The following is a 72089-nucleotide window of genomic DNA, read 5'->3' as shown; positions in this document are numbered from 1 at the left end:
AGAGAGTAGCATGGAAATACATACATTACCATATGTAAAACAGATAGCTGGTGGGAAATTGCTGTGTAACACAGGGAGCTCAACCTGGTGCTGCATTATGACCTAGAGGCGTGAGATAAGGGGGCCGCGGGCTGGTAAGAGGGAAGTTCAAGGAGGGTGTCATATGGATGCCTATGACTGATTCATGCTGATGTATGGCAGAAACCAACACAACATTGTAAAGCAATTATCCTCCAATTAAAATTAAATCAATTTAAAAACGAGTTTGTTTTCAATCAAGAATTATGTATCTTGATCTCTCTAGTACACACACAGACACACATGTGAGCACACACAGACACTGCCTTCTCCCAGCATACAGTTATATAATATTCTAATATTATCATCCCCCTGGCACAGACTACACCCATAGACATCATAAAGGGTGAGAACTGGGAAAAGGAGCATGGGGGTGACATTAATTGAAAGACGAATGAATTTGTTTACCACTGTGACCCTCACTATCCTACTTGTCAGCTTCCAACATGGTCTGATTTTCAGCATTATCCCAAGAGTTGTGGTGCGTGGGTCCCTCCCAAGGCTAACGTTAACCAGTTGACATAAAAACACTCATAATTACAGAGATCTTAGATAAAAACTGGGGATACAGATAAAACACATTCTAAAATAAAGGCAGTACAGTTCATCACAGAAGGGCTCTGTTCAGTGGATAGGAAATACAGGCTGGGTGGCTGGAACATTACTTTGTACTGTTGGAACTATGACCTTGACTCCCTGGACTGTGTGGCAAGGCCTCCAATCTTTCTCCAGTCTTAATTGAAATCAAACTAAACTAAATATAAGGCTTTTCCTTCCCTCTCCCCTTTTCTCCTTCATTCCATTACTTTTTCATAGTTAATGTCTATGTGGAACTAACTGGCTGCACTGTTTTTCAATTCATTCTCCCCAAAGCCTCCTCTGGAGCCATAAAACCATGAATAAGAGGAATTAGCAAACAGAAAGCCTATGATTTTAGAGTATCTAGGGTAAATGGGAATATAATTAGGCTGGTGCTGGTTTACAATTAGGAGAGGGATTATATCTGCCTTTGCTCACTGTCTACCAAGGTAACCTGGAGAAATACGACTAATTTGGAAGAGAATTATCAGGTTAGCCCATAGCTGTCGTTCAGCGTCTCTCTCCCCCAGCTGCGGTAACTCCACCAGCCCCTTCTTGCAGAGAAAGCCCCCGCTACCACCCCTGCTGCTTTATAAATGCTCTCTTCAACCCAAAGGGATTGTGCTCACAGCACAGTGCAATTTTCATTTAGAAATGGGCTTCCAATCGTGTTGACACACCTCATTAGCTAAGACCGACCTCTTAAGTCAGGGAGTTTCATACAGGTGTTAAGTACTGGAGGAAAAAAAAAAACCCTAACAAGTCAACGAAGAAAAGCTTTATTCTTCACCCAAATAAATAAGGGAAGACAGCGTTGCTTATTCCAAGTCCCTTGTACCGTGTAATTCTAAGCTTGATGATCTTCGCTGTTGCTATTGTTTTATTTTATTTTCTTTTTCTCCACTCTAGGGTGGAAAGTTGCATTATTTGTAGATGATGTGGGTGCGGTTACACACGAGTTTGGCTTTCTAGAATTATAGAAAAATAGCGCAATATTGTTTTTCTCTCCATGGCTTCCGCCCGTGTGCGTTCTCCTCATTGTCAGGTGTGCCATTTGGAAGTATTCAGTTAAATTTATTTAAATGTTTAATTTTATCAGCCTCTGCTGAGCGTACATTTGGCACTGTATTTTACTTATTGGTTTATCCGATGAGCTGTTTCTCAGTTGTCTAAGGGAGTATGTGTACTGATAACTGTGGCAGGTGTTTAAGCGTTTGGCAGGATTTGTCACTTGGAAGAGAACCAACCCAGCTTGGGCCATGTCCTGTGGTAGTAAATTTCAGCTCCGCTGTAGGTTTCTCGCGCTCATCGATGATTTACTTGTCAGGAAAGAGCGTCTAAGAGGTTCTATTGAGTTAGATGACTTTGCCATCCTCAGAAATATTTAATGAATCAGTTCCCATTATAAGAGTAGGCTGGAGACAATCGCTTGTCTATTTTGCTCTTTTTCTTCCTGTTTCTTGTCCTAAGAAAGAGAATTGCATCCTAAACCTGCCCTGTGTAATTAATGTGTGATCCTTGCCTTTTTCTCTGGACATCATTTTATGTTTCATGATGAGCTTTTGCTAACAGCAGAAATGGGATAGAGGATGTCAGGAGAGAGAAACTACTCAAAAGGCTTTATGTGACGAACCACATTGTCAAGCATTACTGGAAAAAATACGACCGCAGAACAATGACAAAACACAGGGGAGAGACACCAACGACACCCACAGATAACCATGTGCATTTAAGTTCCTCTAACTTCTTTATTCACAGGTAGATGTTCTGCAAAGCAGATTCTGGAATGCTATTGGGGTAAATTGGTAGCTTTTAGAACCAGGATGTTTTTCTTAGTAAACTTAATGTCCCCTCTCCAGGTTTCATGGAATCATTTTTGTTTTAACTCTCCTTCTAAGTCTTTTTCACTTGACCTATCTGTAAACTGTAATCTTGCTTCATTCTATCTATAGACAATCTCTAATGATGTTTCCAGAGATGCAAAACAATGACACTTTGGGGAGTTCTTGTTTTTAAAATTTTATTTCTTTTAAATTAATTTTTTGCTTTGTTTCTAAACTTTTTGCTTTGTATTGGAGTATTAACAATGTTGTGATAGTTTCAGGCAAACAGCAAAGGGACTCAGGCATACACATACGTGTATCCATTCTCTCCCAAACTCCCCTCCCATCCAGGCTGCCACATAACATTGAGCAGAGTCCCACTTGCTCTACAGTGGATTGTACCACCTCACTTAAAACAAGCAACGACTAGCCCACTTCCTGATGCACATACCCTGTTCTGTTCAAAAACGTTTTCTGTGATTCAGGATTGGTGGCTCAGTCACTCAGTTGTATCTAAATCTTGTGACCCCATGGACTGTAGCCTGCCAGGCTCCTCTGTTCATGGGATTTCCCAGGCAAGAATACTATGGTGGGTTGCCATTTCCTTCTGCAGGGATCTAACCCACATCTCCTGCACTGCAGGCAGATTCTTTACCACTGAGTCACCAGGGAATCATTGGTGTTAAAGTTTTTATTTGCTCACTTAAGACACTCAGATATTATCATAATTCTAGTTGGTCTCAGATTGTGTTCTGGAAAAAAATGCTCTAGTGCATTGTTACCAAAGCTCTAATAACTGTAAGAATGCTGCTGTTGCTACCAAGTCGCTTCAGTCATGTCTGACTCTGTGCGACCCCATAGATGGCAGCCCACTAGACTCCCCCATTCCTGGGATTTTCCAGGCAAGAACACTGGAGTGGGTTGCCATTTCCTTCTCCAATACATGAAAGTGAAAAGTGAAGCTGCTCAGTCGTGTCCTACTCTTAGTGACCCCATGGACTGCAACCTACCAGGCTCCTCCATCCATGGGATTTTCCAGGTAAGAGTACAGGAGTGGGTTGCCATTGCCTTCTCCGACTGTAAGAATAACCTTGACTTGGATCAGAATCTACAGAGGGAGGAGCCCAGGAATCTATAATTTTGACAAAGGCTCACTTCTACTATCAGACAGTTTTGGGAAACATTGCTCTGTGTTTATGAGCTGTTGGTCTAGGGGAAAGAAAATGGTCTATGAAGACAGGCAGACATGGACTTGAGTCTCTGCTTTCTCATTTCCTAATTATGTGGCCCGGCAAGTAAACTTCTCTGATCCTCATTTTTCTAATCAATAGATTAAGGATAATACTAATAGAGACTGATATTAAAAATATTTGACTGCCTGGTGGCATGGCAGCCACCAATTAGAATCAATACTAGCCAGAGCTCTGTGCCAGGCATTGACTTCTTTTTTAAGTCTTTATTGAATTTGTTCAATAAAGACTTGGACTTTATTGCAAGTCCAAGGGTCCAATAGAGAAGATCCAACCAGTCCATCCTAAAGGAGATCAGTCCTGGGTGTTCATTGGAAGGACTGATGCTAAAGCTGAAATTCCAATACTTTGGCCACCTCATGCGAAGAGTTGACTTATTGGAAAAGACCCTGATGCTGGGAAGGATTGGGGGCAGGAAGAGAAGGGGACGACAGAGAATGAGATGGATGGATGGCATCACCAACTCGATGGACATGTTTGAGTAAACTCCGGGAGTTGGTGATGGACAGGGAGGCCTGGTGTGCTGGGATTCATGGGGTCTCAAAGTCGGACACGACTGAGCGACTGAACTGAACTGAACTGAATTTGTTACAACCGTTTCTGTTTTCTGTTTCGGTTTTTGCCCATGAGGTATGTTGAATCATAGCTCCCTGAGTAGGGATCAAACTTGCACCCCCTGAGTTGGAAGATGTAGCCTTAACCACTGGACCATCAGAGAAGTCCCCAGGTATCAACTTTTTAGTTCTCATTCATGGGGAGAGCAGTTGATGGCAAGAGAGTCTGAGAGTTGAGGAGTCAGGTGGGGGGCACTTGGGAGACTAAGGCTGTGGGTTTTTACTAACCCATGAGAAAGTATTACAGTATTTCCATAATTGGGAAGGCAATGTCCTTATGCCTGTCAGCAGGCTAGCAGCTCTCAATAAATTCAGATGGTTGGAAATATTAAAATAATTCTTAACATTACAGTGCCTAGAATCCTGTAGGTATTCAAAAAGTAAAAGTTACTGTTAGCGTCCATGCTTTTTATTACTTATTACATATATTATTGTGGAACTGAACCAGACCAGAGAAGATCAGGTCCAAGAGTCCATAGACACTCCCAGAGTCTCTAGAATAGGATTATAATCAAGTTATTGATCTGGCCTTGGGAGGGCAAGGATTTGAGTACAGAAAGGGGATCTGAAATTGGGAAATGATTCCAAGTGTGGAAAAACAGCTAAGACATGAATGAGGGTTAGAGGGAACCTCATGTGTCACCTTAAGTAGAGACAGAGCAGATAGTTACAGGGCCCACTGAGACCCCAACCCTGTAGAGAGAGCTACCAAGAATCTAAAGAGACATGTATTCAGATACTCAGTAGTGGATGCCAAGAGCCTAACTGCAGGGATGGGGTGCAAATTAGGTGAAAGACTAGTTGGTAAAGATGACTCAGCAACTAGGATCCAGCCTTGCGGAGACTTGGCTGCACAAGTCACAGGGTCATAATACCAAAAAAATTGATGTAATGTGGTGATAAAGTTTCTTAAACATGAACACTTAGTCCTCTGCCTAAGGACTGGGTTGATTTTGCCCTATGGGTCAAATTGCAGCCTACAGAGGAAGGCTAAGTGGACAATTATCCAAGCAATAACTCTGATCTATGTGATGATGGAGAAGCCCAGTGTTGCAAGTTCCAGCGAGAGACTGAGAAAAAGTGGGTGAGAGAGGATGGCGGTGACTGGCAGAGGTGGGGGCAGGGAAAGAGAAAAGAGGAGATCTCAGCAGGCAAGGAGACGTCCTTGAGAGACCTGTCAGTCTTTTTCCTCCCACACGCACCGGCTGTCTCTGCCTTTAGACCGTTTTGCTCTCATCCATTCACATTTGCTCCCCAAATAATGTAATTGTGGAAGCCAATCTCTATTGCCCTAGGAAAGCATTATACACATTTATTAAATGGAAACAGAGCTATTTGTAGAGAGCTTAACTTTAAAAAAAAAAAAAAGAAACTGCTACTCTTCAGGTAGTGACCGCAGTGCAGCCTGCAACCCTGTCAATGAACCACTGCTGGAAGGAAGAACCCAGCTGTCGGCACTTCTGTGGGGCTGGGAGAAGCCCAAATGGAGAAAACTTCATGTTTTGTAACCCACAGCAGTATTGATTATTCTCTGCTGCCTTCTGTGGGAATCAGAAATGATTTTAGCAAGAAGGCTGGCTGGGGGCAAATAGAAAAACAGGTTTCTGAGTAGTTCTAGAAGCACCAGAGAGGGAACACTACCAACTGGGATTTCTGGTTCTCCTGCTACTTTTCACAACCACCACTTCCTCCATTTACCTCTGGCCAGTGTTGATGTGGAGTCACTGGGAACATTCAGTTCAGTTCAGTTGCTCAGTCGTGTCCAACTCTCTGCGACCCTGTGAATCACAGCACGCCAGGCCTCCCTGTCATTAGCAAACTCCAAAGGGAAGAGTTACCAAACTGCTTCTTGGTTGCTCTCAATTGTAATTATTGACCCTGTTGACTTAGACTGATTTCCAAGATGGGTACCTGGTCCTCCAGGACTTTAAAAATGCATATTTATTTATATCTTTAAATAAGTTTCTTTAGGCACCTCCTATTCTCAGAACTGTCACAGTTAAGCTGAAGGGGGTGAGTTCAGGCTGGAAAGACAGTTTCTTTCTCTGGAGTTTAAATTAAATCCTTGACATTATGAAACATTACAGATCCATTACTATTGTCGATTGTGTACTCTTCCTATGTTTTTCCTATTGCATTATTCAGAATTAAGTTAAGAATTCTTTTTATTGTGTCTTAATGTTTCTGGGATGTGGACAGATCAATATTTCCAGCCTGTGCACACTCTACCTAAGGGCTGTGAGTCATATCTGCTTTGAAAGAAATAGCACTTAAGGACTGTCAGTCAAGTCAGTTGTAAGAAACATAGAACTCTTTAAGAATTACTCTGCCTCCTCCTCACATCTAAATATAGCCAACTGGTTGGAGTGTCTAAGGCAGATAGCTAAGCTGTATTTTTAAAATGGTACAATTGCAATTAATCTACACAAATAAAAAGCTCAATGTCTTATTACCTATGTATAGCAAATCGGACATGACTGAAGCGACTTAGCAGCAGCAGCAGCAAATATATAATCTTTGTTAAACTAAAAACTATATAACAATATGAGTAAGGAATATAGATAAGAAAATGACCCAGTTTTCTAAAGTCGTTTGGATGTCAATACTACAGTATATTTTACTAGGTCCTTATGCCCAGGTTGGAGAAGCACCAGGGCAGGGTATGTGAAGATGAGATTTCTCGTCTCTGTTTGGTCACTGCTTAACTGCATGACCTTTATAAACTACTGCCTTCGACTCTTCCTTCTCAAGGTCTGAGTCTCCTTTCAGACTGCAGGTTAAGGACTACATATTAAGAATGAACTGTGTATTTTCAGATTCACTTGCTGCGTCTTTGTGAGAACTTGGAGTTCATATCAATCAGCTTCATATAGAAGAAATCCCCCTTTAACACTCAAACCGGCTTGCCTCATTAGGATTTGTTCATTGTTCCTGGAAGTAAATAAAAGCAAAATTGTTCCTCTGGTATCTAATATACTAATAATATAACAAGTATTTATTCAGTGATGACTTATCTTAAGCTCATCTTTGTGCTAGGTGTGTAGTTAATTGTCTCTCTGTATGAGCTTCCATTTACCGACCACATAATTTATATTTGCAAAGTGATATTTGGATTCTTCTGGCACATTATTGCCAAGAGCGCCGATAAAGGAATCATACTATGCCCTAATATCCCTGATTATATTTGTATCAGTGTCGTAGAGGTTGTATCAGCAGACAGAACAATGGACTGTACCATTAAATTAGCACAATTTTGCAGCACCGTCTGGCAGAAGCTCACACTTAATCCAAGAGGTTATTCAACCCTATCCAATATGATTACTCTATAAATATTTGCCCAAGCTCAGCACCAGCCGTTATATCACTAATCACACGCAGGTTGGTTATAGCGAAGACCCCCAGTGTCAGCAATTTGAAAAACAAAGCTAATTAGTTTTGATTTAGGGATGGGAAGACTTATTAAGTTGAAAGTGGAGAGTTCACACAGTATAGTGGCTATTTAGAGCACATAGGAATATGAAGGAGATTTATTTGCGTAGGATTTTGAGAAGGAATGGAAGGACTGCCAGGCTAAGAATACAGGCACGTGTGACAATAAGTGGCATCAGTGTAGAGATGGCTGAGGGGTTGGGGTGAGCAATAGAACAACCCTATTAAAATAGAGTGACCCCCTAATAATATGATCCCAAATGAATATTCATTAAGTAATCAGTCTGTTTCTATATATACCAACTTTAAGACAAGTCCTTGGTTTCCCCTTCCAAACAGAGTACTGACCCTAACTCCTCAATAGAGAATCCTGGTACCAACCACAGTGTTGACCCATGTGGGTTGATATGGAGGGTAGCAAAAGAACCCCTTCCCTCTGCATCCCTGAGCCACCAGTCTACCGTGGTACTTGGGTTTATTATAGTCCTTCCATCTTCTAAAAATATTTTGAATTGGAAAATTTTTACTTAGTGAATTTTTTACTTAGCCCTAAATAATGCAGAGCTATTTATTCCACTTTTTGAAAGGCTATTGTTTAACAGGAAGACCTCCTTAGACACTAAACCCTGGAGAAGGGAACCACTGGAGGCAACCAATCCAGTACCCTTGCCTGGAGGAATCCATGGACAGAGGTGCCTGGTGGGCTACATTCCCTGGAGTCACAAAGAGTCAGACAGGACTGAGCGGTTAACACTCACACACAGACACTAAAGGAAGAGAAGGAACACTAATCAGCCCTTAAATGGGACCAAGCTGGGACTTCCCTGGCAGTCCAGTGGTTAGGACTTCACCTTCCAGTGCAGGGTGTACAGATTTGACCCCTGGTCAGGGAGCTAGGGTCCCACATATCTTGGGGCCAAAACACCAAAAAACATAAAACAGAAGCAATATTGTAACAAATTCCACAAAGACTTTAAAAACAGTCCACACCGTTTTTTAGGTGTTTAGGCCAAACACCTCTTTAAATATTCTCTCATTTAAAACTCATAACAATTTTCTTTTTAAGGTTCTTAATTTCCCCTTTAAATATGAGGAAACTGAGACCCAGTGGGGTTAATTAATTTAGCTTTGGGCATTTCATACCCTTCCACCGATTACCAGATTTTTCTACTAACAGTTGAGATCTTGGGTAAGTCATTCCTTTCTTTGGGGTCACTTGCCTCCTCGGTGAAGTAACAGGAATAGGTAAGATCACTGGTCTCTCAACTTTTTTGATTATACTATCTTATTATTTTAAAAAAATCTTGGAGCATTTATAGATGAATATGTATTTACAGTAAGTCATACGTATAGTATTGTGAATCCACTCATTAATTAATGAGTTTATGGCTTTCTTAATTTTACACTAAAAATATAAATCTTTGTATTTTCCCCACGGGATTGAATCAAGATATCAAGATTATATGGGCCCTACTTTGTAAACTGCAGGACTAGATGATCTCCACCAGCTTTCCAAATCTACGATTCCAGGCTGTCTGTTCAGCTTTGTAAATTATAGAAAGAATACACTGATGAAAATCTTCTTGGCATGAGTAAATTATGATTGAAGAGGCAGAAGCAACTGAAAAAACTAGGCCAGGAATGCTTAGTTGAAAGCCCTGGGCAATGTAATGTAGAAAAACTGGAAACCCAATAAATGGTGAGGAGGAAGAGATGGAAGGAGATGATGATGATAATAGCAACACAGTAGAATACTTTCTATGTATAGGCCCTAGGTCTTTTTACAAATATTTCTTTATTTTTGTAATCACCACCACAACACCACGAGGTAGGAGCTATTGTCTTTAAATGGGGCATGGAGAAGACGGAAATGAGGAGCAGAGAAGTCAGGTATCTTTATTGATTGTATATCTAACAAAAAACTGAACTGAGATTCAAAGCCAGTCTCTGGGTCTCAGAAATGAGACCAAAGGTCGTAGAAAATTGCAAAGTATTAGTGGACATTTCTTCATTGTCTTATTATGAGCAACTCAGTGATTGTATTAGTCAGAGTTCTCTAAGACACAGTAGGGTAGATAAGTAGACAGACAGATAGATGATAGGTAGATAGAGTTATTATAAAACACCTGGTTCATGTGATGATAGAAGTTGGGAAGTCTGTAATCTTTAGTGTGGGCTGGCAGCTTGAAGACATGGGAGACTAATGGTGCAGATGAAGACCAAAGACAATTGGCTGAAAAAGTCCCTCTTGCGCTGGGAGGCCATTTTTTTTTTTTCTATTTAGGTCTTCAACTGATTGGATGCAGCCCACCCATATTGTGGAGGACAGTATGCTTATTCAGTGTTCATCAATTTAAAAATTAATCTCATTCAAAAACATCTTCCCAGTTGACCTAACCACCTCATCAGTGTAAGCCGTTCAGCGTATTTCATCTACACTATTTCTGAGATGGATTCTTGACCTGATTAAAACCAGTTAGGGCCAAGAAAGCTTATCTCTGTGACTTAATGTGTTTCCAGAGAAATATGAGGGAAAAGGTTGCAAATATGAGGGAAAGGTTGCCTGGAGCACAGCCAACACCAAGGAAGCAGAGCAGAGTGGTAGAGAGACATCCCAATTTTATCTTATGAAACTTGATCTTGTAGACTTGTAGAAACTTGTAAACTTGTAGAAACTAGATATACCTGTGGACTATCCAATTATGAGACTTGATAAATCTTTTCTAATTGAATTTGAGTTGAGCATTCTGATACTTGCAACATAAAAAGTTCTAACAAATATATAGAGAGAAGTTTGTCAAGGAATGATCCCAAAGGTTTTGAGATCAACTTCATGTTATAGGCAGCTACCATGATTTATTGGGCTTCCCAGAAGGTTTAGTGGTAAAGAATTTGCCAGGAGATGTAAGAGACTCAAGTTCAATCCTTGTGTTGGGAAGATACCCTGCAGGAGGAAATGGCACTCCACTCCAGTATTCTTGCCTGGAAAATTCCATGGAAAGAGGAGCCTGGAGGGCAATAGTCCATGGAGTCCCAAAGTGTTGGACATGACTGAGTGAATGAACATAGCCCCCCGCCTCCACACACACACACCATCAAAAACACTGTGGCAGCTGACTATTAGACAGGTCCAAGAAAGCATTGCAGGCATTTTTGTGTATTTCTAGGTTCAAGGAAAAGCCAGGCTGACCTTTTCTGCCAGATGAACTATTGCCTGCTTCGTGGTTTCACCTAAGACTCGCTTAATGACAACAAATAAAGAGAAGGATGTGGCCATACATCAATAAAATAAAACCAGAATTTTTTGAAGCCTTGGTGACTAAAATTACTTTAATGTACCCTAGAAAATAATTCATCTTAAGCTCCAGCAAAAATAATCTTTCACAAGTCCCTTGTACAAACATTTTCCTTTTTTTCTCAACCCTGGTCAATCTCACTGTATTTCAGACTTTTCTTTTGCTCACATTGTCTCCCTTCTAACTGTCTATATGATGGTACCAAAAAGTGCTATCCTCTTGAACAGCGTTTTCCTGTTTGTTTTCACTCAGATTGATCTTTTTCTAAAGCCATCAAGACTGGTATTGCCTTTTCTACTCATCTGAGCACTTAGTCATGTCTTATATGATTACCTTGTAGACTCGTGTCCATGAAAGAAAAAGAGAGATGAACCACTCCAATTCATTCTTAGAAGACCAAATTAGAATGCACTCAAGGATTTGCCCTGTAGGTCAGGCAAGAAAGAGAACAGGGAAAGATCTAGATGTATTGCTTAACCTTAACTTAGAGATAGGCACATGGAGACTGGAATGCTTTCAATTGCAAAAGCAGACCATATTAGACAAAAAGGATATCAGTACCTTCAGGTTCAAACGTATCATCAGTCTCTCAAAGGAGGAGCAATGGAGTGATGAGCATGGTCTGATAACAAATCAGGCATTGAGAATAAGCCCTGGAAGTCAGGAAATAGCCAGAGTGACAGAAATTTTTGGCAAGGAAGCCTTACTTGGAGTCTGAAATGAAACCAAGACTTTAGGCATTGAGATTAGGGGCGTAAGCAGAGGGTAAGGACTCTCTGATTTGAATTAGATATAGGTCTTAATCTGGAGTTAGGTCAGTGAAATGGAATGCTCTAAAATAATCCCCCCACCAATAAAATAAAATAATCCCAAACAAGAATCATGACTGTGCAGCATAAGAGCTAGAAACTTAGCCTTAGAAAACATAGGTTCTAGTTTTCAGCTAAGTGATCTTGGACAGGCATTATAACCTCTCCGTGACTCAGTTTCCTCTCTGGTAAAATGAGAGGGTTGAGCCAAAGGAACCCAAAGTTCTAAGGGGGGCATTCAGGGTTCATATTTGCTCCAATCACTAAAGATTTTAGACCATCTGAGAATCCTGCACCTTACTGAAAGTTATTTTAAATATTAAGGTTCTGTGTAAGAGTTCGTTTGAAAATAGAACTCTACTGAAAAAAAAAAAGTTTGAAAACCACTTGAACAGATGCTACTAGAGTCTGATTTTATGCCATTAGCTAGAATTATTTATCCTTCCACCAAATAACCCTAGATGATAATTGATTTGTGGTTTTTTTTTTTTTTTGCATAGTAAAGAGTATTTTATTTTATTTTATTTTTTTTTTGAACAGAGGAAAATTTATGCGTCGAACCTGGACTGGTCACTTATGATAATATACATGCTACAATTCCATTCTCCCCAATCATTCCACCTTCACCCTCTCCCACAGAGTCCCAAAGACTGTTCTAAATGCCTATGTCTCTTTTGCAGTCTCTTATACAGGGTTCAGGTTACCATTTTTCTAAATTCCATATATATGCGTTAATATACAGTATTGATGTTCTTCTTTCTGGCTTACTTCACTCTGTATAATTGGCTCCAATTTCATCCACCTCATTAAAACTGATTCAAATGCATTCTTTTTGATGGCTGAGAAATACTCCATTGTGTATATGTACCAAAGCTTTCTTATCCATTCATCTGCAGATGGACATCTAGGTTGCTTCCATGTCCTGGCTATTATAAACAGTGCTGCAATGAACATTGGAGTACATGTGTCTCTTTCAATTCTGGTTTCCTCGGTGTGTATGCCCAGGAGTGCGATCGCTGGATCATATGGCAGTTCTATTTCCAGTTTTCTGAGGAATCTCCACACTGTTCTCCATAGTGGCTGTACTAGTTTGCATTCCCACCAACAGTGTAAGAGGGTTCCCTTCTCTCCACACCCTCTCCAGCATTTATTGCATGTAGACTTTTGGATAGCAGCCATTCTGACTGGTGTGAAATGGTATCTCATTGTGGTTTTGATTTACATTTCTCTGATGATGAGGGATGTTGAGCATTTTTTCATGTGTTTGTTAGCCATCTTTATGTCTTCTTTGGAGAAATGTCTGTTTAGTTCTTTGGCCCATTTTTTGATTGGGTCACTTAGTTTTCTGGAATTAAGCTGCAGGAGCTGCTTGTATAATTTGGAGATTAATCCTTTATCAGTTGCTTCATTTGCTATTATTTTCTCCCATTCTGAAGGCTGTCTTTTCACCTTGCTTAGAGTTTCCTTTGCTGTGCAGAAGCTTTTGATTTTAATTAGGTCCCATTTGTTTATTTTTGCTTTTATTTCCAATATTCTGGGAAGTGGGTCTTGGAGGATCCTGCTGTGATTTATGTCGGAGAGTGTTTTGCCTACGTTCTCCTCTAGGAATGATTTGTGTTTTATTGCTATCACTTGAGAGTGTCTTGTGAAGAAAAGGGCCTAAAGTACCTTTGGCAAAAGAAGAAATCAGATAGTTGGATTTTTGATCAAATATATTTTCAATCATATTTTACATTAAAAAGTAGTACACATTCTGAGGTATTACATATAAAACATTTTTTTAACAGTAAAGAGAAGTATAAAGAAGAAGATGGAAATCATATGGATGGCTTTAAGCTGGAGAAAATAATCATCACCATTTCATTTATTTTCTTCTTGTCTTTTTTGTGCTTGTGTGTGTGCATGCCCATACCACAATGTTTTTCAACAAACTTAAGGCCCTTTATTTATATTCTGTACATTTTAAGGTGAGTAGGAATAGCGTGGTAGGAGTGTTAAAATATTACAAAAGTAACCAGATTACAAGATCATGTAAACATGCCGTAAAAGAGATAAATGCAATCTTCTACAAAAGTTAAGCAGAAGGCTTCTCTGTTAGTCCAATGGTTAAGAATCTGCCTTGCAATGCAGGGGACACAGGTTTGATCCCTGGTCTGGGAAGACTAGAGATCAAAGGTCCTCCACGTTGAGGAGCAAATAAGCCCAAGCACCACAACTATTGAGCCCACCCTTTAGAGCCCGTAAGCTGTAACTGCTGAGACCATGAGTTACAGCTGAAACCCAGGTGCCCTAGAGCCTGTGCTCTGCAACAAGAGAAGCCATTGCAATGAGAAGCCTGCACACTGCAACGGAGAGTAACCCCCACTCGCTGCAACAAGAGAAAGCCCAAGTGCAGCAATGAAGACCCACTATAGTCAAAAAATAAAAATAAACCATTAAAAAAAAATTCAGCAGAAATGAGATCACTTTAAAGGAAAGCGATATTTTATTTTTTGGCTGCAACATAAGGCATGCAGAACTTCCTCCTTATCCAGGGGTTGAACCCATGCTCCCTGCAATGGAAGCGTGAAGTCTCACCCACTGGACCACCAGGGAAGCCCCTGAGATCACATTTAACTGGGTAGAAGTTTCAGAAATGAGGAAAAAGAAGCCCAATGGGTTTTAGATAGACTGATGTGAGAGAGAAGATATTATCAGATAAGAGGAGAGGTTATCGAAATGGAAATGAGGGGAACATGTGTTGATTGATCAATTCCAGAGTGAGAAATCCATCCAGGCTATCTCCCTAGTCTCTGCTATCTGTTCCTGGCTTGGCATTCCACACACAGGCAGGCCTCGTCTTATTGTACTTCACAGATACTGCACTTTTTACAAATTAAAGGTTTGTGGCAACCCTGCACTGAGCAAGTCTATCAGCTCAATTTTCCATCGGCATTTACTCATTTCATGTCTTTGTGTCACAATTTGATAATTCTCACAATATGTTTAAGCCTCCACCAGCAAAAAGGTTACAGTTCATTGAAGGCTCATATGATGGTTAGAATTTTTAGCAATAAAGTGCTTTTTACTTGAGGTGTGTACATTATTTTTTTTAGACACAATACTATTGCACATTGAAGAGACTACATATAATGGAAATACAAATTTGATATGCTCTGAGAAACCAAAATATTCCTTGACTCGCGTTATTGTGATATTCAGTTTATAGTGGAAGTCTGGAACTGAACCTTCGATATCTCCAACTTATACCTATATAGCTAAAAGAGCAGCATCATTTATAATTGCCAACATATGGAAGCAACCTAGGTGTCCATCAACAGATGAATGGATAAACATGTACAATATATATACAATATATGTACTGTATATATACAATATATGCATACAATATACACAATGGAATATTACTCAGCCATAAAAAACTAATGAAATTTTGCCATTTGCAACTACATGGATGGACTCAGAGGGTATTATGCTAAGTGAAATGCATCAGACAAAGGCAAATACCATATGATATGTGGAACTTAACAAACAAGACAAACTAGTGAATATAACAAGAAAGAAACAGACTCAGAGAACTAACTAGTGGTTACCAGTGGTAAGTGGGAAGAGGGGAGGGCATTAGGAAGTAGAAACTACAATGTATAAAATAAATAATTTATAAGGATATACAGACATCACAAGGAATGTAGTTAATATTTTATAATAACTATAAATGGAATATAACCTTTAAAATTGTGAATCATTATGTTGTACACCAGAAACATATATAATATTGCACATCAACTATATCTCAATGAGAAATAATTTGTATCCTGGTCCCATAAACTATTAACATATTTTGACTTTCCTAAGCCATTGCTGACATAGGATAGAAGATTCACAGTTGACACAAAGAGCCCTGCCAATGTCAATGTGGGGTACCTGTTCACAGCTGCTGCAGCAAAGCACAGTCCCCTCTCCTGACTTTGGACATGGGGTATCTCCTCGTGCCGCTCCAGCGCTGGGCAACATTCAATATCATGGTTATCCAAGTCTATGCCCCGACCAGTAATGCTAAAGAAGCTGAAGTTGAACAGTTCTATGAAGACCTACAAGACCTTTTAGAACTAACACTCAGAAAAGATATCCTTTTCACTATAGGGGACTGGAGTGCAAAAGTGGGAAATCAAGAAATACCTGGAGTAACAGGCAAATTTGGCCTTGGAGTACCAAATAAAGCAGGGCAAAGACTAATAGAGTTTTGCCAAGAGAACGCACTGGTCAAAGCAAACAGTCTCTTCCAACAACACAAGAGAAGACTCTACACATGGAGATCACCAGATGGTCAACACCAAAATCATATTGATTATATCTTTGCAGCCAAACATGGAGAAGCTCTATACAATCAGCAAGAACAAGACTGGGAGCTGATTGTGGCTCAGATCGTGAATTCCTTATTGCCAAATTCAGACTTAAATTGAAGAAAGTAGGGAAAACCACTAGACCATTTCAGTTCAGTTCAGTCGCTCAGTCGTGTCCGACTCTTTGAGACCCCATGAATCACAGCACACCAGGCCTCCCTATCCATCACCAACTCTCGGAGTTCACTCAAACTTATGTCCACAGAGTTGGTGATACCATCCAGCCATCTCATTCCTGTTGTCCCCTTTTCCTCCCGCCCCCAACCTTTCCCAGCATCAGAGTCTTTTCCAGTGAGTCAACTCGTTGCATGAGGTGGCCAAAGTATTGAGGTTTCAGCTTTAGCATCAGTCCTTCCAATGAACACCCAGGACTGATCTCCTTTAGAATGGACTGGTTGGATCTCCTTGCAGTCCACGGGACTCTCAAGAGTCTTCTCCAACACCACAGTTCAAAAGCATCAATTCTTCGGCGATCAGCTTTCTTCACAGTCCAACTCTCACATCCATACATGACCACGGGAAAAACCATAGCCTTGACTAGACGGACGTTTGTTGGCAAAGTAATGTCTCTGCTTTTTAATATACTATCAAGGTTGGTCATAACTTTCCTTCCAAGGAGTAAGCGTCTTTTAATTTCATGGCTGCACTCAGCATCTGCAGTGATTTTGGAGCCCAAAAAAATAAAGTCTGACACAGTTTCCACTGTTTTTCCATCTATTTCCCATGAAGTGATGGGACTAGATGCCATGATCTTTGTTTTCTGAATGTTGAGCTTCAAGCCAACCTTGTCACTCTCCTCTTTCACTTTCATCAAGAGGCTTTTTAGTTCCTCTTCACTTTCTGCCATAAGGGTGGTGTCATCTGCATATCTGAGGTTATTGATATTTCTCCCAGCAATCTTGATTCCAGCTTGTGCTTCTTCTAGCCCAGCGTACTGATGTACTCTGCATATAAGTTAAATAAGCAAGGTGACAATATACAGCCTTGACGTACTCCTTTTCCTATTTGGAACCAGTCTGTTGTTCCATGTACAGTTCTGACTGTTACTTCCTGACCTGCATACAGGTTCCTCAAGAGGCAGGTCAGGTGGTCTGGTATTCCCATCTCTTTCAGAATGTTCCACAGTTTATTGTGATCCACACAGTCAAAGGCTTTGGCATAGTCAATGAGGCAGAAATAGATGTTTTTCTGGAACTCTCTTGCTTTCTCCATGATCCAGTGGATGTTGGCAATTTGACCTCTGGTGCCTCTGCCTTTTCTAAAACCTGCTTGAACATCTGGGAGTTCACGGTTCACATATTGCTGAAGGCTGGCTTGGAGAATTTTGAGCATGACTTTACTAGCGTGTGAGATGAGTGCAATTGTGCGGTAGTTTGAGCATTCTTTGGCATTGCCTTTCTTTAGGATTGGAATGAAGACTGACCTTTTCCAGTTTTTAGGTATGACCTAAATCAAATCCCTAATGATTATACAGTGGAAATGAGAAATAGATTTAAAGGACTAGATCTGACAGAGGGCCTGATGAATTATGGATGGAGGTTTGTGACATTGTACAGGGGAAAGGGATCAAGACCGTCCACATGGAAAAGAAATGCAAAAAAGCAAAATGACTGTCTGAGGAGGACTTACAAATAGCTGTGAAAAGAAGAGAAAAAGCAAAGGAGAAAAGTAAAGATATACCCATTTGAATGCAGAATTCCAAAGAATAGCAAGGGGAGATAAGAAAGCCTTCCTCAGTGATCAGTGCAAAAAAATAGATGAAAACAATAGAATGGGAAAGACTAGAGATCTCTTCAAGAAAATTAGAAATACCAAGGGAACACTTCATGCAAAGATGGGCTCAATAGAGGATATAAATGGTATGGACCTATCAGATGCAGAAGATTTTAAGAAGAGGTGGCAAGAATACACAGAAGAACTGTACAAAAAAGATTTTCATGACCCAGATAACCACGATGGTGTGATCACTCACCCAGAGCCAGACATCCTGGAATGTGAAGTCAAGTGGGCCTTAGGAAGCATCACTATGAACAAAGCTAGTGGAGGTGATGGAATTACAGTTGAGCTATTTCAAATCCTGAAAGATGATGCTGTGATAGTGCTGCACTCAATATGCCAGCAAATTTGGAAAACTCAGCAGTGGCCACAGGACTGGATAAGGTCAGTCTTCATTCCAATCCCAAAGAAAGGCAATGCCAAAGAATGCTAAACTACCGCACAATTGCACTCATCTCACAGACTAGTAAAGTAGTGCTCAAAATTCTCCACGCCAGCCTTCAACATTCCATGAACTGTGAACTTCCAGATATCCAAGCTGGATTTAGAAAAGGCAGAGGAACCAGAGATCAAATTGCTAACATCCGCTGGATGATTGAAAAAGCAGGAGAGTTCCAGAAAAACATCTATTTCTACTTTATTGACTATTCCAAAGCCTTTGACTGTGTGAATCACAATAAACTGGAAAATTCTGAAAGAGACGGGAATATCAGACCACCTTGCCTCCTGAGAAACCTGTATGCACGTCAGGAAGCAACAATTAGAACTGGATATGGAACAACACTGTTCCAAATTGGGTAAGGAGAATGTCAAGGCTGTATATTGTCACCCTGCTTATTTAACTTATATGCAGAGTACATCATGAGAAATGCTGGGCTGGATGAAGCACAAGATTGCCGAGAGAAATATCAGTAACCTCAGATATGCAGATGATACCACCTATGGCAGAAAATGATGAAGAACTTCAGAACCTCTTGATGAAAGTGAAAGAGGACACTGAAAAAGTTGGCTTAATGCTCAACATTCAGAAATCTAAGAGCATGGCATCTGGTCCCATGACTTCATGGCAAATAGATGGGGAAACAATGGAAACAGGGGCAGACTTTATTGTTTTGAGCTCCAAAATCACTGATGATGGTGACTGCAGCCATGAAATTAAAAGACGCTTACTCCTTGGAAGGAAAGTTATGACCAACTTAGCATATTAAAAAGAAGAGACATTACTTTGTCAACAAAGGTCCATCTAGTCAAGGGTATGGTTTTTCCAATAGTCATGTACGGATGTGAGAGTTGGACCATAAGGAAAGCTAAGCTCCGAAGAATTGATGCTTTTGAACTGTGGTGATGGAGAAGACTCTTGAGAATCCCTTGGACAGCAAGGAGATTCAACTAGTCTATCCTAAAGGAAATCAGTGTTGAAGCTGAAACTCCAATACTTTGGACACTTGATGCGAAGAGCTGAGTCATTTGAAAAGACCCTGATGCTGGGAAAGATTGAAGGCGGGAGGAGAAGGGGACAACAGAGGATGAGATGGTTGGATGGCATCACCAACTCAATGGGCATGAGTTTGAGTAAACTCTGGGAGTTGGTGATGGACAGGGAAGCCTGGTGTGCTGCAGTCCATGGGGTTGGGCATACGACTGAGCAACTGAACTGAACTGAACTGAATGTTAATGTAGAGCAATCTATTTTCAGATACCATGTGAAGTAAGAAGCAGCTATTTTTATCATAATAGGGGGTAAAACCCCACCCCTATCTTTCTTAAGCCATGTGAGTACCAGAATAGAACATCATTGATCTTACAGAGATGGCAACATGAAGATCATCCTTGTCTGTAGTCAGTCAGCAATTTCCACAGATGTCACATACAGACTTTCATATATATATACTGTGCTATGAGCAAGTAACGAAGTAAAGACTGAGACTTCACTCCAAAGTTTCCAAAACAAGATGCAGCATAGGTTTTGCTGGACAAAACAGAGTGAACGTGTGGGCGGAAAATCCAGTCTGAAACTAGTTACTGCTGGTTACTGAACCGTTGAATCCGGTGACTGCCGGTTTCTTTCCAAGGAAGAACTGACACTGGGATCAGAGCCTGCTGCGAGTTCATTGTGTATTAGTTGTTTGACGAAGACATAGCTATGCTTCAAGGGGATTTACATTCTGAACCTGTTTGGTAGATCCCAGCTCAGCACCTCTCGTGAGTCCTTAAAGAAAAACCAACTCCCTAAGTCTTTAGAGAGTTGGATTCTTTGTTGAAGACTAATGGGAAAAGAAGAGGAAGGTTATATTACATAGTATGCTTGAAATCCTCATGAAAATCCTCTTTAGCTGTATCTGTCCTCCCTCTGAAGTTCCTCTTTCGCGCCAGCCACTTCATCTCTTTCTCAATACTTCCCCTTAGCTGCTCCTGCTGATCTACTGGCCCTGGTTTGTCAGGCATCTGCTCTAGTAACCCTCCCCCCTTATCTCTCTTCTATTTTATACAGAGCTATTTAAAACTTCTCTTTTTTTTTTTTTCAACTGTTTTTCCCTCAGTTTTTTAAAAATTATTAAAAATATTTTTCATATTACTTTATTTTTTGCCAACTTCTTTTGAAGGTACCAGAAAATTGTAAAATTGCAAACTTTCTCTACTTTGAATTTCACAATTTTATATGTGTACTAACGTGTCTGTTTTCAGAATGTCTGTTCAGTAATTTTCCACAAATCTTTCATACTCTTTCAACAGAAAGAAATTTGAGTTACATATAAGCACACTTTTGGGTACTATTAAGACTGGTTTCATGTCCAGTTGACCTCACTATCAGTGTCAAGGTTTTGATGTCCCCGAAGTTGACTGAACCAGATAATAAGACCATCCGATGTCCTGAGTACTTTACCTTTTCTGCCCTCCGATTCATCCCACTGATGAGAATGGCAAGACAGATCAGTTGATATCATTGTTGCTTAAACTGTACTGCAAGTTTCTAGGAGAGTGGCTTCATTGGTGCTATAGCAATGCTGGGTAGGCTATATTGGTGGGGAAAGAGGCTAAAATTGGAGAATCCAGTTTAAAAATTCTGTTATTTCTGTGGCCACTGGAAAGGTGTCCTCTGAAGGGAACCTAAGATAGTTCTCCAAGTTCTACTATAGGCTGGGCGAGGTATCTTTTTGTTCTGGACAATTTGTTATTTCCCATTTGCTTTTCCACCTAGGATAGGAGCACTTTGTAAAGAAGATTTGACTAATCTGGTCAGTGGAAAGGCACGACTATTCTTTTTTTAACCTAATAAATTAAAATTCTAGTTTTATAAATCAGCAATACTAAATATATAAGTATGAATTCATCTGGGAGAGACTGAATACTCCTCTGGAACAATAAAAGGGAAATATTTCAAATATCTTAATATTAAATTAAATACTTTTATGTAAAATAGTAAGACAGAGGAATCTGTGTGGGATCTTAGTTTTGCACCCACTTTCCCCTTTAATTTTTAACTGCTGTATGTCATTTCAAGGTCATTTATCTCTGTTCTTCAGTTTCCTAATATATGTAAGGAAGTTAATACTTATTCTTCACTGACTCGATGGACATGAGTTTGAGTGAACTCCGGGAGTTGGTGATGGACAGGGAGGCCTGGCGTGCTGTGATTCATGGGGTCGCGAAGAGTCGGTCACGACTGAGCGACTGAACTGAACTGAACTGAAAGTGTTCTTTTAAGAATCAAATTACCAGACAATGGAATATTACTCAACCATAAAAAGGAACATATTTGAGTCAGTTTTAATGAGGTGGATGAACCTAGAACCTACTACACAGAGGGAAGTAAGTCAGAAAGAGAAACACAAATATCATATATTAATGCATATATATGGAATCGAGAAGATGGTACTGATGAACCTGTTCGCAGGGCAGCAATGGAGACACAGACATAAGAGTACAGACTTGTGGACAGAGTCGGGGAAGGAGAGGGAGGGACAAATTGAAAGAGTAACATTGACACATCTTCATTACCATATGTAAAATAGCCAGTGAGAATCTGCTGTATGATGCTGGGAGCTCAAACCCAGAGAGCTGTGACAGCCTAGAGGGTGGGAGATGGGAGGGAAGTTCAACAGGGAGGGGACAAATGGATATCTATGGTGGATTCATGTTGATGTATGGCAAAAACTAACAATTTTATAAAGCAACTAATCTCCAATTAAATATTTTGTAATAAAAAAAAAGGAAAAAGAAGAATCAAATTATCAGTAGAAGAAGACACTAGGAAAAAAAATGAGGTGTTATAAAAATTTAAAGGGATTAAAATTAAATTTATGACAGGAAATTATTTGGCCTTGTGCTCCTATCAGTCATACCTGGCTGTACTGAAAGGGTTGTGGTTGTTGTTTAGTCACTCAGTTGTTTCCAACTCTTTGCGACCTCATAGACTGCAGCGTGCCAGGTTTCCCTATGCTTCACCATCTTCTGGAGCTTACTCAAACTCAAGACCATTGAGTCAGTGAAGCCATCCAACCATCTCACCCTTTGTCATCCTCTTCTCCTCCTGCCCTCAATCTTTCCTAGCATCAGGATCTTTTCTAATAAGCCAGCTGTTTTCATCAGGTGGCCAAAGTACTGGAGCTTCAGCCTCAGCATCAGTCCTTCCAATGCATATTCAGGACTGATTTCCTTTAGCATTTCCTTTTGGGTTGATCTCCTTGCAGTCCAAGAGACTCTGAAGAGTCTTCTCCAACACCACAGTTCAAAAACATCAATTCTTCAGCACTCAGCTTTCTTTACAGCCCAACTCAAAATACATTAATTTATATAAAATGCATGACCTTGTCTATGAATATTTACTGTCAAAAGCTTAATTCTTGAAAGTGACAAGTCGCTTAGTCATGTCTGACTCTTTGCAACCCCATGGACTGTAGCCCTCAGGCTCCTCTGTCCATGGAATTCTCCAGGTAAGAATACTGGAATGGGTTGCTATTCCCTTCTCCAGGGGATCGTCTCAACCCAGGGATTGAACCCAGGTCTCCTGCATTGCAGGCAGATTCTTTACTACATTCTTTACTACATTCCTGGTAAAATGTCAAGAAACATTTGAATTAGGCATATTATTCCTAAGGATAAAAAGTTTTAGTGCGTTTACATTGGTAAGTCCATAAACGTTTCCTGGAATGATTAGAAAGATGTCCACTGAAGCGAACCAAATCAGATATTCTCAGTTCAGGATAAATTGTTCTCTGCTCACCATAAAACTAATACTTCTTAATAACATTGAATAATCTCAGTGCTGAAGTCTCCCTTTTCTTGCACTCATGCCATTTCTCAGCTCTGCTTGAAAATTTGTACTCTTGCTACCACTGATATATCTGTTCTAGGAAGGAACAGGCTGTCGTTTCCAGGACTGTCAAATCAGGAGCTTTCACGAGAACGCAAAGATTCACTCTATTATTGCACATCATAGAACTCATGCCTGTAGCTTGAAAATAGAAGTCTTTGGTGTAGGCATTTGCTTGTTTGACAGTTCTGTCCTAAATTTTGAAACCAGTGGTACTGTAAAGTGCCTGTCTGACAATGGTGTACCAGCGCTCATTCATGCAAAATAATTATTGTTCACGGTTCCTTAGCTGAAGTCAATAGCTCTGTGCAAAACACAACATAATGCAGAGATCTAAAGTTACTAAATCAAAACTGAGAAAAAGAAGAATTTTAAATGGGCTTGGCAGGAAAAAAAATAAAAGCTTCTACAAGATTTGCCAAGTGCTTTCTCTCAACACAATGGAAGCTTCTAATATTTTTAAAAGAGCCTCCACGATAAGAAATGATGGTAACTTTTATTAGCGTGTCCTGGTAATTGTTATCACAGAACTTCTATGATGTCAAAGAGACAAAAGCTATTATGGACATAGCAAGTGTTGCCCATTGCTTGGTCTCTAAATTTGAGACTATTTTCAGGTTTGCTTCTGTGAATTCAGGTTTTTGTTTTATTTTAATATCTATGTCCAACATATCATCTACCCTGAAGGGCTTGATTTAATTAACCTAAGTATGTATATGATTACTAACACACACATGCAATGTTGAACTAGCAAATTTTGGATTGGCCCTGGTGGCTCAGACAGTTAAGAATCTGCCTGAAATGTGGGAGGCCTGGGTTTGATTCCTGGGTTGGGAAGATGCCCTTGAGAAGAAATGGTAGCCCACTCCAGTATTCTTGCCTGGAGAATCCCATGGACAGAGGAGTCTGGCAGGCTACAGTCCACGAGGTCACAAAGAGTCGGACATGACTGAAGTGACTGAGCACAGTGTTTTTATCCACATATAACACAATTTGTTTTCCCATTCTTCTGCTGATGGGCATTTAGGTTTTTCCAGTTTGGGGCAATTACAAATAGAGCAGTGAAGACGTTCTTAAGCAATCCTGTCTGTGTCTAACTGTCCTCATTTCTCTTGAGTGATACCTTAGAGTGGAAATACTGCATTCGGTTCAGTTCAGTTCATTTCAGTCGCTCAGTCGTGTCCAACTCTTTGCGAACCCATGAATCACAGCACGCCAGGCCGCCCTGTCCAACACCAACTCCCAGAGTTCACTCAAACTCATGTCCATCGATTCGGTGATGCCATCCAGCCATCTCATTCTCTGTCATCCCCGTCTCCTCCCACCCCCAATCCCTTCCAGCATCAGAGTCTTTTCCAGTGAGTCAACTCGTTGCATGAGGTGGCCAAAGTACTGGAGTTTCAGCTTTAGCATCAGTCCTTCCAATGAACACCCAGGACTGATCTCCTTTAGAATGGACTGGTTGGATCTCCTTGCAGTCCAAGGGATTCTCAAGAGTCTTCTCCAGCACCACAGTTCAAAAGCATCAATTCTTCGGCGATCAGCTTTCTTCACAGTCCAACTCTCACATCCATACACGACCACTGGAAAAGCCATAGCCTTGACTAGACGGACCTTGGTTGGCAAAGTAATGTCTCTGCTTTTTAATATGCTATCAAGGTTGGTCATAACTTTCCTTCCAAGGAGTAAGCGTCTTTTAATTTCATGGCTGCAGTCAGCATCTGCAGTGATTTTGGAGCCCCAAAAAATAAAGTCTGACACTGTTTCCACTGTTTCCCCATTTCCCATGAAGTGATGGGACCAGATGCCATGATCTTTGTTTTCTGAATGTTGAGCTTCAAGCCAACCTTTTCACTCTCCTCTTTCACTTTCATCAAGAGGCTTTTGAGTTCCTCTTCACTTTCTGCCATAAGGGTGGTGTCATCTGCATAACTGAGGTCATTGATATTTCTCCCGGCAATCTTGATTCCAGCTTGTGCTTCTTCCAGCCCAGCATTCCTCATGATGTACTCAGCATATAAGTTAAATAAGCAAGGTGACAATATACAACCTTAACGTATTCCTTTTCCTGTTTGGAACCAGTCTGTGTTCCATGACCAGTTGTGCCTGTTGCTTCCTGACCTGCATACAGGTTTCTCAAGAGGCAGGTCAGGTGGTCTGGTATTCCCATCTCTTTCAGAATTTTCCACAGTTTATTGTGATCCACACAGTCAAAGGCTTAATATTGCATTAGGTCCTACTATAGGTCCAGAGGAAGAATTTCAACACCTCCAGTCACAAAATTCAATCATATACATGTGTGTGCATGTTAGTGCTCAGTAATGTCCAACTCTTTGCAACCCCATGGACGGTAGCCTGCCAGGTTCCTCTGTCCATGGAATTCTCCAGGCAAGAATACTAGAGTGGGCTGCCATTTCCTTTTCCAGGGGATCTTCCTGACCCAGGTATCAATTCCAGGTCTCCCATCTGGACTAGGACCATAGCCTAGGCCTATGTTTTTTTTTTTTTTTCCAATTTTATTTATTTATTTTTTTCAAGTTGAACAGACTAAATTTCTTTAAACAAACTTACTTATACTCCAGAGTCCTTTAAAAACTTAATAGCATTTATACATTGAAGGTATTTGATTTTCTTGTAACTAGCACTTCAAATGCAACAAGCATTTGAAGCAACAAGCATTTGACCCAACAAGTAAAACTTTCTACAGTTCATAACTTTTATAAATAAAATAAATTAAATGTACAGTGAATAAGTTCTCTGAAATATTTCAATATTTCTGCAGGTTTAGTAAAATTGTAAAATACATTTCAACTAAAATTCACAAATCTAAAAACCTGTTAGGCATTTTTAGGCGTTTTAAGATGGAAATGAAGATCAATGTTACATCGTAATATGCCAATTACAAATAGTACTTCAAATAGCAAATACTACAGTTTGTCCCAAACTTTAAAAACTATTCATGAACTCAACACTGAACTATTGATGGCTATGAGAATTGTTTCCTAGCCTTTTTGAAAATTTCAACCCATTTACGTTTAAGGTAATTATTGATAAGTACGATCCCATAGCCATTTTCTTTATTGCTTTGGGTTCAAGTTTATACACTCTTTCTGTGTTTCCTGTCTATAGAAGATCCTTTAGCATTTGTTGGAGAGCTGGTTTGGTGATGCTGAATTCCCTCAGCTTTTGCTTGTCTGTAAAGCTTTTGATTTCTCCTTCATATTTGAATGAGATCCTTGCTGGGTATAGTAATCTGGGCTGTAGGGTATGTTCTTTCATCACTTTAAGTATGTCTTGCCACTCCCTTCTGGCCTGAAGAGTTTCTGTTGAAAGATCAGCTGTTATCCTTATGGGAATCCCCTTATGTGTTATTTGCTGCTTTTCCCTTGCTGCTTTTAATATTTGTTCTTTGTGTTTGATCTTTGTTAATTTGATTAATATGTGTCTTGGAGTATTTCGCCTTGGGTTTATCCTGTTGGGGACTCTCTGGGTTTCTTGGACTTGGGTGATTATTTCTTTCCCCATTTTAGGGAAGTTTTCAACTATTATCTCCTCAAGTATTCTCTCATGGTCTTTCTTTTTGTCTTCTTCTTCTGGGACTCCTATGATTCGAATGTTGGAGCATTTAACATTGTCCCAGAGGTCTCTAATATTGTCCTCATTTCTTTTAATTCGTTTTTCTTTTTTCCTCTCTGTTTCATTTATTTCTACAATTCTATCTTCTAGTTCGCTTATCCTGTCTTCTGCCTCTGTTATTCTACTGTTTGTTCCCTCCAGAGTGTTTCTGATCTCATCTATTGCATTATTCATTGTATATTGACTCTTTTTTATTTCTTCTAAGTCCTTATTAAATCTTTCTTCCATCTTCTCAATCCTTTTCTCCAGGTTATTTATCTGTAACTCCATTTTGCTTGATTTTGAATCATTTTCACCATCAAAATTTGAAATTCTTTATCAGGTAGATTCCCTATATCTTCTTCTTTTGTTTGTGTTGGTGGGCAATTATCTTGTTCCTTTACTTGCTGGGTATTTCTCTGCCTCTTCATCTTGCTTATATTGCTTTGCTTGGGGTGGCCTTTCCCTCTTCTTGCAGTTTGTGGAGTTCTCTTTATTACGTAGTTTCTTCGCTGTGTGTGGGGTTGAACGGGTGACTTGTCTGGGTTCCCTGGTTAGGGAAGCATGTGTCAGTGTTCTGGTGGGTGGAGCTGGATTTCTTCTCTCTCCTTTAGAAGACAATGGGCTGCTTTTCTGGGAGCCTGATGTCCTCTGCCAGTATTCAGAAGTTGTTTTGTGGACTTTACTCCGCGTTCAAATGTTCTTTTGATGAATTTGTGGGGGAGAAAGTGGTCTTGCCATCTTATCCCTCCGCCATCTTGTTTCTTCCTCCCCAGAACACTGGATTCTTATATTCCACTTGGTCGTGGAGTATCTCTTCCCAGCTGCTCCAGCAAGGCGCAGCCGCTGTACCTTACCTTGGACGAGGGGTATCTCCTCAAGGCCGCGCCTCCTGCGTTGAATGTAGATCAGCTCCTCTCGGCCCTCCGGTGCCCAAGCAGCCACCGCCTCCTGAACGTGGTATAGCTCCTCTCGGCCACCGCCCTAGCCCTGGGCGCGGGGTAGCTCATCTCAGCCACGATTCTGCACGTGGTCGGTTGCGCCGGAGCTGGGCGTCTCCCGCGTCTCAGGCCTATGTTTTTGTTTACAGGAACCTACAAGATGGTTTTCCTAGTGTGGATACACCATTTTTACACTCACAGGCAATATGTGCGAATCCCAGTTGCTTCACACCCTCATCAGTATTTTATTTTTTATGTCTTTTTAATTTTTGCCATTGTAATGTTTGGGAAGAAATATCTCACTGTGGTTTGACTGGATATCTCTTAAGACTAATGCCATTGGACACTTTTGCATATGTTTCTTAACCATTCATATATCTTCTTTTGTGAAGTGTTTGTTCAAAACTTTTGCAATTTTTCTGTTTTTAATTATATATTTTATCTTCTAATTACTGCTAGAGATAGTCTTTATATATTTTGCATACAAGTCCTTTGTTAGATAAATGTATTGAGAATATTTTTTCCCAGACTGTGGCTTGCCTATTCAATTTTTTTTTCAAGTCTTTATTGAACTTGTTACAATATTGCTTCTGTTTTATGTCTTGCTTTTTTGGCTGCAAGTCATGTGGGATCTTAGCTCCCTGACCAGGGATCAAACTCAAATCCCCTACATTGGAAGGTGAAGTCTTAACCACTGGATCGCCAGGGAAGTCCTCTATTTGTTTCCTCAATGATATCATTCGATGAGCAGAATTTTTAATTTTGATGAACTCCAGTATATCAATTTTTTTCTCTTACAAATAACGCTTTTTGTATCTAGCCTAAGAAATCTTTGTCAACTTCTAGGTCATGAAGATATTTTCTTTTGTCTTATTCTAGAAGTTTTATAGTATAGTATTAGCTTTTAAGTCTGTGATCCATCTTGAATTATTTTTATATGTATGGTGTGAGCTGGGGGTTGAAGTTCCTTTTTTTTCCATATGGCTATCCAGTTGTTTCAACTCCATTTATCAAAAACTTTCCTTTCTCTATTGCATTGCTTTGAAACCTTTCCTGAAAATCTAGTGCCAGTGGTAAAGAACACACATGCCAATGCAGGAGACTCAAAAGACATGGGTTTCATTCCTGGGTTGGGCAGATACCCTGGAGGAGGACATGGCAACCCACTCCAGTATTCTTGCCTGGAGAATCCCATGGACAGGGGAGCCTGGTGGGCTACAGTCCATAGGATCACAAAGAGTCAGACTCGACTGAAGAACTTGGCATAGTGCACAATGTTCTGAAAGTCAACTGACCAACTAAGTGTGATTCTATTTCTATATTCCTTTCTACTGTTTTGACCCACTTGTTTATCCTAAACCTTTACCATATTCTCTTGATTACCTTCATGAGTTTTATCATTGTTTAGTTCTGTTTTGTGGCTACTTTTAACTCCAGCAGTTATTAGGTTCAGATTTTATTTTTAAAGCTAACACAATTTTCAAACTCCTCTGGACCTCAGTGACTGTAAAATAGGAAAAATAAAAACTCTCTTATAGGGTTGTTGGGAGAGATGAACAATCTAGTATACCTTTAAAAGGGACTTTCCTGGTGTCTCAGTGGTAGAGAACATGCCTGCCAATGCAGGACATGTGGGTTCCATCCCTGGGTAGGGAAGATCCCCTGTAGAAGGAAATGGCAACTCACTCCAGTATTCCTTCCTGGGAAATGCCAGGGACAGAGGAGTCTGGTGGGCTACAGTCTCTGGGGTCTCAAAAGAGTTGGACATGATTTAGCAATTAAACAACAACACAATACCTTTTTTTTTCAGTTATTATTTTATTTTTTTAATTGGAGGCTAATTACAATATTATATTGGTTGGTTTTGCCATACATTGACATGAATCCATCCCAGGTGTATATGTGTTCCCCATCTTGAACACCCCTCCCACCTCCCTCCCCATCCCATCCCTCTGGGTCATCCCAGTGCACCAGCCCCGAGCATCCTGTCTCATGCATCGAACCTGGGCTGGCGATTCATTTCACATATGATAATATACATGTTTCAATGCCATTCTCCCAAATCATCCCACCTTCACCCTCTCCCACAGAGTCCCAAAGACTGCTCTATACATCTGTGTCTCTTTTGCTGTCTCATATACAGGGTTATAGTTATCATCTTTCTAAATTCCATATATATGCATTAGTATACTGTATTGATGTTTTTCTTTCTGGCTTACTTCACTCTGTAAAATAGGCTCCAGTTTCATCCACCTCATTAGAACTGATTCAAAAGTATTCTTTTTAATGGCTGAATAATACTCCATTGTGTATATGTACCACAGCTTTCTTATCCATTCATCTGCAGATGGACATCTAGGTTGCTTCCATGTCCTGGCTATAATAAACAGTGCTGCAATGAACATTGGAGTACATGTGTTTCTTTCAATTCTGGTTTCCTCGGTGTGTATGCCCAGCAGTGGGATTGCTGGGTCGTATGGCAGTTCTATTTCCAGTTTTTTAAGGAATCTCCACACTGTTCTCCGTAGTGGCTGTACTAGTTTGCATTCCCACCAACAGTGTAAGAGGGTTCCCTTTTCTCCACACCCTCTTCAGCATTTATTGCATGTAGACTTTTGGATAGCAGCCATTCTGACTAGTAACACAATACCTTTAAAAGTGTATTATAATTCTAAAATAATCTTTGTACGTTTAGAATGCTGCTTATTTTTCTTTCATTTTTTGCTTCCCTTCATCTTAAGACATGTTCTCACATATATTTACTGAAATCTCCGAGAACGGTCTATATCCTTGGTTTCAGATTTGCAGAAGCAGCTACTGTATGGATTAGAGAATAAACAAAGGTCCAAGAGAATCAAAAGGAGTGATGGGCACCTGATTCCTTCCCACTTATGCGAAACCTAGTCTAGCAGTGATAGCAATACTTTCTGACATTTTTCATTTGTCTGTTTTTTTTTTTTAAGGCAAGAACTATTAGATTTCTAATGCTTTATTCTTCTAGATCGTTCTGATTTGATTTCCCTTTTCTTTGTTGTGGCAGCTACTCTTTGCTGAATGACCTTTGCTCTCCCCACCCGACATCAGTGACCTTTTAAACTGTTTTAATATTTACTGTGGAATTACTTGTCCTGAACCTTGGATTGAGTTTCCCTGAAAGATCTCATTATAGGCTTAAAATGGTGTTGAGCAGAAAGGTTCAGAGTTTGAACCCTTCCCTTTACCTAAACTAAAACAAGCTGAAAAATAACTCTTTCTCTTCCTCATTCATGTAAGAGCATGCAACAGAGATGAGTAGAAGTGTAAATTCTTTCATAACCTTTTTCCTATTACTACCCTAGTGAGTGAGTGAGTGAAAGTCGTTCAGTCGTGTCTGACTCTTTGCAACACCACGGACTATAGAGTCCATGGAATTCTCCAGGCCAGAATACTGGAGGGGGTAGTCTTTTCCTTCTCCAGGGGATCTTCCCAACCCAGGTCTCCTGCATTGCAGGCAGATTCTTTATCAGCTGAGCCACAAGGGAAGCTATTACTACCCTAGAAAGTGAAAGTGAAGTTGCTCAGTCGTGTCCGACTCTTTTTGACCCCATGGACTGTAGCCTACCAGGCTCCTCTGTCGTAGGATTCTCCAGGCAAGAGTATCATACCCCAATTATCATTCTCATTTTTAAATTGAAATTCTTCTTCCTTTGGTTTAGTAGCAGCTTCTTACTTTTGGCTACTGTTTTTACTCGATTGCAAACTCCTGGAGCACAATTATTTGATGTCATTTATCTTAGTTTCATGGGCCTTCCCTGGTAGCTCAGATGGTAAAGAATCTCCCTGCAGTTTGAGACCCGAGTTTGATACTTGGGTTGGGAAGATACCCTGGAGAAGAGAATGGTTACCCACTCCAGTATTCTTGCCTGGAGAATTCCATGGACAAAGGAATCTGGCAGGCTAAGGTCCATGGGCTCAGAAAGAGTCAGACGTGACTGAGCAACTAATACACATATCTTAGTTTCAAATCTTAGCATCAAACCAAGTGCCCTGTATTCACTTCATAACTATCTATTAAATTAATTCTTTCGGTCAATAGCTGATTATTGTACCAAAGACAATGTCATATATATAACAGATAGGCAATAATTGTACATGGTTTATTGATAGCAGGAACTCAATACTTATTCACTGATTGATTAATAGTTTGAATTCATTTTATAATTAGAGCACTAGATGAGTCTGGTGATCATTTCAAAAACTTGTTAGAACTGCTCAACTGGAATTTTGCATATCGAATTATTTAAATAATAGCTCTCTGTACCTTTTTCTTTAATGTTATCCATAAGATTAGAGCCATTTTACCTCATAATAAACGAAAAGAGTCTTCTAAATACTTGTAGTATTAAAATCCCTTGACAAGAATTCGGAATTATCTCAAATTCTGTCTTATTCTAATGAGTGTCACAGCCAAGTTCCAGTGCACTTGACTGAGACAGAATAAATATATGTAGTTTTCAAAAGACTCAGACAATGAGAGTGAAGCGCTAATGTCTGTGCTAGACTTTCTAACTCTTCTACTGATATCCTTCTGTAGACAGTGTTCTTGTTCTCAGGCCTGTGATTAATTTCTGCTTCCTAGAGCAAACTGGGAAATCTTGCTTCCTTTTTTGATAGAATATAGATTTGTCCATCAAATCTTAGACAGCTAGTCCTGGAAGCTCCTTTTAAAGCCAAAAGGAGGTAAAATGAGGTCAAAAAAAGGAAGTACGCTACACACAGCAGGTGGTAAATGTGTAAGAGGTATGAGCACATGAGAACTAACATAGATGGAAAACATAAATCCTTAAACATGTTTCGATAAAGCCATGGAAGTGTTGACTTTAAAAAAAGTGCAGAATGTGAGAGTTGTGAGTTATGTTTTATTTGGGGAAAAATGAGGACTGCCGCCTGGGAAAACAGCACCTCAGATAGCTCTAAGAAACTGTTGTAAAGAGGCAGGGGGAAAGATCTATATACACGTGATTTTGGTAAAGAGGGAGTATACGCAATCAATCATGTATTTTCTTTTTTTCAGAAATTGTCTTAGTCACAAAGAGTAGATGTCACCATGAAGAATTTTAGTGTTTTTCTAGATATGAGAAGATACAAGAATTGGGCTCATGAAATCACCTCCTGAAAATACATATCTGAAGACCTGTTCTGCCGGTACTTCCTGCCCTGCCTCGTCCTGTCCCCACATCGTCAGAGTGCCTCATTTCTGCTCTTCTTGGCAGGCGTTGAAAATCAGCAGCTGCAGTAGCACATATTTAATTCTTGTAGCGGTAGATGATAAGTGCCAATGGCAAGTGCCAATTTGTAGTTGACTGAAGTTGCATCCATACATACTGTGGTGGGACAAGGAGGCTTGAGATGTTGTCATTCAGTCGCTAAGTTGTGTCAGACTCTTTGCAACCCCACGGACTGCAGCACGCCAGCTCCTCTGTCCTCCACTCTCTCCTGGAGCTTGCTCAAACTCATGTCCTTTAAGTTGGTGATGCCATCCATCCATCTCACCCTGTGTTGTCCCCTTCTACTCTTGCCCTCAATCTTTCCCAGCATCAGGGTCTTTTCCAATGAGTGGGCTCTTCACATCAGGTGGCCAAAGTGTTAGAGCTTCAGCTTTAGCATCAATCCTTCCAATGAATATTCAGGGCTGGAATCTGCTTTAGGATTGACTGATTTGATCTCCATGCAGCCTAGATAGTGGTATTGGAATAGCTACACCTTTCTTAAACACTTCCTTTAAGTCCTTACAAAAGCTGAACTAAGTTGATTGTGTAAGAACTGACCCAGTTTAATTTCTTCCTCTGAACCCTTTCTGTTCAGAGTGGGGAAGCAAATTGTCCAGGATCACGGATTTGGAAGACTTTTAGGTAATCTACACCATAGGTTACATTGTTGTCAGTGCCAGCCTTTCGAAGCAGGGAAAGCAAAGTTCAACAGAAGTATCAGCGACTTCTAATCAGGTCCCTTCCTTCCCCCGCCCCCTAGGTTTAAACCTTCTCTAAAGCTTTCAGTGGTTTCAACACTGAGACCTTTAAAAATTGTTTGCAACTACATAAACTTGAACGGTCTGCAGGGGCTGCAGCGGGCGAGTGGCCTTTGGGGTTGAGAGCTTCAAGCCCGCGCGAAAAAGAAAGAGTTCAGAAAGCGCAACCGGTGGGCGGAGGTTACTCCGGGAGAGAAAAATCAGGCGACTTAGGGGAGGGGTTTGGCGAGGTCGGCCCTTGTGCTTTCCGCTGCCCAGAGCCAAAAGCGGAGGAAATTAGCCAGAGGGGGCGTGGCCTCTGTGTCCCGCCAGCCCCGCGCAGTGAAAGTCCCACAGCTCCCGAGCAACCCGCTTCTGGAACCCGCTCGCGGTCTTTCTCCTGCTCGGATTCACAGCACCTGCTCGGGAGTGGTGTGTAAGCAGAGGGTAAGAAGAGAGAGGGTGGCGGCGGGAAGGGGGCCGGGGTGGCAGGTGCAGGCTTGGGGTATTTCTGCCGACCTGAAACTATGTTTGCACAGAGTAACTGCTAAAAGTTTGCTTTTCAATCCATTACTTTTAAAAGGGAGTTTCATTCCTTTACCCTCCAATCCCGTAGATAAACGGTCAAACTCCAGGAATAAAACTTGAGAGAATAATTCTTGTGTTTAAGTGATGATTTACCCACTTTGAATTCTCAAGCTAAGGGAGCATCCACTTGGAAAGGGCGCCTGTTGAGCTTTGGGGGAGTAAAACTTGGGCTCGTGTAACAGCAATCGAGGAATGGCTGCAGTTTAAGCAACTTCTGTTCATCCTAGGGGGGTAAAATCGTGCAGAACCTCTGAGATCCAGGACAAACTGGCCTTTGCATTGCCTGAAAGATAGAACTTGCTTTTCTTGGTTCACTTTGACAGGTCAGAGAAACACCAGCAAGGTAAAAATAATAGTAATAATGAACAAAGTGCAGCATGACCTGAGTCAGATCCTATTAGATGAATTAGATACCGTTAGAGTCAGTTCCGTGGGGTCGCTAGGGGTCGGACACGACTGAGCGACTTCACTTTCACTTTTCACTTTCACACATTGGAGAAGGAAATGGCAACCCACTCCAGTGTTCGTGCCTGGAGAATCGCAGAGATGGGGGAGCCTGGTGGGCTTCCATCTATGGGGTCACACAGAGTCGGACACAACTGAAGTGACTTAGCAGCAGCAGCAGCAGAGTCAGTTGACTGGAAAGCTGAGGATCAAACCCCTTGGGAGGGTTCTCGACTGTGGGGGTGGGAGGGGAAAGCCATGTGGAAGGAATAGAGGAGAGAGGAGCCCTTTCCTGGGAGTTAAGGCCTCATCTGTGACTGCCATTGCTGGACTTGGGCGATGGGGGCCAGGGTGCCTGCAGATTCTATCTCCCTGCTGCGTTCTTTGAAATAGTCACAAGCCCTTTTGGTAGTCCCGACACCACTTTTTATTTTCTCCTCTTCCCTCTGCTGTTTACTCTCTAAGAAAGTGCCAAGTGGGCTGTCATCAAACATTATTGAATAGCCTTTGGAAACTTGTCCAGGCCCCCAGCTAACAGGCTTTAAACCAGGCGAGGCCAATGTTCTCAAAGCCCTAGCCTGCTGTGAATACCAAAGTAGACACACCTTTTGCGTTCTGTGGGAATTAGGCTGGTATTGAGTTTTGCTGTCTTCTGAGGTTTCCAAAGTAAGAGACCTGTGTGTGTTGACCATCTTTGGCCATCTTGAAAAATAGCAAATTGGTCTAAATTTGAATATTACTTTCTGTGGCAAGGGCGGTTTTTCTGAGGGTTTGTTTGAGAGTGGAGTTTCTTAAATGCTGAGACTGGAAAAGGAGGTCAGCATAGTTTCCTGAGCACCCCCCACAGCCCAGCAGCATTCCCCCCATCCCCACCCGGCACACCTGGGCCCTGAAGCGTAGGGGGCCATGTCTGCAGTCACTCAGTCTTTTCAGTAAATTCTAGAACTCACAAACAGCAAGGAGATCACTGAATTCTCTTTATCTCATGGGCAGTGTTCTGTTGCTTTAAGAAGGTCTGAAATTGCAGAGTCATGACCATGGGAATGTGTGCTCACATTTTCTATGTGTTGCACAATATTGATGGAGAAAGGCCGCCATAAATAAGAGAACTTTGCTCTTTTTGGCCAAGAGCCTATAAAGAGGACTGTTTCTCAGTTAATAGTATCTGTCAATAAACTGTGATAGACAATAAGGGGGTGGGAGTGGGATTCTGGGGGGAGGGTGAGGGGGATAAGACAGGAAGGGGATTTGACAGAAAGAATTCCGCAGAAGACCGGGGTAGTCCAGGATTCTTCTCCTTGATGGTGGATAGCCTACAGGTTCAACATTAGAGAAAACTGGGTTCCTGTCTTGGGCCCTCCACTGTGAATTTGGGTCAGATTACTAATTCTACTTCTCTGGGTCTCAGTTTTGTTATATGTTCAAGGTAGAGACAAATATTATTTGCTCTGACTGCTTGAATGTCTCCAAGTTCTCAAAAGAGATAATGCTATAGCCTTTGAAAACGCTGAAATTGTATCCTAAGTGCCTAGAACAGTGCCAACAGCTTATTTATTCACCAACTACTTAGCTAGCACTTACCAGGTCCCACTGCCTTTCTTTTTTCTTTTTATATTTTTATTTCAAACTTTTTATTTTGTACTGGGGTATAGCCAGTTAACAATGACCTGACAGTTCCAGGCAAACAGCGAAGGGACCAAGCCACTCATAGGCATGCATCCACTCTTTCCCAGACTCCCCACTTTATGCTTTATTCACTTAATGCTCTCAAGAGTGTTGTGAGGTAGGAGGTTTTATTAACCTCATGTTGCAGGGAAGATAATCACAGCTGGTAAATGACAGAATTGGATCCACTACATCTAGTTCTGGAGTCTGTCTTTGTCCTTTGTAAAGGCACCCCCTCCACATTAGGTGACTGAGTCCCCCTCTCTGGTGAGATAGGTAGATATATTCTCTATTATGCCAACCAGTGTTGGACAATGAAAGGGACAACACACTGTCCAAATAGAATTCATCACTGGAATAATTTCTATAACTCATCACCAAGTTTCATGTTTTGCTCTGCTTACTTTTCTTAGATAATTTCTACTGCATTCCTTGACTACTCAAATCACTGAACACTTTAACCTCTGAATTATTATTACTGCTCTACTGCTCTCCTCTCTTGATGATCTTTCATGAACAAAGCTTCTAGTAACTTCTGTTTGGAGTGCAGTGCAGTGGCATGATGCAAGTTCAAGGCAGCTTATCAACAAATAAACCTTGAAAAAATCTAGATTAGCGCTGCCTAATTTCATGTTATAAATGACTCCTATTTCTTAATGTCTTACCTTTACCTCTGCTTACCCCACCCTCAGATGGGCTGGGAGTGGACCATGTCCATCCTGAGAGGCGATTTGTGGGCCCACAGCATGCGGTATCAGGAGAGATTTTGGCCATCTCTCAAAACCACAGACTGGAGGAGCTAAGCCACATTCTTGGTGATTGAGAAATTCTCTCTGTGAAGTACACTTTGTGCATTGTTCACATTTAGAGAAAAAAAAAAAAAATCCTGCTGTTGACCTTTGTCCCCAGCTGCTCAAGATTTTGTGTTCTTTTCCCAGCAACAGTCTGAAAGTCTTCCACCTTTTCACTACTCTTTCAATACCCATGTTTACTGAGAGAAAACCATCTTCTCAACTTTTCTTTCATTGCTAAATGTATTTCATTCTGAGAACATTGGTGAAGACCTACAGAAACCTGTTGGCTTTTAAAACTAGGGTTGGATAGTAGCACCTCCTACTTGATAAACTTTTCTTAAATTTTTTTTTTAATTAACCTCCCTGCTGTGTCTGTCCAGAGGCATAGGATTTAGGGATTCCTTATTAAGCTAATTATTCCAAGTGCACTGTGAAAAAGAATGCCATTTATTGGTGACTCCTCCCCACCCCCATACTAGAATGATAGTAGATTCATTAAATGTTGCAAAAAGCAAGGGGTGGAGGCTTCCTGGCAGTCTAGAGGTTGAGACCTTCCCAGGTAGGCTGGTGTGGGTTTGATCCCTGTTGGGGGTGGGGTACTAAGATCTCACATGCCTTGGTTGCCAAAAAAAAAAAGTCCCATAAAACTGTGGAAAAAATCCAAATCAAAAAACAAGTCTTTAAAAATGTTACTGAAAGTATAATATTATCTTGCACTGAGAAATGTGGACTGAAAAAAACATAATGTGAGAGCTATGAGTTCAGTTTTTGTTGAGGCTTACTGAGGACTGTAGCCCAGGAGACAGCCCCTCAGCTAGCTTCTCTAAAGCTGAGGAACTTCTCTAAAGAGGTAGATGGGGAAGTCAGTATATAAATGATTTTGGTAAAGAGGGTATGTGCAGTCAAACCCAGATCTTGGTAGAAGGTTGATGCTGGTTATGAGGAATAGGTGTCTCCATTAATGATTTTAGTGCTTTTCTAGGTATGAGAAGATGCACGAAATTTGGCTCATAAAAATTTCTCCCGGAAAGTCTAACTCTCTGAAAGCCAGTTTTGCCAGTTTTCCTAGAACACAGGGTGACTTCTTTCTGATAAACTCTGAACTCCTTTCAGGGCATGATAAAGATTCTCATAGAATCAGATGGCAAGTGACAGTCTTTAGCTGGCAGAATCTATCATACTTGCTTTTAAGACTACTGGCCTGTGGCGGTGGATTAATTTGCTACTGTGTGTGTATGTGTGCGTGTTTAAGCTAAAGGCAGCTGATCCTTGAACATCATGGGGGTTGGGAACCTATCCTGTGGGAAGGTGAGCATCCATGTATAACTTACAGTCACCCCCTTCTTATACACAGTTTCTCTATATCCATGGCTCTGCATCTGCAGATTCAACCAACTACTGATTGTGTACCACTCTGGTATTTAGTATCGAAAAAATCCAAATGTAAGTAGATCCACATGAATCTGCGTAAGTAGATCTGTGTTGTTCAGGGGTTAACTGTACATTTCTATTTGCCTGAACCCAAGAAGGCTATTTTTAGCCTACCTTTCAAAATAGAGATTGCTTAGGAAGCTTTGGGTTTTTATTTCCAAAATGGAACTAATACTCACCTTGATGCATAATTGGAAGAAGAAGGAAGATAACTGGTAGAATGGGTGCTGGCTCTGGTGCAGGTGTAGGGTAGGTGCAAGGTAGGCATTCACTCAATGTTGGTTGAATCAGAATTAAGCAGTTGCAGTCTTTTAAAGGAGACAGTGCAGTGTAGTTGGTATATGATATATGAGATCAGAGATTTGTGTTCTTGTCCCAGTGTGGCTGTTCAATATCTCTAATTTCCATTTTTTTCATCTGTACAATAGATATACTCATGAGGATTATAGTCTTATAGAAATTATGTAAGGTAATGCGCATAAAATACATGGTATAATATAGCCAAGTCTTATAACATTAAATATGTATGTATTATATATATATGGACATATGTATAGACTTATGTCACATTCAACAGTAACATACAGACAACTGGATGACCAGTAGCAGAGTCTGGAAAGATATATAGGTTTATAGATTATTGGTAGAGGGATAGAATGATTAGCATAATCGCTCTAAATAGATTGCATGCAGGAGTTGAGTTTTAAAGGCAGGAACAGATATGTCTACAAGAGACAACACTCCATGCTAAGCCAGTAAAATGGTGTTTAAGCTTGGGTATGAGAAAAGATGGGCTTCTCAGGTGGCACTAGTAGCAAAGAACCCATCTGCCAATACAGGAGACGTAAGAGATGTGGGTTTGATCCCTGGGTTGGGAAGATCCCCTGGAGAAGGGCACAACAGCCCACTCCAGTATTCTTGCCTGGAGAATCCCATGAACAGTGGAGTCTGGTGGGCTATAGTCCATAGGGTTGCAGAGAATTGGACATGACTGAAGTGACTTAGCATGCATGCACATATGCACTCATGATAAAAGATGTGTGTTTATGTGGAAGAAAGAAGGTGTAGGTAGTGGGGTTGATAATAGAACAGAGGAGGTTAAAAAGAATGTCAGATAGTACAGAATTTCAGCTTTTTCCTAAATTCTTACCCACTTGGATGTGAGTATCATCTGTGTACCTATTCTTCCACCTCCTGAGCACTTCTCAAGTTACTCTTCCACCTCTAGATTCAGGGAGTTACATTCCATTTACTCTTGACAGCTTTTCGATGGGAGTAAATATAGAATGTGAAGTGACCTGAAGAGTTAGGTAAAGCTAGTCCTCCTCCCCTTGTCCCTTCTACGAAAGTATCGTAAATGTCTATTTCTCCCCCCACGTTTGCAAGCCTTTTATTTTATGTTACCATTATTGTTGGTGTGAATGATGACCCTGGTCGTGGTGATAGTGATGATCATGATGAGATAATAAGCTTTATTGAGGGTTTTCATGGACCTGGCACTGTGCTAGGTATGTTCCACATGTTATCTCACTTAAATCCTGACAATAATCCACTAAGTTGGGAGATGCCGACTCATTGGAAAAGACCCTGATGCTGGGAAAGACTGAGGGCAGGAGGAAAATGGGGGCAACAGAGGATGAGATGGTTGGATAGCATCATCGATGCAATGTACCTGAGTTTGAGCGAACTCCGGGAGATGGTGAAGGACAGGGAAGCCTGGCGTGCTGCAGTCCATGGGGTTGCAGAGTTTGGCATGACTTAGTAACTGAACAACTATTCCTATCTTCCCAATGAAGAAATGCACTTTCACAGAGGCTAAATCTCTCAATCAAAGACAATAACCAAATGATGTGACTGGAATTCAAATCCTGGCATCTGAGATCTTGATTACCACTGAAATGACAAAAGGTTGTGAACTGGATTTATAAAGAAGGGCGTGTATTAGAATTTAGGCATTTCTGATCACCGAAGAATTGATGCTTTTGAACTGTGGTGCTGGAGAAGACTCTTGACAGTCCCTTGGACTGCAAGGAGATCCAACCAGTCCATTCTAAAGGAGATCAATCCTGGGTGTTCATTGGAGGGACTGATGCTAAAGCTGAAACTCCAATACTTTGGCCACCTCATGCGATGAGTTGACTCACTGGAAAAGACTCTGATGCTGGGAAAGGTTGGGGGCGGGAGGAGAAGGGGACGACAGAGAATGAGATGGCTGGATGGCATCACCGACTCTGTGGACATGAGTTTGAGTGAACTCCGGGAGTTGGTGATGGACAGGGAGGCCTGGCGTGCTGTGATTCATGGGGTCGCGGAGAGTCGGACATGACTGAGCGACTGAACTGAACTGAACTCAAACATTAATGGTACTACGAAGTTTATAGTTTGATATTTTGAAAGAGATTCATGGATCCTGGTTTGTGTCCAATTTGTGGCTCATCTTGATGCAAAATATGGTTTTATTCTAGCTTTAGCAAAGTTTACTTATGTATATTTGCTTGTGATAACCCCTATATTTTCATTTTCACTCAGTACCTGTTTGATATGTTCAAACTTAATGATATAGAACCAGAAAAAACCAGGGATGTGGGTGAGATGAATTGGGAGATTCGGATTGACACATATACACTATTGATACTATGTATAAAATAGATAACTAATGAATAGAGCCTACTCTATAGCACAGGGAACTCTACTTAGTGCTTAGTTGTGACCTCAATGGGAGGGAATCCAAAAAAGAGTGGCTATATGAATAGGTATAGCTGATTCACTTTGCTCTACAATAGAAATTAATACGACATTGTAAAGCAGCTATATTCTAATAAAAACAAATTTAAAAAAAGAAAACCATGGATAAGAGCAAAGACTATTACATGTATTTCTTGACCTATATAAAAATAGTAACTTAAATAAATGATTAAAATGGAAAAAAAGAACTGGAAAAAAACATGATACTATTCATTTAAAAGAAAAAATCTAAATGATTATTTCTTCTTCAAATAACTCATAATATCTTCAAGAACAATATGGTTAATACTATAGTATAAGGACACCAAGTGACCATCAAGTTATTTGGGGGTATTTATGTCTGTTTTATCCTATCTTGTCTAAAATCTTTTTAACATTCCAGACCAAAATCAAAAAAATGGTCAACCTTTCACAGCTAATGGAGAATGAAGTATTCATGGCTTTTGCCTCCTACACGACAATTGTGCTTTCAAAAATGATGTTTATGAGCACTGCAACTGCATTCTATAGACTGACAAGAAAGGTAAGACATGGGAGGCAGTATTTTAACAGTTGGGATTCTGGGAAGCAATTTTCTTATTTTTTTTGTAAAGCCCAATGGCATATTGTTTAATACTGTAAATGAATATACAGTCATTTAGTTCAAGTGGTTCTGATATATTTACAGAATAGGCAGTTTCTCCCAGAAATCAGTAAATGGTTTTTTGTTTGTTTGTTTTTATTGTTCAGTTAGCATACGAGATTTCTGAAGTATCAGATTTTTCAAGGAAATTTTGTGATTTCGAAGTTAATTTTGCTAACTAGAACTTAGAAAATAGTCACTTTCTAGATAGTGAATTGATGTTTTCAGCTCTATTACAGATCAGGGATATGCCTTAGAGCACAGAATTAAGTTCTTATTGTTATCAATAGAGTCTCTGATTGGGACAAGGCATTTGAATTTTGTGTGGTTGTGATTTCTTAAGTGGATAGTATTTCTACCCAGCATTATAACAGTTTTTTTTTTTTTTTTTAATGGAGGCTTGGGGAAGGTGGTAGAAAGTTTTGAAACACATAACCCATATACAGGGGAAGAGTTTCCCTGATGGCTCAGGGAAAGAATCTGCCTGCAGTGCAGGAGATTCAAGAGACATAGATTCAATCCCTGGTCTGGGAAGATCCCTGGAGGAGAAAATAACAACCCACTCCAGTATTCTAGCCTACAGAACCCCATGGACAGAGGAACCTGGCAGGCTACAGTCCATGGGGTTGCAAAAAAAGTCGGACACGACTGAGTGACTGAGCAGGCAACCTGTATGCAGGTTGGTTTTGTGACAACAGTGATGTGGGTAAAGCAAAGCTACAAAGTTAGATGATTTTCACTGCTGTGGCTCCTGTGCCTGTTCACCAGCTTCTTTCTGGAAAACATCACTTCTCTCTTTTGGTCCCGGTCCTGAGTTTCTGTCCTCCAGAGCCTTGCTTTTATTTAGGTCATAGTCCCCCCTAAGGTACTTACTTATTACTATCTTGAGGTATCATTCCTTCCCAATGATGTTTGCATTTTAATGGGGCACATATCCACACGGGTAAACCTCTAACAGGGCAAGGTGTCTGAGCCTCTGGCTATAAAGTGGCTGCTACTACCAGGTCTTGACTCAGTGGTAAAGAATCCACCTGCCAGTGCAGGAGACACAGGAAATGCGGATTTGATCCCTGAGTCAGGAAGATCCCCTGGAGCAGGAAATGGCAACCCACTCCAGTATTCTTGCCTGGGAAATCCCATGGATAGAGGAGCCTGGTGGTCTATGATCCATGGGGTTTAAAAACAGTCGGACACAGCTGAGAGACTAAACAAGCAACCATCAGATTCACAGTATCCTCTAGAAATACTATGGCATCAAGGACAGCAGAAATGTTGCTTGTCTTCGAAGAAAAGGGGAAGGGAATTCAAATTTGTGAAGTGCCAGTGATCCATGCTAGGCGCCGTGACACTCTATTTGTGTGTCAGGTCACGGAAGCATTTTACATCATTATTCTATGAGATGAGCGTTACTCTTCCCATTTTATGGATGAGGAAATCAAAATCAGAGCGGTTAAGTACCTTTCCCAAGGTTACACACCAACCAAGGCTGAGGCTGAGATTCAAATTCAGATTGGTATAAACTCCTATTTCAAGCACTTTCCATTGTAATACATTATTTACTTATGCAAAAATCTCTTTATTGAACATCCAGTATGTGTCATGCATTTATTTCAGAACCAGACAGACAGATCTGCCCTCAAGAGCTGATCAGTTCTCCTCAACATGTTTATCTGAAATAAATGCTCATGTCGTATTAAGAAAAATACTATAATATTTATGAAGTTTCTCAGCTTAAATTAAGGCTAATTTTATAGTTCATGTTTTTCTTTATTATAAATCATTAAATAGAGGAACATAAGTATTTTTAAATGCATATTTCAAGTTTCAGGGAATGGGGAAATCATTTCAAAGAGCCTAATAATGACAGGAAGGACTATGTGAAAATATGCCCTGGAACATGTGCTTGGTGTTTATAGGAATGCAGTTCAACTTCTTATATTTCACTGGATTATTCAACCTAAAGTTTTAGTTAATTCAGAAGAAAAAAAGGCACACATATCCTAACAAAGTATAAAACACTTTTTCTGTCCCCACTCTTATGCTGCTTGCCTGTTCTCTGGTATCTTTGGCAAATAAACTTATGAGTTTTGTATGAGCCAATCAGTTGGAAATAATGTTCTTAGGGAAAAGTGCATCAATATTACTATTAAAAAATGCCAGTTCACCGTAATAATAACTTTTTATTATTTTAATGAGGACTCAAAATTATGCTTTTTTTCTGGTTTTGCTGCCTTTCACTGTTTTTATGTATTGGTTTTTATTTAAGTTCTTATTTATGCTTCTCTTTAAATATTTTTTGTACTGTTATTAAAAATTCAGGTTTTAAGAAGAGATGCTTTCTCCTGTGTGTATGTGCATAGTTGTGTCCAACTCTTTGCTACCTTATGGACTGTAGCCTGTCAGACTCCTCTGTCCATGGGATTTCCCAGGCAAGAATACTGGAGTGGGTTGCCATTTCCTACTCCAGGGGATCTTCTGGACCCAGGAATCAAACCTGCATTTTCTGTGTCTCTTATGTTGGGAGGCAGATTCTTTACCACTAAGCTACCTGAGAATCCACATTCTTTCTCCTACCCCTGGGTTTGATCTATAGCTCCCAATTTTTTTTTTTTTCATAATGACCAACTTGGATGTCTGTATTTCTTCTGATAAAATATGATTATCAGGTAGAGTACCCCCCATGTTATTTGGTATTTGAAATAGGTTTCTTTTTTTTTTTTCTCGGTATTTGGAATAGGTTTTTGCCAACCCAGAAGACTGCGCAGGCTTTGGCAAAGGAGAAAATGCCAAGAAGTATCTTCGGACAGATGACAGGGTGGAACGTGTTCGAAGGTAAACCAGTGTCTCCTAAAATGACTCATCTGATCACAGGACGTTGGTCTCAGAGTCAAGAGAGGATGTTGGGGTCTTGAAGAAAAAGAAAAGTCAACCATTTTCCCTACTCTATTATAGAAAATTAGCGATCCAGAAGTCTCCAGCTATCACTGTGATTGCATGTATTTCCAATTTAGCTTTTCTGTGCACTATGTTAGGGTTAATGACTTTGTTCTGTGTAGGGATTTATCAAAAATAATGACAGGTAGGAGGTGAAATGAGGCCGATAGATTCTTACAGTTTTTGTCCTCTTTCTCCAGAGGTGAGACTGTCAGCTTGGGTGAAAGGTTGAAGAACTAGGTATTTTTGCATAAAATGGAAAGTATGAACTTGGGAAATCTCTACCTAACTTCTCTCTCTCTCCCTCCTTTGTAGATATTATATTTAATGTACAGAGAATTCAGTGAGAATGAAAAGCAATAAGCCAAGATACCATCTACCCAGCTTCCTAATGATACCATTAATAAAGTTATTTTAAAAGCACATTCAATTCTAGTTCTGAAGGTATATTTCTTAATCCTTGTCAAAAAGTGATGTAAATTACAAACTTTTTCTTTCATCTTTACTGAGGCTTAATTGACAAAATTGTAAGTGTACAGTTTGCAGTGTACAGTGTCATTTGATACACATATATGTTTCTAAGGAGTCCTTCCATTGAATTAGTTGACATTAATTAATGAATTTCATTAATTAACACATCCATCACATCTCAGATTTCATCTCTCCTCCCCTCTTTTCTGGTAAGAACATTTAAATTCTGCTCTCATAGCAACTTTCAGTTATATGTACTGTGTGTTCAGTATGCTCAGTAATGTCTGACTCTTTTGCGGCCCCCTGGACTCTTAACCTTCCCGCCTCCTCTGTGCATGGAATTTTCCAGTCAAGAATACTGGAGTGGGTTGCCATTTCCTACTCCATGGGATCTTCCCGACCCAGGTATTGCAGTCCCATCTCTCGTATCTCCTGAGTTGGCAGGCTGTTTCTTTACCCCAGTGCCACCTGGGAAGCCCCAGCTTTCATTCAGTTCAGTTCAGTTCAGTTCAGTCGCTCAGTCGTGTCCGACTCTCCGCGACCCCATGAATCACAGCACGCCAGGCCTCCCTGTCCATCACCAACTCCCAGAGTTCACTCAAACTCATGTCCACAGAGTCGGCGATGCCATCCAGCCATCTCATTCTCGGTCGTCCCCTTCTCCTCCCGCCCCCAACCTTTCCCAGCATCAGAGTCTTTTCCAGTGAGTCAGCTCGTCGCATGATGTGGCCAGAGTATTGCAGTTTCAGCTTTAGCATCAGTCTTTCCAATGAACACCCAGGACAATGAACATCCTTTAGAATGGACTGGTTGGATCTCCTTGCAGTCCAAGGGACTGTCAAGAGTCTTCTCCAGCACCACAGTTCAAAAGCATCAATTCTTCGGCGATCAGCCTTCTTCACAGTCCAACTCTCACATCCATACATGACCATGGGAAAAACCATAGCCTTGACTAGACGGACTTTTGTTGGCAAAGTAATGTCTCTACTTTTTAATATACTATCTAGGTTGGTCATAACTTTCCTTCCAAGGAGTAAGCGTCTTTTAATTTCCTGGCTGCAATCAGCATCTGCAGTGATTTTGGAGCCCCCAAAAATAAAGTCTGACACTGTTTCCACTGTTTTTCCATCTATTTCCCATGAAGTGATGGGACCAGATGCCATGATCTTTGTTTTCTGAATATTGAGCTTCAAGCCAACCTTTTCCCTCTCCTCTTTCACTTTCATCAAGAGGCTTTTGAGTTCCTCTTCACTTTCTGCCATAATGGTAGTGTCATCTGCATATCTGAGGTTATTGATATTTCTCCCAGCAATCTTGATTCCAGCTTGTGCTTCTTCCAGCCCAGCGTTCCTCATGATGTACTCTGCATATAAGTTAAATAAGCAAGGTGACAATATACAGCCTTGATGTACTCCTTTTCCTATTTGGAACCAGTCTGTTGTTCCATGTACAGTTCTGACTGTTGCTTTCTGACCTGCATACAGGTTTCTCAAGAGGCAGGTCAGGTGGTCTGGGATTCCCATTTCTTTCAGAATGTTCCACAGTTTATTGTGATCCACACAGTCAAAGGCTTTGGCATAGTCAATGAAGCAGAAATAGATGTTTTTCTGGAACTCTCTTGCTTTCTCCATGATCCAGCGGATGTTGGCAATTTGATCTCTGGTGCCTTTGCCTTTTCTAAAACCTGCTTGAACATCTGGGAGTTCACGGTTCACATATTGCTGAAGCCTGGCTTGGAGAATTTTGAGCATGACTTTACTAGTGTGTGAGATGAGTGCAATTGTGCGGTAGTTTGAGCATTCTTTGGCATTGCCTTTCTTTGGGATTGGAATGAAGACTGACCTTTTCCAGTCCTGTGGCCACTGCTGAGTTTTCCAAATTTGCTGGCATATTGAGTGCAGCACTTTCACAGCATCATAATACAGTGTTATCTGCTGTAGTCAATGTGTTATCCTTTAGATCCTCAGACCTTGTTCATCTTGTAACTGACAGTTAGTACTATTTTATCAACCTCTCCATATCTCCCCCAACCCCTAGCCCCTGGCAACGACTGCTTTCTATTCTTATGAGTTCAGCCTTTTTTCCTTTCGGTAGATTCCATTTATAAATGATACCATACAGTATTTGTCTTTCTCTGTCTTAGTTATTTCATTCACCATAATTCCCTCCAGGTTCATCCAAATGACAAGATGTCCTTTTTTTTTTAAGACCGAATAATATTCTAATCTTTTTGGGATAATGGCAGGTAAGTTCTGTGCTGTGCTGTGCTTAGTCGCTCAGCTGTGTCCAGCTCTTTGTGACCCCAGGGACTGTAGCCCACGAGGCACCTCTGTCCATGGGATTCTCCAGTCAAGAATACTCGAGTGGGCTGCCATGCCCTTCTCCAGGGGATCTTCCCAACCGAGGGATTGAACGCAAGTCTCCCACATTGCAGGTGGACTCTTTTAACATCTGAGCCACCAGGGAGGACCTTCCAAACTGTTCTCCATAGTGGCTGTAGCGGTTTATATTCCCAGCAGCAATGTAGAAGAGTTCTCTTTTCTCCATATTCTGGCAAGTATTTGCTACCTCTTGTCTTTTTCACAGTAGCCATCCTGATAAGTGTAATGTGATAACTCATTTTGGTTTTGATTTGCATTTCCCCAGCTGATTAGTGATGGTGAATACCTTTTCATGTACCTCTTGGCCATTTGGATGTCTTCTTTGGAAAAATGACTATTTGGGTCTCCCTTTTTTAATTGGATTATTTTAATTGTTTATCTATTAATTTGGAGCTATGAAATTGTGAGTTCCTTATATACTTTTTAATATTAACTGCTTATCAGATATGGGGTTTGCAAATATTTTTTCCCATTCCATAACTTGCATTTCAATTTTGTTGATGGCTTCTCTTGCTGAGCAGGAGCTTTTTGACTTGATGTAGTCCCGCTTGTTTATTTTTTTGCTTTTGGTGTCAAATCCAAAGAGATCATTGCCAAGACCAGTGTCAAAGAACTTACAACCTTTATATTCCCTCTAGAAATTTTATGGTTTCAAGTCTTATGTTCAAGTCTTTAATTAATTTTGAGTTGATTTTTGTGTACAATATAAGATAGGGTAGTAAGGCAATGGCAACCCACTCTAGTACTCTTGCCTGGAAACTCCCATGGATGGAGGAGCCTGGTAGGCTGCAGTCCATGGGGTCGCTAAGAGTTGGACACAACTGAGTGACTTCCCTTTCACTTTTCATTTTCATGCATTGGAGAGGGAAATGGCAACCCACTCCAGTGTTCTTGCCTGGAGAACCCCAGAGATGGGAAAGCCTGGTGGGCTACCGTCTATGGGGTCGCACAGAGTTGGACACGACTGAAGCGACTTAGCAGCAGCAGCAGCAGCAGCAGCAGCAGTTTCTTTTGCATGTGGAAATCTAGTTTTCCTGACACAATTTACTGCAGAGGCTGCCCTTTCCTACTGTGTGTTCTTGGTTTCTATATAAAAAAATGAGTATACATGCATGAGTTTATTCCTGGGTTCTCTATCCTGTTCCATTGATCTGTGAGTCTGCTTCTACGCCAAAAAAATACTGACTTGATTTCTATAGCTTTGTAATGTAGTTTGAAATCAGGAAGTATAAAGTTTCCAGCTTTGTTTTTATTGCTCAAGATTGCTTGGATATCATTTGTGGTTTCACACGAATTTGGGGACTTTTTAAAAAAATTTCTCAAAAAGTGCCATTGGGATTTTGAGAGGGAGTATATTAAATCTGTAGGTTACTTTGGGTTGTGTGGACATTTTAACAATGTTAACATTAATTTTTCCAGTCCATGAGGAGAGAGTATATTTCTGTTTATTTATATTTCTTCTATTTCTTTCAATCAGTATCTTATGGTTTTCAGTATATAGATCTTTCCCCTCTTTGGTTAAGTTTATTCCTAAGCATTTTATTCTTTTTGATGCTATTTTAAAGTTCATCTTCCCCAGTGACTCAGTGAAAAAAAATCCATTTGCCAAGTAGGAGACTTGGGTTCAATCCCTGGGTTGGGAAGATACCCTGGAGAAGGAAATGGCAACCCACTCCAATATTCTTCCCTTGGAGATCCCATGGACAGAGGAGCCTGGTGGGCTACAGTCCATGGGGACTCAAAGAGTCGGGTACAGCTTAGTAACTAAACAGCAACAGCAGTAAAGTTAATCTATTTTATCCTTCCAAAAAATCAGTTCTTAGATTCATTGATTTTTTTCTATTGTATTTTAGTTTCTATTTCATTTATGTCTATTCTGATCTTTGTAATATCTTTCCATTACTAATTTTGGGCTTAGTTTGCTTTTCTTAGTTTCTTGATACGTCAGGTTAGGTTGTTCATTTGAGATTTTTTTCTTAAATGTTGGTGTTTATCACTGTAAACTCCCTTCTTAGATTGCCTTTGCTGAGTCCGCATGAGTTTGGTATGTTCTGTTTCTATCTTTATCTGTCTCAAGATAGTACTGATTTCCAGTTTTCTTTTTGTAATTGATTTCTAGTTTCATATTGTTGTGGTTGGAATAAACACTTGATTTTGCACTTCTTAAATTAATTAAGACTTGCTTTTTGGCCTAAGATATTATCTATCTTGGGGAATGTTCCATGTGTGCCTGGGAAGAATGTATATTCTGTTGCTGTTGGATGTGAAGTTCTGTAAATGTCTTTTAGGTCCATCTGAGCTAAGTGATCTTTCTAGCTGATCTATCCATTGTTGAAAATGAGATATTGAAGTCCTCTATAATTATGCTATTGTTATTTCTCCTTCAGATCTGTTACTGTTTGCTTTATATATTAAAGTTTCCTGTATTGGGTGTATATATATTTACCAATGTCCTCTTAATGCCTTGATCCCCTTTATCATTATATAATGAACATTTTTGTCTCTTGTTACAGTTTGTTTTGATATAAGTATAGCTTTTTCAGCTTTCTTTTGGCTTCCATTTGCATGGGATATCTTTTTCTGTACCTTCACCTTGTGTCTATGTATGACCTTAACTCTTCATAGGCAGCATATTGTTGCTGCTGCTGCTGCTGCTAAGTCGCTTCAGTCGTATCCGACTCTGTGCGACCCCATAGATGGCAGCCCACAAGGCTCCGCCGTCCCTGGGATTCTCCAGGCAAGAACACTGGAGTGGGTTGCCATTTCCTTCTCCAATGCATGAAAGTGCAAAGTGAAAGTGAAGTCGCTCAGTCATGTCCGACTCCTAGTGACCCCATGGACTGCAGCCTACCAGGCTCCTCCCATGGGATTTTCCAGGCAAGAGTACTGAGTGGGTTGCCATTGCCTTCTCCGAGCATATTGTTAGGTCTTGTCTTATTTTTATCTGTTCACTCATTTTTGTTTGATTGGAGAAGTTAGCTCATTTTGATTTAAAGTAATTTCTGATGCTTCCCTGGTGGCCCAGACGGTAAAGAATCTGCATGCAATGCAGGGGTCCTGAGTTTGATCCCTAAGTTGGGAAGATCCCCTGGAGAAGAGAATGGCTACACTCCAGTATTCTTGCCTGCAGAATTCCATGGACAGAGGGGCCTGATGGGCTACAGTCCATGGGTCACAAAGAGTCAGACATAACTGAGTGACTAACACTTTCACTTCACTTCATGTACTTATTGCCATTTTGTTAATTTTTTTAAAAATTGTTTTGGAATTCCTTTATTCCTTTCTCTTTCATTGTGATTTGATGATTTTTCTCTCAGGGTAAGCTTTGATTGCTTTCCTTTTATCTTTTGTGTATCTACTGTGAATTTTTACTTGGTGGTTACCCTGAGTCTTATGTAAAACATCTTGTTTTATAACAGCTTAGCTTTTAATCCATGCAAGTGACTTAATGACTAAACAACAACAACAACAAATCTTAATCCACATTTTCTAACTAATTTATTGAGAAAGTTGAGGAAAGAGCCAAGTTTATATCAAAATAAAGAATATGGAGATGTGCACAAATGCAGGATTGAAGACTAAGTTAATCTTGAGACTGTATACCATAAGGGAATCTGCAGAAATCTTTGGAGGGGCTTCAGACTTTCCAGGAAATCAAGTGATAAGGCAAATATGATCTTGATTCTAAAGGGATTAGATGCTGCAGCTGATACCTGAATTAGAGAAGTAAATTTTTTTTCAGTCTCCATTTCATTATCTATTTATACCCACCAAATTGTAAAAGTGTAGTCAAATATATTCATGGTGTTTCCTATCTTAACTATTCATCACAAAACTAAATATCTAAATGTTTAAGTATGGCAGTGAAAACTCCTCACTGCCTCTTTAATTTTATATACTTTTGCTTATCCTGTGAAATGTGTCTAGAATTATACCACAGTGTAGATGTGCATTAGAAAATACTAGATGAAGATGGTACCTAACTTCAGTGTTTCATATGTTAGAAAAATGGATTGGCAATAGAATCTCAATAGAAAAAATTTTTCCGTGGGGAGGTCAGTCAAGATGGTGACACAGGGCACTCCTGACCTTCTCCCTTACACTCGTGTTGTTGCTCAGGTTGTTCAGTGGCGAAGTTGTGTCTGACTCTTTGAGATTCCATGGACCACAGTATGCCCATGAAAGCTTAGCAAAAGAAATTTTATTTGGGGATTTTAGATGCCTTTCACTCTCCTTTCTCAGCCCCTACTTCTGTCTCTCCTTGCCCATGGGATGGTATTTCTAGAGGAGAAAGCCATTATCTAAGCTGATCGTCTCATCAGATTGTGAACAACAAATAACGTTTAGTGAGAACAATTGCCCTTAGTTGTGAAAGGAGTGTGTCCTTGAGGAGTATGCAGGGACTGTGTGTACAGCGCCCCCTGGTGATCCGACACTGGCTTTTCAATGTGGCAAGAAAGAATCTCCAGGGAAGAGAAGCTTCTAGTTTCCAGGTGTATTTTTTGAGGTCAGATCAGTTCCATTAACAAAGTGATTTACTAAATCACTTTTTGAGATAATTTTCAGAATAAGAGTTTCCACAATCTCCCCTCTCCATTTTTAGCCTAGAATTCTTCTTTTTCATTACTTCTATTTGTAATTATCAAGTTGTTTCTATTAACATATTTTGGTGACAGGGACCGAATTTGGCTACAAAGGACGTGAAAGATATGCTTTTAGGCATGCAATTTTGAGAAATATACACTAGACATATGGGACCCTTAATTAAAAATATAAAGTAATATGTATTGAAATGTCAAGTTAAGTAACCTAAAGTAAGTTATTTATATTCTGGGCATATGGAAATCTGTGATGATTAGAAAGCCTTTTACATTATGCATTTATTTAATCCTATCCCATATTGTTTTAGAAAGAATTCAAGACTATATACATTCCCCGTGTGTGTGTGTGTGTGTGTGTGCACGCGCACACTCAGTTGCTCAGTCATGTCCAACTCTTTGCAACCCCATGGACTGCAGCCCATCAGGGTCCTCTGTCTATAGGTTTTTCCAGGCAAGAATACTGGAGTGGGTTGCCATTTTCTCCTGGGGATCTTCCTGACCAGGGGATCAAACCCACGTCTTTTGCGTCTCCTGCATTGGCAGGTGAATTCTTTACCACTGAGCTACCTGGGAAGTCCCATGTACATTCCTTACAACAAGATAAAGTTGTAAGGTAACCAAGCAGCTGAAGAAATAAGGTGAAACATTTACAAGAGAAAAAAAGGGTTTTAGTCCTTAGGAAGAGATGTTTAGAATGAGCTACATTCAACGGTAGAGAATACCTCTTTATTGAGACTCTTCAGTGGCGTCCGGTTGATACTCACTGGGAATTCTTCAAGGAAGTGGAGGATGGGATAAAACTTAAAGCTAGATGATTCCTTTCTAATGCATGAATGAAGCATTTATTGAGAGATTACTGTGTGTCTCACTGTTACTCCTTTTATTGGAATGCTGTAAAATGGCTTTAAGACTGACTTCCTGCCCTTGAGGGGTTTATAACTTTTCCACTGAAAAGAAGACTAACATGAATATCGTACTTAAAAGCAAAACCAATACCCAGTTGTGGATGTGACCAATGATAGAAACAAGGTCCGGTGCTGTAAAGAGCAATATTGCATAGGAACCTGGAATGTTTGGTCCATGAATCAAGGCAAATTGGAAGTGGTCAAACAGGAGATGGCAAGAGTGAACATAGACATTCTAGGAATCAGTGAATTAAAATGGACTGGAATGGGTGAATTTAACTCGGATGACCATTATATCTACTACTGTGGGCAGGAATCCCTTAGAAGAAATGGAGTAGCCATCATGGTCAACAAAAGAGTCCGAAATGCAGTACTTGGATGCAATCTTAAAAATGACAGGATGATTTCTGTTCGTTTCCAAGGCAAACCATTCAATATTACAGTAATCCAGGCCTATGCCCCAACCAGTAATGCTGAAGAAGCTGAAGTTAATCGGTTCTATGAAGACCTATAAGACCTTTTAGAACTAACACCCAAAAAAGATGTCCTTTTCATTCTAGGGGACTGGAATGCAAAAGTAGGAAGTCAAGAAACACCTGGAGTAACTGGCAAATTTGGCCTTGGAGCACGGAATGAAGCAGGGCAAAGGCTAATAGAGTTTTGTCAAGAGAACGCACTGGTCATAGCAAACACCCTCTTCCAACAACACAAGAGAAGACTCTACACATGGACATCACCAGATGGTCAACACCGAAATCAGATTGATTATATTCTTTGCAACCAAAGATGGAGAAGCTGTATACAGTTAGCGAAAACAAGACCAGGAGCTGACTGTGGCTCAGATCATGAACTCCTTATTGCGAAATTCAGTCTTAAATTGAAGAAAGTAGGGAAAACCACTAGACCATTCAGATATGACCTCAATCAAATCCCTTATGGTTATACAGTGGAAGTGAGAAATAGATTTAAGGGACTAGATCTGATAGATAGAGTGCCTGATGAACTCTGGACGGAGGTTCGTGACATTGTACAGGAGACAGGGACCAAGACCATCCCCATGGAAAAGAAATGCAAAAGAGCGAAATGGCTGTCTGAGGAGGCCTTACAAATAGCTGTAAAAAGAAGAGAGGCGAAAAGCAAAGGAGAAAAGGAAAGATATAAGCATCTGAATGCAGAGTTCCAAAGAATAGCAAGGAGAGATAAGAAAGCCTTCCTCAGTGATCAATGCAAAGAAATAGAGGAAAACAACAGAATAGGAAAAACAAGAGACCTCTTCAAGAAAATTAGAGATTCCAAGGGAACATTTCATGCAAAGATGGGCTCGATAAAGGACAGAAATGGTATGGACCTAACAGAAGCAGAAGATATTAAGAAGAGGTGGCAGGAATACACAGAAGAACTGTACAAAAAAGATCTTCACGACCAAGATAGTCACGATAACGTGATCACTGACCTAGAGCCAGACATCTTGGAATGTGAAGTCAAGTGGGCCTTAGAAAGCATCACTGTGAACAAAGCTAGTGGAGGTGATGGAATTCCAGTTGAGCTATTTCAAGTCTTGAAAGATGATGCTGTGAAAGTGCTGCACTCAATATGCCAGCAGATTTGGAAAACTCAGCAGTGGCCACAGGACTGGAAGAGGTGAGTCTTCATTCCAATCCCAAAGAAAGGCAATGCCAAAGAATGCTCAAACTACCGGACAATTGCACTCATCTCACACGCTAGTAAAGTCATGCTCAAAATTCTCCAAGCCAGGCTTCAGCAGTATGTAAACCGTGAACTCCCAGATGTTCAAGCAGGTTTTAGAAAAGGCAGAGGCACCAGAGATCAAATTGCCAACATCCGCTGGATCATGGAGAAAGCAAGAGAGTTCCAGAAAAACATCTATTTCTGCTTCATTGACTATGCCAAAGCCTTTGACTGTGTGGATCACAATAAACTGTGGAACATTCTGAAAGAGATGGGAATCCCAGACCACCTAACCTGCCTCTTGAGAAACCTGTATGCAGGTCAGGAAGCAACAGTTAGAACTGTACATGGAACAACAGACTGGTTCCAAATAGGAAAAGGAGTACGTCAAGGCTGTATATTGTCACCTTGCTTATTTAACTTATATGCAGAGTACATCATGAGGAACGCTGGGCTGGAAGAAGCACAAGCTGGAATCAAGATTGCTGGGAGAAATATCAATAACCTCAGATATGCAGATGACACTACCATTATGGCAGAAAGTGAAGAGGAACTCAAAAGCCTCTTGATGAAAGTGAAAGAGGAGAGTGAAAAGGTTGGCTTGAAGCTCAACATTCAGAAAACAAAGATCATGGCATCTGGTCCCATCACTTCATGGGAAATAGATGGAAAAACAGTGGAAACAGTGTCAGACTTTATTTTTTTGGGCTCCAAAATCACTGCGGATGCTGATTGCAGCCATGAAATTAAAAGACGCTTGCTCCTTGGAAGGAAAGTTATGACCAACCTTGATAGTATATTAAAAAGCAGAGACATTACTTTGCCAACCAAGGTCCGTCTAGTCAAGGCTATGGTTTTTCCCATGGTCATGTATGGATGTGAGAGTTGGACTGTGAAGAAAGCTGATCGCCGAAGAATCGATGCTTTTGAACTGTGGTGCTGGAGAAGACTCTTGAGAGTCCCTTATACTGCAAGGAGATCCAACCAGTCCATTCTAAAGGAGATCATTCCTGGATGTTCATTGGAGGGACTGATGCTAAAGCTGAAACTCCAATACTTTGGCCACCTCATGCGACGAGTTGACTCACTGGAAAAGACTCTGATGCTGGGAAAGGTTGGGGGCGGGAGGAGAAGGGGACGACGGAGAATGAGATGGCTGGATGGCATCACCGACTCTGTGGACATGAGTTTGAATGTACTCCGGGAGTTGGTGATGGACAGGGAGGCCTGGCGTGCTGTGATTCATGGGGTCGCGGAGAGTCGGACACGACTGAGCGACTGAACTGAACTGAACTGAACCTCTCATTAGATGTTAAGTAGTAGGATACAAGTATAACTTCCTAGGGTCTTTGGGAATATTTCATAAGGGAAGAAGTTGAAGAATGTTAGGATTTGGAAGGAAAAAAGGAGATGAGAGAACATGGCAGTTTGGAAAAATTTCTTTGCAGGAACTTGAACACACTGCTACATGCTGAGCATAAAGAGCTTTGGGTAAGAGAAAGGTGTCAGCTAGTCTGGTGTGAAGCTCCTTTTGTGGTTGGCCACCCCCTGACAGTTCTCAGTGATGTATAGCAACTCTGGTTTAGGTCAGGTCGATGCTGAGATCCGAGTGGTTCTGATCTGACTAGGGTGATATGACTGAAGCATCTTGAGCATAGAGCAGGGCTGGATTTAATAAGGTCAGTCCAGAACAAGCTTGCACCATGGAGCATCTACCCAAGAAAGAAAGGACATGGGAACCATGGGATGAAGGAGAGGAAGTAATAGACCCTGGTAGAAAGTGGTCATACATGAAGATGGATGTCCATCTGCTACTAGGTTTTGGTAGCCATCTAGGAATGACACAGAAATGAAGGAAACTTCCCCTTTAGGATGCTTTCTGTTTGAGTAGAGAAAGGGTTACAGTGGGAAGATGATACTGAACTACAGCAGATGCTCACTGGGAGAGGGTGTGTCTACGGTGGGGTCTAAAAGGAAGAGTGATCGACAGGTACACACTTATATTTAGAAAAGATAACCAACAAGGACCTGCTGCACAGCACAGGGAACTCTGCTCGATATTATGTGGCAGCCTGGATGGGAGGGGAGTTGGGGGAGAATGAATACATGTATATGTAAGGCTGAATCCCTTTGCTGTCCACCTGAAACTATGACAACGTTGTAAATCGGCTATACTCCGATATAAAATAAAAAGTTAAAAAATAAAACTAAAAAAGAAGAGCATATAAGATGGCGTAAATTAACACAGTGTGAGGCTCCGTTGAAAACTGGCCTTACTAGAACAGTGAGGAATACTGTGAGACCATTTTGAGGGTTGAGGACAAGGGAAAAGAACTAGATGAAAGAAAGAAATAGAGGGAGGCCAGGAAAAATGGAGAGGCCATTAAGTTCCAAGGAATCCCAGCCCTTGAATTTCCTCCCCCAAACCCCCGCCACTGGAGCTCTTTACCTCTAATTTTCCTTGACTTTCTTCTCTGTTTTCACACTGTATTCTATTTGTCAATTGCTTAATATAGACTTGGGGCTTCCCAGGTAGTGCAGTGGTAAAGAATCTGCCTTCCAGTGCAGGAGACATAAGAGACACAGGTTCGATCCCTGGGTTAGGAAGATCCCTTGGAGCAGGAAAGGGCAACCCACTCCAGTATTCTTGCCTGGAGAAGCCCATGGACAGAGGATCCATGGGCAGGTTGCAGTCCATGGGGTCACAAAGAGTTGACACAACTGAGCAACTGAGTGCAAACATATTTCTACGTGGTCTCATCATTATAGGTTCTTTCTCAACATTAAAAATGTCTGTCCTTTTAAAATGTGGTAAAGGAGAAAAGTAACATGGCCTAGATGGGAGGTGAAGAAATATCTGTGGTCCAGAAGGAGAATTCAAAGGATCCAAACAAATACCCTTGATGTAATTGGTGATGTGAACTCATCTTTAGTAGAAAATAGTGTTTCTGCCCTTTCTTGCCCACCTCGCTTTCAGTAACCCTTGGGTTGTTCCGTGAAACAGAGGGAACAAGAACACTCATACCCTTTCTGTCTTGGCTTTATTTAGGGACAGGTGGTTGTTTATTTATATCTTTCAAAATTGTTACTTATCTAAGTTACTGTTACCTTCTGCGTGCCTTTATGTTGTTATTCTGTTTGTCAGGAGAATTTAGAGATAATCTACAAAAAACAAGAAAAAGGAAAGGAGGTGATAATGGTGATCTTTGAGCAAAGATTATTTAGTAACTACACTTTTTTTGACTAAAAGAAAAAAGTGAAAGTGAAATTCACTCAGTCGTGTCGACTCTTTGCGATCCCATGGACTGCATAGTCTATGGAATTATCCAGGCCAGAATACTAGAGTGGGTAGTCTTTCCCTTCTCCAGGGGATCTTCCAAACCCAGGGTCTCTTTCATTTTGAAGTATGTATCAGTAGCTTACAAGTTCTATCAAAATCTCAATTTATAGTCTAGATTCTTAAGCAGTTTTTAACTGTGGAAACTGGAACAGGGTTACCAGATTTGAGAATTAAGCACTTGATAAATATATTTATAAAAATATAGTTTTTTATAAATACACACTTTATATTTAAAAAAAAAAATCTCGTCAGTAATTGACGTGCCTTGTGTTCATGATCCTAGCCGGAGGTGCCATGAATTGGAGAAAGAGTTGTGTCTAAGCCATGCTTTCTGTTTCCTTCTAGCTGTGGTATGAAATTCAGATCTAGGATGCATGACTTTCACTTTATTATTGTCTATCATGTTTGTTTATATTTTGCCCCATCACTACTAATTCCTTTTGTAATTTTAGGATAGGTTGGCTGACATTTTCCCCATGTTTGAAAGGCTAGTTATATATTCTGTTATCTGTATGTGGAGAAAATTAAATTCTTAATATTAAGATTGGTAAATTGATTTCTGGTAACCTAGTGGCTTGGGTGAATGGGCAGGGGTGGTATCAGTGACCATTTTGCATCCTAGCACAAGTGAGGAGAGTCTTAAGAAAGATACTAACCCAAAGAATTTTCTTCTTTTGGGAAGAAGAATTTTTATAAGAGGAATCTTGAATTGCTGTTGTACAGACCTCAGAAGAAAGAATATTTTATATGTATAAAAATGATGGGAGTTTTATTATGTAGAAGCACTTTGATATTCTTGGAAGTGCAAAAAACCTTTTTTCTTATTTGTTGAGATACACTGAAAATAAAAGAAACAAAATAATGAGTCATTCTCAGTAACAGCCAAGTGAATAGGGAAGCAAGGGAATTTGAGAGAAATAAAATGAATCTTACTTTGCATGTTTAAGATCCATTAACACTTCTATTTAGTTTCAGAAGAGAGGGAAAAGTGAATGTATTTCTGCTGATTTTGAAATTAGGGTTTTACAAGTCATCTTTTTTTCCACAGAGCCCACTTGAATGACCTTGAAAACATTGTGCCATTTCTTGGTATTGGCCTTCTGTATTCCTTGAGTGGTCCAGACCTCTCTACAGCCATCCTGCACTTCAGACTCTTTGTCGGAGCACGAATCTACCACACGATTGCGTATTTGACACCCCTTCCCCAGCCAAATCGCGCTTTGGCTTTTTTCATTGGCTATGGAGTTACACTTTCAATGGCTTACAGATTGCTGAAGAGTAAGCTGTACCTGTAAAGAGAATCATACAACTCCTCATCCAGTGATTTTCTAAAAATTCTGTACTTCCAATTTATAATGAATCCTTTTATCATTTTAAGCGGGAGGGGAGCAGAGAAATTAAGATAGAGAAAACCTAATCTGCATATTAATGCTACCAATATCCTTTATTCTTGTTTGTATTTACACAGGACGTTGAACATAATTTTTAATTTCTTTGTCTTATTCATAAAGTACTTTGTTGTAAATTTTGATTATAATTTGTAACTTTTGTTCAACATTTCATATTTTAAATCTTTAAAAAGAGTAATTATATGTATGTTAAACCTGTATTTCAATATTGATGAAATGGGCATATGAAATAAAGAATTCAAAGGATAATTTCATTTAGTTTTATCTTTCTCAAAATATTTTCAAAGTTTCAAGCTACAGAAAAGTAGTACCATGAACTTTTATATATGTTTCACCTAGATTTACCAGTTGTTAACATCTCCCCATACTTCCTTTAGCTCCATCACTCAATGTTTTTTCTGAACAATTTGAAAGTTGGTCAATTGCTAAGTTGTGTCTGACTCTTTTTGGCCCCATGGACTGTAGCACACCAGGCTTCCCTGTCCTTTGCTATCTCTCGGAGTTTGCTCAAACTCCTGTCCATTGAGTCAGTGATGCCATCCAACCATTTTGAAAGTGAGCTGCTCGTAACACACTTCACTCTAAATACAACATGTATCTCCTATGTACAAAACAGTCTCCAAATAACCATATCATTATCACACCAAATAAATATAACTAAGATGGTATAGATGAACCTATTTGCAGGGAAGAAATAGAGATCTCACTTGGTGCTCTGTGATGACCTAGATGGCTGGGATGGGGCTGGGAGGGAGGTCCAAGAGGGAGGGGATATTTATGTTTACATAGAGCTGATTCACTTCTTTGAACAGCAGAAACTAATGAGACACTTTGAAGCAATTATGCTCCAATTTAAAAAAGAAATATAACTCTAATACAATAGTATTATTTAACATATATGGTGAGTAGTGAAAGTTGCTCAGTCGTGTTTGACTCTGCGACCCTGTGGACTATACAGTCCATGAAACTCTGTAGGCTAGAATACTGGAGTGGGTAGCTGTTCCCTTCTCCAGGAGATCTTCCCAACTCAGGGATCAAACCCAGGTCTCCCACATTGCAGGTGGATTCTTTATCGGCTGAGCCACCAGGGAAGCCCATTTTAACATATATATTTAACATAACGTAGTTCATATTTAAAGTTTCCCTAATTTTCCCAATCATGTCCTTTATAACTACTTTATTTTTGACCTAGGAATCAGACAAGGGCCTCACACTGCCTTTTGTTATCATTTCTATTTACTTTTCAATAAAATGGATGATTTCTTCTTTTTTTTTTTTTTCATGGCCATTGTGTCCCGTGGTGCTGGGAAGGCTCATTCCCAGGTCTAGGGAAGTGATGGGCCACTCAGTGTGCTAAAATTGGACCAGGCCTTTCAAGTAGCAAAAGTCTCTGGACCACTGTCTTACTAGCCTCCTGGTCCAGGAAAATATTTCCTCTTGTTGCTTTTTCCCATACCCAGAGTCACATTATTACAATTATTGATCTCATATGGAACTGTCAGTTCAGCATTATATCACAGGCTCAGTGAAACAAGTGACATAGAAAATAATATAGCCATAGCTAGCAGTTATTAGTAAAATAAGAATTATAAATCAGGAACTTTCATTAGATAAAGCCTGGTATACCCCAAGTCACCTGACTTCATTCGTTAAATGATTATAGTCTGGTGTTAATCTCCTGGTTGTACATTATGGAGCATCCGACCTTTATCTGAAGATTGGTTACTGAGATAAGCCTTAGAAACTAACCTAGAGTGTCCTTTTTAATAACTTAATTAAATCTTTTAGCAGTATCACATAACAAGGAACTGTCTCAGCAGTGAGTCTTAGTAAACACTAGACATTAACAAAACTAGAAACTTAATTTAACAATTTACAAAACTTAATATTCCATGATTTGATACTAGCATTTTTTGATGAGTTTGAGGCTGGTTGTTTCATAGAATGATCTTTAATCTGATTTGCTTTTGTCTATTATTTTCTCATTCTTGGATTCAGATTAAACATTTTTGGTAATATGGTGTTCTTCAGATTACAGTACATTAATAGACACATCAGTTTGTCCCATTAGTGGTGATCAATTTAGTAAGGTAACAGTGACTAGATTTATTCATTGTAAAGCTATCTTTTTAATTTTGTAATCATATTTGGGTGATAAATTGAGACTGTGCAAATCCTGTCATCCTATAAACTTTTACCCAATGGATTTAACATCAAAAATGCTCGGTTTTGTTTCTTCTTTTCCTAATGTTAAAAGAAGCTTTGCATATCAGGAAAGCTTTGTGCTGTAAATAATGGGAAAGACCATGAATTCAGGAGTGAAAAGTTCAAAATTTAAGGTTTATCTCTACCTGCATAAACACACACACACACACACACGCACACCCAACCCTCTGTATTTGGGTAACCTATTACCCTGTCCAATATGTAGTTCCCTTATATTTTTGAGAGTTTTTAAAGTCAAATGATCTATGTACATGAAACATATGAAGAAAGGATATCTAAACTTAAGTGTTCTCCATATGTAAATTATTTGGGTAATCTATCAAGCACAAAGATTCAGTTAGCTGAGTTCTATGTGAGATACTTCTTTAAACATCATCACTTCTATAATGGTTTTAATAAATTTTCTACTTCCCTGGTATTGCTTCTCAGAGTAGTATCAGAATGCACTGTGGTTATAATGGGTACACACTCAGCTGCTAATATTTGATAGCCACTACTTAATAACTATCAGGAAAAAGAAAGAACATTTAAGTTACATATTCTGAGAGGTATAAGAACTATGTATATGTCCAGAACGTGCCTAAGAAGAAATGAAAACGTCTAGAGATTACTAACTTCCATTTCCAAGTCTGAATAATAGTTTGAAAGATAATTTAAAGTGGTTTTAACCGTATATTCACTCAGAAGAGAAGCTGTAGGTGTTGGAGAATTTATTAGTGAAACTTTTAATGGGAGAGAGTGGACGAAGGGTAAGAATATTTACTGGTTCAGTGTCCCCTGCTCCAAAGAATCCCCACTTGATCACATGACACATTGGGCTCCAGAGGGGAGTCTGTGCCATAAATGGCTTTGCCTTGTGATGGGACAGAGGTGGAGAAGAGTTTGCACATCTTGTATTAACACTGTTAACCTGTGAGGGATGTGATGAACATGCTCACGGTTCTACCATTTAATTAGAACTCTTTGAAAGCAACAATTGTGTTTCTTTATCTTTGTATATATATTTTGATTCATGTACATGGACATACACGTCTGTATTCACATACCCCATTCTCGGACTCCACACAGACACACACACAGTTAATATTATACTACCACCATCACCAGTATTAACCATTATGAATATACTTAGTAATTAGGTAACAAGTTACTTTATCAAATTTCACCAATCCCTTCACTCACACCTTGGTGTCTCATTACCAACCCTAAACAAACTCTGCAATAAGTAAGTCAAGATCTTTCTGCAGAAATCAGAAGGTATTTATCTGTAATTCTTATAGTGATGGGAGTTTTAAGAGAGAGGGTAAGTGACTCTCAAATGGGGCTGGAAGTTGGGGCAGGTTTTATCAGAATCTCTACAGCTAGCATCTGCACACACACGATACAGATATATATATGAAATCTATGTTATTTAGGACATATTCCCTATGGTTATTTCATGTAGTATTATATAGAGTAGAATCTTCTTAGCAGGTGGGGACATCTACCTCTAAGATGTACTTCTTTGGCTTGGACATGTTAAAAGCTGGTTGTGGGACATCAGAATTTTATATATATTAAAGCGCTCTCTGGTTTTAAAAGACTGAGCAAATCTTATCTAATCAATGCCAAGGGTGTGAGTCCCTCTGTTTTGAAAACTCATTACTTTATCAGGGTATCAACGTGACTAGGCCCTGAGAGGTAGGCTCATAAATGAAACTTGAGTGTAAGCCATAATGGCAAAGAATTCATAGAAACTGTCTTGTAACATCCTCATGATAAAGTGGTCTGAAACCCAGGGATCAGTCCATTCTGGCATTGTGGTTAAGCTGCTTTGGAAACTAAATTACGATCAGAAATAACCTGTTGATTTTCTCTGGGGGAGCATTACCAAAGGTACCAAAGTTACTCCATGACCCAGTGCTCTGCGTATTGGAAGTAGGCTTATGTGGAGGAAAAAAAAAAAAAGGTTTGTGTGGCCTGGTGAGCATGGATTTAAACTAGAGTTGGGTGAGTCAAATATTCAATGGCATAAGATTAAGGCAATCTGATACATCCATTTCAAGATAAAGATGATGTCATGAGTGGTACTAAAAATATTCATAGTCCATTGGCTACAGTACCACACATTCATCTCCACACCTGGACCAGTCTTGTGATTGGAATTGAAAGACCAAGTCTAAAGACACAAATTCCTCACCATTGTGGGCACTTAAGTACAGTCAACACTTATCTTTGCATTCTTCTTTTTGTCTGTTTCCTTGACTATCTAATCCTTCTTCCAAGTGAAACAGTTCTCTTTGCACCACACTAAAAGACAGAGTCTACCTCTTGGGTCTTCTTGACCGAAAGTGAGCAACTTCCCATATCTATGCTGTGTTGGCCTAAGTGGTTAATTATCAAAGGTCAAATGTACAACTTTCTATTCCTAATTTTTAGGGGAACCTCAAGAAACACATAGGTAGTTCAGAGGCAAAGAATCCACTTGCCAATGAAGGAAATGTGGGTTCAGTTCCTGGGCTGGGAAGATCCCTTGGAGTAGGAAATGGCAGTTCATTCTAGTATTCTTGCCTGAAAAATCCCATGGACAGAGGAGTCTGGTGGGCTATACAAAGAGTTGGACACAACCGAGCGATGGCACATTCCTGCAAGTAACACCTGAGCGCTACTAACAGCTAGGTGTATCCTTCAGTGATTCCAAGGCCAGATATTTCTCTAGGCATTGAGAAGAAGGGAATAGGGATTCTGGTGCCCAAAGCATTCAACTTTCATGTAGAGAGGCTCAAGCCTAGGGAATCCAGGATAACCTAAGTTCTAGAAACCATTCACCTGAGGGTTCTCCTTTATAACTATCCCCTTGCCCCAAATTTTGAGTTGCAAAGTTGCTTCACACTGAATCTTCTTGGAAGCAGGTGGTGAGAAGTGAGGCAATTTGCCTTGAAATTCTCTACAATCCATTTAGAAACAGCAGCACAAAAATCCTATGATCATCTCCCCCCTGCTAGCCTGAAATGTCAGCCCTGTGGGAAGCTGATAGGTGTTCTTGCTATCAGTGGAAGCACCACCTCTACATTCGTATCTTTCAGAGCACTTTATTCACCATACATCCTACGTAAACTGTTGGATTTGACAAGGAGGGGTTGTCGAAGGCAGACTACTGGGAAGGGGCTATGTTGGCTTGAATTTGGCACCAATCTCTCATGCTTGACAGCTCAAGTACAAGATTGTGGATGAGCTATAGGACCTATGAGCCTCCTCAGTCAGCGCGCAGGCCCTAAGTCACATTTAATTCAGAAAGCCCTGACAGCCCTGCATAAAACGGAAGCAGTAAAATGGAGAGGTAGGAGCTGCGTGCAAGGGGAGACATTTAAATTCTTTCCTCCTTACTTGAGTTCCGGAAAATAAGAACCAGGATGATATAGACCAGGGTACATCATGAAGAGATCTGCGTTAGCAATTTAAAGAAAATTGTCTAAATGTTAAGCCTGGGTGACATGATTTTTTATAGCTAAAAGGGGAGTTAGTGGACTCAGAGCTGTCTAAAATCCTTCGTCTTTCACCCTAAATTATACATATCTGTGGAGAAAGAAATGGCAACCAACTCCAGTATTCTTTCCTGGAGAATTCCATGGACAGAGGAGCCTGGTGGGCTGCAGTTCATGGGGTCGCAAAGTGTCGGACACAGCTGAGCGACTTTCACTCACTATACTTTTGTTTAGTCACTCACTTGTGTCTGACTCTTTTGCAACCCCATGGATTATAGCCTGCCAGGCTCCTCTGTCCATGGAATTCTCCAAGAAAGAATACTGGAGTGGGTTGCCATTTCCTCCTCCAGGGGATCTTCCCAACCCAGGGATCAAACTGGTGTCTCCTACGTCTCCTGTATTGGCAGGAGGATTCTTTGCCACTGAGACACCAGGGAAGCCCATCTATATCTGTATTGTTATATAAACAAAACCATCTAAAATAAAGAGAAAAGTAAAGAATTGAAGCAGTTTTATATAGTGAATAGAGCATTAGATTTGGAAGCACTTATATTTGAATCTTGACTCTGACACTTTCTGGCTGCCTGAGATAATGACCAAGGTATCTAAATTTCTTAAATCCCATCTTTAATTCTAAAATGGCAAAATTCAGCCTTTACCTATGGTAACAAATGTCCATCTAGTCAAGGCTATGGTTTTTCCAGTGGTCATGTATGGATGTGAGAGTTGGACTATGAAGAAAGCTGATCGCTGAAGAATTGATGCTTTTGAACTGTGGTGCTGGAGAAGACTCTTGAGAGTCCCTTGGACTATAAGGAGATCCAACCAGCCCATTCTAAAGGAGATCAGTCCTGGGGGTTCATTGGAAGGACTGATGCTAAAGCTGAAACTGCAATACTTTGGCCACCTCATGCGACGAGTTGACTCACTGGAAAAGACTCTGATGCTGGGAAGGATTGGGGGCGGGAGGAGAAGGGGACGACAGAGAATGAGATGGCTGGATGGTGTCACCGACTCTGTGGACATGAGTTTGAGTGAACTCCGGGAGTTGGTGATGGACAGGGAGGCCTGGCGTGCTGTGATTCATGGGGTCGCAGAGAGTCGGACACGACTGAGCGACTGAACTGAACTGAACTGATGGTATTAATAATCTTTGGCCATAATAATTCTTTATAATAAATCATCCATGACTCAGTGGCTTTGCAAATGAGTCTGCAGGGTTCAACTGACGTTGGCCGAGTTTGCTTACGTGTCTTCTGTGAGACACAAGTTGGCTAAGTGGTTTTCCTGGCCATGTGTCTGACTCTCTCATGCACCTGACAATTGGCTGGAGCTTGGCTGATTCTAAATGATCTCAACTAGGGTTACTCAACTCTACTCCATGTGTCTCACCTTCTAGTGTGGGGGTCAGCAAACTATGGCTCATTGGCCAAATCCAGTCCATAGGTTGTTTCTATAAATAACAAACATTATTATACATATTTCCATAAATGTGTTCATTGGAATGTAATTGTGTGCATTCATTTCCATATTTTTTTGTGGCTGCTTTCAGGCCACAATGGCAACTTTGAGTACTTGAATAGTCATACTAGAGGCCGTGTGACCAACAAAACCTAAAAGATTTACTATCTGGTCTTTTACAGAAAAAGTCTGATGACTTTTGCTCCTGTAGGCTAGCCTAGATGTGTCATCATGGCCATGGCAAAGAGTAAGAAATAAGATGGAAATGTGTAAACACCTTTTAAAGATTCTGCAAATATCAGATTGGCTAATATGCTATTGGCCAAAGAAAGTCATACGTGTGACCACAGAATTAAGGTGCTAGGAGACAGACTCAATACATTAGAAGAATAGCAATATCATGTGGCCCAGGGACCTGGATGCCTGAAGAGATGAGGAATTTAGTCTATCTGTGCAACCAGTCTACCACACCTGCCCACTTTAGGATATAATTATGAGGGGTTCAAGTCAGACATATGTAAAACATATTAACTCTACAAAACTATGTGATGAAACAGCATTCATTCTAATGCATCCTAATTTTATCATATTAGTGGTTATAACCTGTTGTATACTTGGTGTGATAGGAATAGTTATAACTAACTATGTGGTATGTGAACTTGGCCTTCTTGCTCTCATTTGCAATGTACTCCTTGAGGGGACAGATGGGACAAGGAACAAATATTTGGATAGCCTTATCGCCTCTATAATCAAGTTGGTTCCCAAACGGTGCCCAGTCTGTTCTCTTGAAATTATCATCTGCACCCTGCTCCCAACCAAGTGTTTCATCAAAATTAATCAAGTTCTGACTATTGGTGCATTGCATGTAGCACAGACATCATTACTGGCACAAGTTTTTGTGTCAGTATTTGCTGGAATCATTGTATTTTATCTTTCTATGGATTGAATTAATCATGAAAATAAGGGACTCACTAAATCCTTGTCTGAACTATGTCTATGACTTGATAGCTGATGGAATGTAATTTACTTTTTCTTTATGACTAATCTTTCATGACAATATAGTGTTGAGAACCAAGAACTGGTTCTAATCATAGCTTCCCATTGGTTTGAGAGACACAGGCAAATCACCTACTTTCTCTCTCCATGTCTTCACATTTAAAATCAGGGGATTAAGTTAGATAAATATTTAAAACAGTCTCTGACTCTAGAAATTCTGTTTGTTCTCGAGGCAGGTGTAGGTCTCCTCCTTTTCCAGTGATAAAATAAGAGTAGAAAGTTGTGGGAATAATTATGGTAGGAAGCTTGTAACCTCTGTTAATGGTGTCCAAGTAGATTTGTGTGTTAAATAGCATTTTGTGGTTATTGCCTTAGGATAATAATCTTTAATTTTCTCTGAATCATGATTGTAATGCTACCAAATTCAAAAGGTTGTGTGTTAATTTCAGAAATAAAGAAATGCACTGAGTTACCCCCACTTTAGGGCTTCCCTGCTGGCTCAGATGGTAAAGAATTTGACTGCAATGTGGGAGACCCGGGTTCTATCTCTGGGTTGGGAAGATCCCCTGGAGAAGGAAATGGCAACCCACTCCAGTATTTTTGTCTGGAGAATCCTATGGACAGAGGAGCCTGGTAGGCTACAGTCTTTGGACTCGCAAAGAGTTGCACATGCTGAGCGCCTAACATGCATACACACACATCCTTTCTTTAAGATTTCCTTTTATTAAATTTTCTTCAGACATTGAATGTGCTGTCACTTAAGTAGATCAGTCACTAGGAGTAGTGGCTGTGGAACAAACAAATAGAATGCAAGGAGAAAGTGAAGTAGAGGTCCTTGGTCTCTTTCACCCTGGGCTCCCAGAATCTTGACTCTAACAGTTTCTACTTAATCCAAATATTTATATGCAAAATAGGTATTTTATGTATATTACTTAATTTTTTGGGAAAGAAATATATACTGAGGGCCTCCTATGTGCCAGATTCTGTTCTAGACTTTTGCTATACATCAGTGCATAGACACACAGTTTGCCTTCTAGTGGGAATTCTTTAATTTAGAGATTGTAAAGAAAGCAAAAGGATTTGTTGAACTGATTGAACCCATACTATCATAAGAATTTTCTATGCCAGTGGTAGTCCACTAGGGCCTGTGGGCCCAATCTGGTCTTCTACTTGATTTTTGGCTTACAAGCTAATTTTTTTTTTCTAATGAACATTTGCAATAAATCTGATGATAGGGAACATTAACCTTGAATTCTACTTTGGCAAAATGTTCTCCTCTGAATAAAATTTCCTTCTCACTAGTAAATCTGAATTACAAAAACGAAGTTGTTCTCTATCATTATTTAATTTCATTTTTATTTTTTGAATAAAAGATGTGGAAATTTATTTTCTTATTTGTTATATAAGTTCCTAAGCTCCTACATAGCATAATTGATTTTGCCTTTTAGCTCAGAAAGTCTAGTATTTACTATCTGGCCTTTTACAGAAAAAGTTTGTCAATGTCTGATCTATACAATTGAATACAAAGAATATGAATGGATACAGGAATTTTTCTAGTTCTCTTTCACTAAATAACTGAATTGAATCAAAACAACTTTAAAAAAACTTTATTTCAGCATTATTTTATATTTAGATTATTATCTATCTTTGTTCTAAACTATGTCTTATATGGTATGGTATATGCTGGGATATTTGGTAATCTTATAAGCAGTTGTTTTCTCGTTTGTTAAAGGATAGAGATATTGTTAATTGACCTCTGTGAAAACAAAGCTTTTCATTTTGTGTATGGTTTCCTTTGCTGTCCAAAGCTTTTAAGTTTCAGTCTCACTTGTTTATTTTTCCTTTAATCTTCATTACTCTAGGAGGTGGATCCAAAAAGATACTGCTGTGATTTATGTCAAAGAGTGTTCTGCCTATGTTTCCTTCTAAGAGTTTTATAGTATCCGGTCTTATATTTAGGTCTTTAATCTATTTAAAACAACAACAACAACAACAACAACAAAAAGACAACCCACACAATAGGAGAAAATACTGTATAAATGAAGTGACTAACAAGGGATTAATCGCCAAAATATAAGAACATCTCATACAGCTCAATACTAAAAACAATCCAATCAAGGAAATAAATTTTAAAAAAATAAAAATAAAACAGATAACCAACAAGGAAATAAATTTAAAACAATAGGCAGATCTAAATAGACATTTCTTCAAAGAAAACATTTGTTGTTGCTGTTGGTCAGTCGCTAAGTTGTGTCTGACTCTTTGCAACCCCATGGACTACAGCACACCAGTCTTCCCTGGCCTTCAGTATCTCCTGGAGTTTGTTCAAACTCATGTCCATTGAATCAGTGATGCTATCCAAACATCTCATCCTCTGTCATCCCCTGCTCTTCCAGCCCTCGATCTTTCCCAGCATCAGGGTCATTTCCAGTGAGTCAGCTCTTTGCATCAAGTGACCAAAGTATTAGAGCTTCAGCTTCAGCATCAGTTCTTCCAATGAATAGTGAATGGCAAACCACTCCTGTATTCTTGCCTCAAGAACCCCGTAAACAGTATGAAAAGAAGACATACAGATGACCAAAAAGCACATGAAAAGATGCGCAACATTGCTAATTATTCAGTTCAGTTCAGTCGCTCAGTTGTGTCCGACTCTTTGAGACATGCAAATCAAAACTACAATGAGGTATCATCTTACACCAGCCAGAATGGCCATCACCAAAAAGTCTACAAACGATAAATGCTGGATAAGGTATGGGGAAACAGAAACCTCCCACATCATTAGTGGAAATGAAAAGTGGTACAATCACTATGGAGAACAGCTCTTTAAAAAATTGAAAATATATGATCCAGCAATCTCACTCCTGGGCATATATCCGAAGAAAATCACAATTTGAAAAGATACATGTACTCCAGTGTTAGTTGCAGCACTATTTACAATATCCAAGATATAGAAGCAACCTAAATGTCCATCAACAGAGAAATGAATAAGGAAGATGTGATACATACATATAATGGAATAATAGTCAGTAACAAAAAAGAATGAAATAATGCCATTTGTAGCAACATGGATGGACCTAGAGATTATCATACTAAGTGAAGTAAATCAAAGAAAAAACAGATATCATATGATATCACTTACACGTGATATCTAAAAAAATGATACAAACGAACTTCTTTATAAAACAGAAATAGATTCATCGACTTTGAAAACAACCTTGTGGTTCCCAAAGGGGAAAGGTAGGAGAAGGGATAAATTCAGTTCAGTTCAGTTCAGTCGCTCAGTCGTGTCCAACTCTTTGAGACCCCATGAACTGCAGAATGCCAGGCCTCCCTGTCCATCACCAACTCCCGGAGTCCACTCAAACCCATGTCCATCGATTTGCTGATGCCATCCAACCATCTCATCCTCTGTCATCCCCTTCTCCTCCTGCCCTCAATCTTTCACAGCATAAGGGTCTTTTCAAATGAGTCAGCTCTTCGCATCAGGTGGCCAAAGTATTGCAGTTTCAGCTTCAACATCAGTCCTTCCAATGAACTCCCAGGACTGATCTCCTTTAGGATGGACTGGTTGGATCTGCTTGCAGTCAAAGGGACTTTCAAGAGTCTTCTCCAACACCACAGTTCAAAAGCATCAATTCTTCAGCACTCAGCTTTCTTCACAGTCCAACTCTCACATCCATACATGACCACTGGAAAGACCATAGCTTTGACTAGACAGACATTTGTTGGCAAAGTAATATCTCTGCTTTTTAATATGCTGTCTAGGTTGGTCATAATTTTCCTTCCAAGGAGTAAGTGTCTTTTAATTTCATGGCTACAGTCACCATCATCAGTGATTTTGGAGCCCAGAAAAATGAAGTCAGCCACTGTTTCCATTGTTTCGCCATCTATTTCCCATGAAGTGATGGGACTGGATGCCATGATCTTAGTTTTCTGAGTGTTGAGTTTTAAGCCAACTTTTTCACTCTCCTCTTTCACTTTCATCAAGAGGCTTTTGAGTTCCTCTTCAC

At 40.1% G+C, this 72089-nt stretch overlaps 1 protein-coding gene across 1 annotated transcript; it reads left to right on the top strand.

Annotated features, from left to right (window-relative positions):
• Nucleotides 1-34201: 34201 nt before the first annotated feature.
• On the top strand, nt 34202-60186 carry MGST1 (microsomal glutathione S-transferase 1). The gene is made up of 4 exons (XM_055395319.2): nt 34202-34360; nt 41963-42103; nt 44940-45034; nt 59572-60186. The coding sequence occupies exons 2-4, from the start codon at nt 41978-41980 to the stop codon at nt 59816-59818; spliced, it is 468 nt and encodes a 155-aa protein (XP_055251294.1). The 5' UTR covers nt 34202-34360; nt 41963-41977; the 3' UTR covers nt 59819-60186.
• Nucleotides 60187-72089: the final 11903 nt, after the last annotated feature.

This window comes from Moschus berezovskii, chromosome 6, assembly GCF_049115385.1.
Source record: "Moschus berezovskii isolate FMDL1 chromosome 6, NW_MosBer_1.0, whole genome shotgun sequence".
In the NCBI taxonomy this organism is placed as follows: domain Eukaryota; kingdom Metazoa; phylum Chordata; class Mammalia; order Artiodactyla; family Moschidae; genus Moschus; species Moschus berezovskii.
This window is presented reverse-complemented; position numbering and strand designations above follow the sequence as displayed.

Excerpts from the sequence above, each read along its gene's own strand:
- MGST1 (XM_055395319.2), top strand. The coding sequence starts at position 41,978 with ATGGTCAACCTTTCACAGCTAATGGAGAATGAAGTATTCATGGCTTTT. Across the intron at positions 42,104-44,939 it reads TCTATAGACTGACAAGAAAG|GTTTTTGCCAACCCAGAAGA; the intron begins GTAAGACATGGG and ends TATTTGGAATAG. Across the intron at positions 45,035-59,571 it reads AGGGTGGAACGTGTTCGAAG|AGCCCACTTGAATGACCTTG; the intron begins GTAAACCAGTGT and ends TTTTTTCCACAG.